The 72,089-nt window shown below is 45.3% G+C and overlaps 4 non-coding genes across 4 annotated transcripts; all 4 read right to left on the bottom strand.

Moving 5' to 3' along the window:
* Window positions 1–84: 84 nt before the first annotated feature.
* On the bottom strand, window positions 85–157 carry TRNAR-ACG (transfer RNA arginine (anticodon ACG)). Its single transcript has one exon. It is a non-coding gene; the product is annotated as a tRNA-Arg (tRNA).
* Window positions 158–34,106: 33,949 nt separating this feature from the next.
* TRNAH-AUG (transfer RNA histidin (anticodon AUG)) lies at window positions 34,107–34,179 on the bottom strand. Its single transcript has one exon. It is a non-coding gene; the product is annotated as a tRNA-His (tRNA).
* Window positions 34,180–53,627: 19,448 nt separating this feature from the next.
* On the bottom strand, window positions 53,628–53,700 carry TRNAC-ACA (transfer RNA cysteine (anticodon ACA)). The gene has a single exon. It is a non-coding gene; the product is annotated as a tRNA-Cys (tRNA).
* A 7,495-nt stretch (window positions 53,701–61,195) lies between these two features.
* On the bottom strand, window positions 61,196–61,268 carry TRNAC-ACA (transfer RNA cysteine (anticodon ACA)). Its single transcript has one exon. It is a non-coding gene; the product is annotated as a tRNA-Cys (tRNA).
* Between the last annotated feature and the right edge of the window lie 10,821 nt (window positions 61,269–72,089).

Genomic DNA, 72,089 nt, shown 5'->3' with positions numbered 1-72,089 from the left:
TCGACTTCAGGAAAATATGTTGAAGAAGCAAAGCGACCACGCGACTTCATTAAATATTGCTAAAAGTGAAATCAAAATCAGTTTTGAGCCAGGTAGGAATCGAACCTACAATCTTCTGATTCGTAGTCAGACGCGTTATCCATTGCGCCACTGGCCCATGTGACTACTAGCTATCACTCCTACTGATATGTTTTAGTGCTGCAATAATGAGTGATCAACGTAAGGGGTCTCCGGTTGTCGCAGACGTGCACGTTCCTGAGCCACGCGCACAAAGGCCTCTGACAAGTACTCGGAATTGCAGCTGAACACAAATGAATGCACCAACTTTTCTGAACCCTGCTGGACTTCACATGACCTCTTTCTGAACCCTGCTGAACTTCACATGACCTCTATCTGAACCCTGCTGGACTTCACACGACCTCTATCTGAACCATGCTGGACTTCACATGACATATATCTGAACCCTGCTGGACCTACTGCGACCTCTTTCTGTACCCTGCTGGACCTCCTATGACCTCTTTCTGAACCCTGCTGAACCTCCTCTGACCTCTTTCTGAACCCTGATTGACCTCCTACGACATCTTTCTGAACCCTGCTGGACTTCACATGACCTCTATCTGAACCCTGCTGGACTTCACATGACCTCTTTCTGAACCCTGCTGGACCTACTGCGACCTCTTTCTGTACCCTGCTGGACCTCCTATGACCTCTTTCTGTACCCTGCTGGACCTCCTATGACCTCTTTCTGAACCCTGCTGAACCTCCTCTGACCTCTTTCTGAACCCTGCTTGACCTCCTACGACATCTTTCTGAACCCTGCTGGACTTCACATGACCGTGCCTTTTCACTGACGGTCTGCCAGTCTTCGTTGGTCGACGTTGCAGATCCCAGTGTACTTCAGGAAGCATGGGCGAGCTTTCGCAGGCAGCCGGAACAAATGACAAATTCCTCCTCCAACCATATTTGAACGTTGGGCCTGGCCAGCAGGTTCGTGAAAGACTTGAGCCCAGCTTGACCCTCGTTCCGATGGCGGTGATACCTTGGGTTTCTCTGTTCCTCAAGGAAGTAGAACTAAAAAAGCAGGTTTGGAACGGGAAGATGACGTAATCTGTTGCCAAATCCTTGACGCGAGGGTCGCGACTGTATTTTAAAGAGGTGACCAAGGTTACTCAATCGTCACCAAGGGGTGGACTACCACTCCAATGAATTCGACTTCAGGAAAATATGTTGAAGAAGCAAAGCGACCACGCGACTTCATTAAATATTGCTAAAAGTGAAATCAAAATCAGGTTTGAGCCAGGTAGGAGTCGAACCTACAATCTTCTGATTCGTAGTCAGACGCGTTATCCATTGCGCCACTGGCCCATGTGACTACTAGCTATCACTCCTACTGATATGTTTTAGTGCTGCAATAATGAGTGATCAACGTAAGGGGTCTCCGGTTGTCGCAGACGTGCACGTTCCTGAGCCACGCGCACAAAGGCCTCTGACAAGTACTCGGAATTGCAGCTGAACACAAATGAATGCACCAACTTTTCTGAACCCTGCTGGACTTCACATGACCTCTTTCTGAACCCTGCTGAACTTCACATGACCTCTATCTGAACCCTGCTGGACTTCACACGACCTCTATCTGAACCATGCTGGACTTCACATGACATATATCTGAACCCTGCTGGACCTACTGCGACCTCTTTCTGTACCCTGCTGGACCTCCTATGACCTCTTTCTGAACCCTGCTGAACCTCCTCTGACCTCTTTCTGAACCCTGATTGACCTCCTACGACATCTTTCTGAACCCTGCTGGACTTCACATGACCTCTATCTGAACCCTGCTGGACTTCACATGACCTCTTTCTGAACCCTGCTGGACCTACTGCGACCTCTTTCTGTACCCTGCTGGACCTCCTATGACCTCTTTCTGTACCCTGCTGGACCTCCTATGACCTCTTTCTGAACCCTGCTGAACCTCCTCTGACCTCTTTCTGAACCCTGCTTGACCTCCTACGACATCTTTCTGAACCCTGCTGGACTTCACATGACCGTGCCTTTTCACTGACGGTCTGCCAGTCTTCGTTGGTCGACGTTGCAGATCCCAGTGTACTTCAGGAAGCATGGGCGAGCTTTCGCAGGCAGCCGGAACAAATGACAAATTCCTCCTCCAACCATATTTGAACGTTGGGCCTGGCCAGCAGGTTCGTGAAAGACTTGAGCCCAGCTTGACCCTCGTTCCGATGGCGGTGATACCTTGGGTTTCTCTGTTCCTCAAGGAAGTAGAACTAAAAAAGCAGGTTTGGAACGGGAAGATGACGTAATCTGTTGCCAAATCCTTGACGCGAGGGTCGCGACTGTATTTTAAAGAGGTGACCAAGGTTACTCAATCGTCACCAAGGGGTGGACTACCACTCCAATGAATTCGACTTCAGGAAAATATGTTGAAGAAGCAAAGCGACCACGCGACTTCATTAAATATTGCTAAAAGTGAAATCAAAATCAGGTTTGAGCCAGGTAGGAGTCGAACCTACAATCTTCTGATTCGTAGTCAGACGCGTTATCCATTGCGCCACTGGCCCATGTGACTACTAGCTATCACTCCTACTGATATGTTTTAGTGCTGCAATAATGAGTGATCAACGTAAGGGGTCTCCGGTTGTCGCAGACGTGCACGTTCCTGAGCCACGCGCACAAAGGCCTCTGACAAGTACTCGGAATTGCAGCTGAACACAAATGAATGCACCAACTTTTCTGAACCTTGCTGGACTTCACATGACCTCTTTCTGAACCCTGCTGAACTTCACATGACCTCTATCTGAACCCTGCTGGACTTCACACGACCTCTATCTGAACCATGCTGGACTTCACATGACATATATCTGAACCCTGCTGGACCTACTGCGACCTCTTTCTGTACCCTGCTGGACCTCCTATGACCTCTTTCTGAACCCTGCTGAACCTCCTCTGACCTCTTTCTGAACCCTGATTGACCTCCTACGACATCTTTCTGAACCCTGCTGGACTCCACATGACCTCTATCTGAACCCTGCTGGACTTCACATGACCTCTTTCTGAACCCTGCTGGACCTACTGCGACCTCTTTCTGTACCCTGCTGGACCTCCTATGACCTCTTTCTGTACCCTGCTGGACCTCCTATGACCTCTTTCTGAACCCTGCTGAACCTCCTCTGACCTCTTTCTGAACCCTGCTTGACCTCCTACGACATCTTTCTGAACCCTGCTGGACTTCACATGACCGTGCCTTTTCACTGACGGTCTGCCAGTCTTCGTTGGTCGACGTTGCAGATCCCAGTGTACTTCAGGAAGCATGGGCGAGCTTTCGCAGGCAGCCGGAACAAATGACAAATTCCTCCTCCAACCATATTTGAACGTTGGGCCTGGCCAGCAGGTTCGTGAAAGACTTGAGCCCAGCTTGACCCTCGTTCCGATGGCGGTGATACCTTGGGTTTCTCTGTTCCTCAAGGAAGTAGAACTAAAAAAGCAGGTTTGGAACGGGAAGATGACGTAATCTTTTGCCAAATCCTTGACGCGAGGGTCGCGGCTGTATTTTAAAGAGGTGACCAAGGTTACTCAATCGTCACCAAGGGGTGGACTACCACTCCAATGAATTCGACTTCAGGAAAATATGTTGAAGAAGCAAAGCGACCACGCGACTTCATTAAATATTGCTAAAAGTGAAGTCAAAATCAGTTTTGAGCCAGGTAGGAGTCGAACCTACAATCTTCTGATTCGTCGTCAGACGCGTTATCCATTGCGCCACTGGCCCATGTGACTACTAGCTATCACCTATCACTCCTACTGATATGTTTTAGTGCTGCAATAATGAGTGATCAACGTAAGGGGTCTCCGGTTGTCGCAGACGTGCACGTTCCTGAGCCACGCGCACAAAGGCCTCTGACAAGTACTCGGAATTGCAGCTGAACACAAATGAATGCACCAACTTTTCTGAACCCTGCTGGACTTCACATGACCTCTTTCTGAACCCTGCTGAACTTCACATGACCTCTATCTGAACCCTGCTGGACTTCACACGACCTCTATCTGAACCATGCTGGACTTCACATGACATATATCTGAACCCTGCTGGACCTACTGCGACCTCTTTCTGTACCCTGCTGGACCTCCTATGACCTCTTTCTGAACCCTGCTGAACCTCCTCTGACCTCTTTCTGAACCCTGCTGGACTTCACATGACATATATCTGAACCCTGCTGGACTTCACATGACTCCTTTCTGAACCCTGCTGGACTTCACATGACCTCTATCTGAACCCTGCTGGACTTCACATGACCTCTTTCTGAACCCTGCTGGACCTACTGCGACCTCTTTCTGAACCCTGCTGGACTTCACATGACCTCTTTCTGAACCCTGCTGGACCTACTGTGACCTCTTTCTGTACCCTGCTGGACCTCCTATGACCTCTTTCTGAACCCTGCTCAACCTCCTCTGACCTCTTTCTGAACCCTGATTGACCTCCTACGACATCTTTCTGAACCCTGCTGGACTTCACATGACCTCTATCTGAACCCTGCTGGACTTCACATGACCTCTTTCTGAACCCTGCTGGACCTACTGCGACCTCTTTCTGTACCCTGCTGGACCTCCTATGACCTCTTTCTGTACCCTGCTGGACCTCCTATGACCTCTTTCTGAACCCTGCTGAACCTCCTCTGACCTCTTTCTGAACCCTGCTTGACCTCCTACGACATCTTTCTGAACCCTGCTGGACTTCACATGACCGTGCCTTTTCACTGACGGTCTGCCAGTCTTCGTTGGTCGACGTTGCAGATCCCAGTGTACTTCAGGAAGCATGGGCGAGCTTTCGCAGGCAGCCGGAACAAATGACAAATTCCTCCTCCAACCATATTTGAACGTTGGGCCTGGCCAGCAGGTTCGTTAAAGACTTGAGCCCAGCTTGACCCTCGTTCCGATGGCGGTGATACCTTGGGTTTCTCTGTTCCTCAAGGAAGTAGAACTAAAAAAGCAGGTTTGGAACGGGAAGATGACGTAATCTGTTGCCAAATCCTTGACGCGAGGGTCGCGACTGTATTTTAAAGAGGTGACCAAGGTTACTCAATCGTCACCAAGGGGTGGACTACCACTCCAATGAATTCGACTTCAGGAAAATATGTTGAAGAAGCAAAGCGACCACGCGACTTCATTAAATATTGCTAAAAGTGAAGTCAAAATCAGTTTTGAGCCAGGTAGGAGTCGAACCTACAATCTTCTGATTCGTAGTCAGACGCGTTATCCATTGCGCCACTGGCCCATGTGACTACTAGCTATCACTCCTACTGATATGTTTTAGTGCTGCAATAATGAGTGATCAACGTAAGGGGTCTCCGGTTGTCGCAGACGTGCACGTTCCTGAGCCACGCGCACAAAGGCCTCTGACAAGTACTCGGAATTGCAGCTGAACACAAATGAATGCACCAACTTTTCTGAACCCTGCTGGACTTCACATGACCTCTTTCTGAACCCTGCTGAACTTCACATGACCTCTATCTGAACCCTGCTGGACTTCACACGACCTCTATCTGAACCATGCTGGACTTCACATGACATATATCTGAACCCTGCTGGACCTACTGCGACCTCTTTCTGTACCCTGCTGGACCTCCTATGACCTCTTTCTGAACCCTGCTGAACCTCCTCTGACCTCTTTCTGAACCTTGCTGGACTTCACATGACCTCTTTCTGAACCCTGCTGAACTTCACATGACCTCTATCTGAACCCTGCTGGACTTCACACGACCTCTATCTGAACCATGCTGGACTTCACATGACATATATCTGAACCCTGCTGGACCTACTGCGACCTCTTTCTGTACCCTGCTGGACCTCCTATGACCTCTTTCTGAACCCTGCTGAACCTCCTCTGACCTCTTTCTGAACCCTGATTGACCTCCTACGACATCTTTCTGAACCCTGCTGGACTCCACATGACCTCTATCTGAACCCTGCTGGACTTCACATGACCTCTTTCTGAACCCTGCTGGACCTACTGCGACCTCTTTCTGTACCCTGCTGGACCTCCTATGACCTCTTTCTGTACCCTGCTGGACCTCCTATGACCTCTTTCTGAACCCTGCTGAACCTCCTCTGACCTCTTTCTGAACCCTGCTTGACCTCCTACGACATCTTTCTGAACCCTGCTGGACTTCACATGACCGTGCCTTTTCACTGACGGTCTGCCAGTCTTCGTTGGTCGACGTTGCAGATCCCAGTGTACTTCAGGAAGCATGGGCGAGCTTTCGCAGGCAGCCGGAACAAATGACAAATTCCTCCTCCAACCATATTTGAACGTTGGGCCTGGCCAGCAGGTTCGTGAAAGACTTGACCCAGCTTGACCCTCGTTCCGATGGCGGTGATACCTTGGGTTTCTCTGTTCCTCAAGGAAGTAGAACTAAAAAAGCAGGTTTGGAACGGGAAGATGACGTAATCTTTTGCCAAATCCTTGACGCGAGGGTCGCGACTGTATTTTAAAGAGGTGACCAAGGTTACTCAATCGTCACCAAGGGGTGGACTACCACTCCAATGAATTCGACTTCAGGAAAATATGTTGAAGAAGCAAAGCGACCACGCGACTTCATTAAATATTGCTAAAAGTGAAGTCAAAATCAGTTTTGAGCCAGGTAGGAGTCGAACCTACAATCTTCTGATTCGTCGTCAGACGCGTTATCCATTGCGCCACTGGCCCATGTGACTACTAGCTATCACCTATCACTCCTACTGATATGTTTTAGTGCTGCAATAATGAGTGATCAACGTAAGGGGTCTCCGGTTGTCGCAGACGTGCACGTTCCTGAGCCACGCGCACAAAGGCCTCTGACAAGTACTCGGAATTGCAGCTGAACACAAATGAATGCACCAACTTTTCTGAACCCTGCTGGACTTCACATGACCTCTTTCTGAACCCTGCTGAACTTCACATGACCTCTATCTGAACCCTGCTGGACTTCACACGACCTCTATCTGAACCATGCTGGACTTCACATGACATATATCTGAACCCTGCTGGACCTACTGCGACCTCTTTCTGTACCCTGCTGGACCTCCTATGACCTCTTTCTGAACCCTGCTGAACCTCCTCTGACCTCTTTCTGAACCCTGCTGGACTTCACATGACATATATCTGAACCCTGCTGGACTTCACATGACTCCTTTCTGAACCCTGCTGGACTTCACATGACCTCTATCTGAACCCTGCTGGACTTCACATGACCTCTTTCTGAACCCTGCTGGACCTACTGCGACCTCTTTCTGTACCCTGCTGGACCTCCTATGACCTCTTTCTGAACCCTGCTGAACCTCCTCTGACCTCTTTCTGAACCCTGCTTGACCTGCTACGACATCTTTCTGAACCCTGCTGGACTTCACATGACCTCTATCTGAACCCTGCTGGACTTCACATGACCTCTTTCTGAACCCTGCTGGACCTACTGCGACCTCTTTCTGTACCCTGCTGGACCTCCTATGACCTCTTTCTGAACCCTGCTGAACCTCCTCTGACCTCTTTCTGAACCCTGCTTGACCTGCTACGACATCTTTCTGAACCCTGCTGGACTTCACATGACCGTGCCTTTTCACTGACGGTCTGCCAGTCTTCGTTGGTCGACGTTGCAGATCCCAGTGTACTTCAGGAAGCATGGGCGAGCTTTCGCAGGCAGCCGGAACAAATGACAAATTCCTCCTCCAACCATATTTGAACGTTGGGCCTGGCCAGCAGGTTCGTGAAAGACTTGAGCCCAGCTTGACCCTCGTTCCGATGGCGGTGATACCTTGGGTTTCTCTGTTCCTCAAGGAAGTGGAACTAAAAAAGCAGGTTTGGAACGGGAAGATGACGTAATCTGTTGCCAAATCCTTGACGCGAGGGTCACGACTGTATTTTAAAGAGGTGACCAAGGTTACTCAATCGTCACCAAGGGGTGGACTACCACTCCAATGAATTCGACTTCAGGAAAATATGTTGAAGAAGCAAAGCGACCACGCGACTTCATTAAATATTGCTAAAAGTGAAGTCAAAATCAGTTTTGAGCCAGATAGGAGTCGAACCTACAATCTTCTGATTCGTAGTCAGACGCGTTATCCATTGCGCCACTGGCCCATGTGACTATTAGCTATCACTCCTACTGATATGTTTTAGTGCTGCAATAATGTGTGATCAACGTAAGGGGTCTCCGGTTGTCGCAGACGTGCACGTTCCTGAGCCACGCGCACAAAGGCCTCTGACAAGTACTCGGAAATGCAGCTGAACACAAATGAATGCACCAACTTTTCTGAACCCTGCTGGACTTCACATGACCTCTTTCTGAACCCTGCTGGACTTCACATGACCTCTATCTGAACCCTGCTGGACTTCACATGACCTCTTTCTGAACCCTGCTGGACCTACTGCGACCTCTTTCTGTACCCTGCTGGACCTCCTATGACCTCTTTGTGAACCCTGCTGGACTTCACATGACCTCTATCTGAACCCTGCTGGACTTCACATGACCTCCTTCTGAACCCTGCTGGACCTACTGCGACCTCTTTCTGTACCCTGCTGGACCTCCTATGACCTCTTTCTGAACCCTGCTGAACCTCCTCTGACCTCTTTCTGAACCCTGCTGGACTTCACATGACATATATCTGAACCCTGCTGGACTTCACATGACTCCTTTCTGAACCCTGCTGGACTTCACATGACCTCTATCTGAACCCTGCTGGACTTCACATGACCTCTTTCTGAACCCTGCTGGACCTACTGCGACCTCTTTCTGAACCCTGCTGGACTTCACATGACCTCTTTCTGAACCCTGCTGGACCTACTGTGACCTCTTTCTGTACCCTGCTGGACCTCCTATGACCTCTTTCTGAACCCTGCTCAACCTCCTCTGACCTCTTTCTGAACCCTGATTGACCTCCTACGACATCTTTCTGAACCCTGCTGGACTTCACATGACCTCTATCTGAACCCTGCTGGACTTCACATGACCTCTTTCTGAACCCTGCTGGACCTACTGCGACCTCTTTCTGTACCCTGCTGGACCTCCTATGACCTCTTTCTGTACCCTGCTGGACCTCCTATGACCTCTTTCTGAACCCTGCTGAACCTCCTCTGACCTCTTTCTGAACCCTGCTTGACCTCCTACGACATCTTTCTGAACCCTGCTGGACTTCACATGACCGTGCCTTTTCACTGACGGTCTGCCAGTCTTCGTTGGTCGACGTTGCAGATCCCAGTGTACTTCAGGAAGCATGGGCGAGCTTTCGCAGGCAGCCGGAACAAATGACAAATTCCTCCTCCAACCATATTTGAACGTTGGGCCTGGCCAGCAGGTTCGTGAAAGACTTGAGCCCAGCTTGACCCTCGTTCCGATGGCGGTGATACCTTGGGTTTCTCTGTTCCTCAAGGAAGTAGAACTAAAAAAGCAGGTTTGGAACGGGAAGATGACGTAATCTGTTGCCAAATCCTTGACGCGAGGGTCGCGACTGTATTTTAAAGAGGTGACCAAGGTTACTCAATCGTCACCAAGGGGTGGACTACCACTCCAATGAATTCGACTTCAGGAAAATATGTTGAAGAAGCAAAGCGACCACGCGACTTCATTAAATATTGCTAAAAGTGAAATCAAAATCAGTTTTGAGCCAGGTAGGAGTCGAACCTACAATCTTCTGATTCGTAGTCAGACGCGTTATCCATTGCGCCACTGGCCCATGTGACTACTAGCTATCACTCCTACTGATATGTTTTAGTGCTGCAATAATGAGTGATCAACGTAAGGGGTCTCCGGTTGTCGCAGACGTGCACGTTCCTGAGCCACGCGCACAAAGGCCTCTGACAAGTACTCGGAATTGCAGCTGAACACAAATGAATGCACCAACTTTTCTGAACCCTGCTGGACTTCACATGACTTCTTTCTGAACCCTGCTGAACTTCACATGACCTCTATCTGAACCCTGCTGGACTTCACACGACCTCTATCTGAACCATGCTGGACTTCACATGACATATATCTGAACCCTGCTGGACCTACTGCGACCTCTTTCTGTACCCTGCTGGACCTCCTATGACCTCTTTCTGAACCCTGCTGAACCTCCTCTGACCTCTTTCTGAACCCTGCTGGACTTCACATGACATATATCTGAACCCTGCTGGACTTCACATGACTCCTTTCTGAACCCTGCTGGACTTCACATGACCTCTATCTGAACCCTGCTGGACTTCACATGACCTCTTTCTGAACCCTGCTGGACCTACTGCGACCTCTTTCTGAACCCTGCTGGACTTCACATGACCTCTTTCTGAACCCTGCTGGACCTACTGTGACCTCTTTCTGTACCCTGCTGGACCTCCTATGACCTCTTTCTGAACCCTGCTCAACCTCCTCTGACCTCTTTCTGAACCCTGATTGACCTCCTACGACATCTTTCTGAACCCTGCTGGACTTCACATGACCTCTATCTGAACCCTGCTGGACTTCACATGACCTCTTTCTGAACCCTGCTGGACCTACTGCGACCTCTTTCTGTACCCTGCTGGACCTCCTATGACCTCTTTCTGTACCCTGCTGGACCTCCTATGACCTCTTTCTGAACCCTGCTGAACCTCCTCTGACCTCTTTCTGAACCCTGCTTGACCTCCTACGACATCTTTCTGAACCCTGCTGGACTTCACATGACCGTGCCTTTTCACTGACGGTCTGCCAGTCTTCGTTGGTCGACGTTGCAGATCCCAGTGTACTTCAGGAAGCATGGGCGAGCTTTCGCAGGCAGCCGGAACAAATGACAAATTCCTCCTCCAACCATATTTGAACGTTGGGCCTGGCCAGCAGGTTCGTGAAAGACTTGAGCCCAGCTTGACCCTCGTTCCGATGGCGGTGATACCTTGGGTTTCTCTGTTCCTCAAGGAAGTAGAACTAAAAAAGCAGGTTTGGAACGGGAAGATGACGTAATCTGTTGCCAAATCCTTGACGCGAGGGTCGCGACTGTATTTTAAAGAGGTGACCAAGGTTACTCAATCGTCACCAAGGGGTGGACTACCACTCCAATGAATTCGACTTCAGGAAAATATGTTGAAGAAGCAAAGCGACCACGCGACTTCATTAAATATTGCTAAAAGTGAAATCAAAATCAGTTTTGAGCCAGGTAGGAGTCGAACCTACAATCTTCTGATTCGTAGTCAGACGCGTTATCCATTGCGCCACTGGCCCATGTGACTACTAGCTATCACTCCTACTGATATGTTTTAGTGCTGCAATAATGAGTGATCAACGTAAGGGGTCTCCGGTTGTCGCAGACGTGCACGTTCCTGAGCCACGCGCACAAAGGCCTCTGACAAGTACTCGGAATTGCAGCTGAACACAAATGAATGCACCAACTTTTCTGAACCCTGCTGGACTTCACATGACCTCTTTCTGAACCCTGCTGAACTTCACATGACCTCTATCTGAACCCTGCTGGACTTCACACGACCTCTATCTGAACCATGCTGGACTTCACATGACATATATCTGAACCCTGCTGGACCTACTGCGACCTCTTTCTGTACCCTGCTGGACCTCCTATGACCTCTTTCTGAACCCTGCTGAACCTCCTCTGACCTCTTTCTGAACCCTGATTGACCTCCTACGACATCTTTCTGAACCCTGCTGGACTTCACATGACCTCTATCTGAACCCTGCTGGACTTCACATGACCTCTTTCTGAACCCTGCTGGACCTACTGCGACCTCTTTCTGTACCCTGCTGGACCTCCTATGACCTCTTTCTGTACCCTGCTGGACCTCCTATGACCTCTTTCTGAACCCTGCTGAACCTCCTCTGACCTCTTTCTGAACCCTGCTTGACCTCCTACGACATCTTTCTGAACCCTGCTGGACTTCACATGACCGTGCCTTTTCACTGACGGTCTGCCAGTCTTCGTTGGTCGACGTTGCAGATCCCAGTGTACTTCAGGAAGCATGGGCGAGCTTTCGCAGGCAGCCGGAACAAATGACAAATTCCTCCTCCAACCATATTTGAACGTTGGGCCTGGCCAGCAGCTTCGTGAAAGACTTGAGCCCAGCTTGACCCTCGTTCCGATGGCGGTGATACCTTGGGTTTCTCTGTTCCTCAAGGAAGTAGAACTAAAAAAGCAGGTTTGGAACGGGAAGATGACGTAATCTTTTGCCAAATCCTTGACGCGAGGGTCGCGACTGTATTTTAAAGAGGTGACCAAGGTTACTCAATCGTCACCAAGGGGTGGACTACCACTCCAATGAATTCGACTTCAGGAAAATATGTTGAAGAAGCAAAGCGACCACGCGACTTCATTAAATATTGCTAAAAGTGAAGTCAAAATCAGTTTTGAGCCAGGTAGGAGTCGAACCTACAATCTTCTGATTCGTAGTCAGACGTGTTATCCATTGCGCCAGTGGCCCATGTGACTACTAGCTATCACTCCTACTGATATGTTTTAGTGCTGCAATAATGAGTGATCAACGTAAGGGGTCTCTGGTTGTCGCAGACGTGCACGTTCCTGAGCCACGCGCACAAAGGCCTCTGACAAGTACTCGGAATTGAAGCTGAACACAAATGAATGCACCAACTTTTCTGAACCCTGCTGGACTTCACATGACCTCTTTCTGAACCCTGCTGAACTTCACATGACCTCTATCTGAACCCTGCTGGACTTCACACGACCTCTATCTGAACCATGCTGGACTTCACATGACATATATCTGAACCCTGCTGGACCTACTGCGACCTCTTTCTGTACCCTGCTGGACCTCCTATGACCTCTTTCTGAACCCTGCTGAACCTCCTCTGACCTCTTTCTGAACCCTGATTGACCTCCTACGACATCTTTCTGAACCCTGCTGGACTTCACATGACCTCTATCTGAACCCTGCTGGACTTCACATGACCTCTTTCTGAACCCTGCTGGACCTACTGCGACCTCTTTCTGTACCCTGCTGGACCTCCTATGACCTCTTTCTGAACCCTGCTGAACCTCCTCTGACCTCTTTCTGAACCCTGCTGAACCTCCTCTGACCTCTTTCTGAACCCTGCTTGACCTCCTACGACATCTTTCTGAACCCTGCTGGACTTCACATGACCGTGCCTTTTCACTGACGGTCTGCCAGTCTTCGTTGGTCGACGTTGCAGATCCCAGTGTACTTCAGGAAGCATGGGCGAGCTTTCGCAGGCAGCCGGAACAAATGACAAATTCCTCCTCCAACCATATTTGAACGTTGGGCCTGGCCAGCAGCTTCGTGAAAGACTTGAGCCCAGCTTGACCCTCGTTCCGATGGCGGTGATACCTTGGGTTTCTCTGTTCCTCAAGGAAGTAGAACTAAAAAAGCAGGTTTGGAACGGGAAGATGACGTAATCTTTTGCCAAATCCTTGACGCGAGGGTCGCGACTGTATTTTAAAGAGGTGACCAAGGTTACTCAATCGTCACCAAGGGGTGGACTACCACTCCAATGAATTCGACTTCAGGAAAATATGTTGAAGAAGCAAAGCGACCACGCGACTTCATTAAATATTGCTAAAAGTGAAGTCAAAATCAGTTTTGAGCCAGGTAGGAGTCGAACCTACAATCTTCTGATTCGTAGTCAGACGTGTTATCCATTGCGCCAGTGGCCCATGTGACTACTAGCTATCACTCCTACTGATATGTTTTAGTGCTGCAATAATGAGTGATCAACGTAAGGGGTCTCTGGTTGTCGCAGACGTGCACGTTCCTGAGCCACGCGCACAAAGGCCTCTGACAAGTACTCGGAATTGAAGCTGAACACAAATGAATGCACCAACTTTTCTGAACCCTGCTGGACTTCACATGACCTCTTTCTGAACCCTGCTGAACTTCACATGACCTCTATCTGAACCCTGCTGGACTTCACACGACCTCTATCTGAACCATGCTGGACTTCACATGACATATATCTGAACCCTGCTGGACCTACTGCGACCTCTTTCTGTACCCTGCTGGACCTCCTATGACCTCTTTCTGAACCCTGCTGAACCTCCTCTGACCTCTTTCTGAACCCTGATTGACCTCCTACGACATCTTTCTGAACCCTGCTGGACTTCACATGACCTCTATCTGAACCCTGCTGGACTTCACATGACCTCTTTCTGAACCCTGCTGGACCTACTGCGACCTCTTTCTGTACCCTGCTGGACCTCCTATGACCTCTTTCTGAACCCTGCTGAACCTCCTCTGACCTCTTTCTGAACCCTGCTTGACCTGCTACGACATCTTTCTGAACCCTGCTGGACTTCACATGACCGTGCCTTTTCACTGACGGTCTGCCAGTCTTCGTTGGTCGACGTTGCAGATCCCAGTGTACTTCAGGAAGCATGGGCGAGCTTTCGCAGGCAGCCGGAACAAATGACAAATTCCTCCTCCAACCATATTTGAACGTTGGGCCTGGCCAGCAGGTTCGTGAAAGACTTGAGCCCAGCTTGACCCTCGTTCCGATGGCGGTGATACCTTGGGTTTCTCTGTTCCTCAAGGAAGTGGAACTAAAAAAGCAGGTTTGGAACGGGAAGATGACGTAATCTGTTGCCAAATCCTTGACGCGAGGGTCACGACTGTATTTTAAAGAGGTGACCAAGGTTACTCAATCGTCACCAAGGGGTGGACTACCACTCCAATGAATTCGACTTCAGGAAAATATGTTGAAGAAGCAAAGCGACCACGCGACTTCATTAAATATTGCTAAAAGTGAAGTCAAAATCAGTTTTGAGCCAGATAGGAGTCGAACCTACAATCTTCTGATTCGTAGTCAGACGCGTTATCCATTGCGCCACTGGCCCATGTGACTATTAGCTATCACTCCTACTGATATGTTTTAGTGCTGCAATAATGTGTGATCAACGTAAGGGGTCTCCGGTTGTCGCAGACGTGCACGTTCCTGAGCCACGCGCACAAAGGCCTCTGACAAGTACTCGGAAATGCAGCTGAACACAAATGAATGCACCAACTTTTCTGAACCCTGCTGGACTTCACATGACCTCTTTCTGAACCCTGCTGGACTTCACATGACCTCTATCTGAACCCTGCTGGACTTCACATGACCTCTTTCTGAACCCTGCTGGACCTACTGCGACCTCTTTCTGTACCCTGCTGGACCTCCTATGACCTCTTTGTGAACCCTGCTGGACTTCACATGACCTCTATCTGAACCCTGCTGGACTTCACATGACCTCCTTCTGAACCCTGCTGGACCTACTGCGACCTCTTTCTGTACCCTGCTGGACCTCCTATGACCTCTTTCTGAACCCTGCTGAACCTCCTCTGACCTCTTTCTGAACCCTGCTTGACCTCCTTCGACATCTTTCTGAACCCTGCTGGACTTCACATGACCTCTATCTGAACCCTGCTGGACTTCACATGACCTCTTTCTGAACCCTGCTGGACCTACTGCGACCTCTTTCTGTACCCTGCTGGACCTCCTATGACCTCTTTCTGTACCCTGCTGGACCTCCTATGACCTCTTTCTGAACCCTGCTGAACCTCCTCTGACCTCTTTCTGAACCCTGCTTGACCTCCTACGACATCTTTCTGAACCCTGCTGGACTTCACATGACCGTGCCTTTTCACTGACGGTCTGCCAGTCTTCGTTGGTCGACGTTGCAGATCCCAGTGTACTTCAGGAAGCATGGGCGAGCTTTCGCAGGCAGCCGGAACAAATGACAAATTCCTCCTCCAACCATATTTGAACGTTGGGCCTGGCCAGCAGGTTCGTGAAAGACTTAAGCCCAGCTTGACCCTCGTTCCGATGGCGGTGATACCTTGGGTTTCTCTGTTCCTCAAGGAAGTAGAACTAAAAAAGCAGGTTTGGAACGGGAAGATGACGTAATCTGTTGCCAAATCCTTGACGCGAGGGTCGTGACTGTATTTTAAAGAGGTGACCAAGGTTACTCAATCGTCACCAAGGGGTGGACTACCACTCCAATGAATTCGACTTCGGGAAAATATGTTGAAGAAGCAAAGCGACCACGCGACTTCATTAAATATTGCTAAAAGTGAAGTCAAAATCGGTTTTGAGCCAGGTAGGAGTCGAACCTACAATCTTCTGATTCGTAGTCAGAGGCGTTATCCATTGCGCCACTGGCCCAAGTGACTACTAGCTATCACTCCTACTGATATGTTTTAGTGCTGCAATAATGAGTGATCAACGTAAGGGGTCACCGGTTGTCGCAGACGTGCACGTTCCTGAGCCACGCGCACAAAGGCCTCTGACAAGTACTCGGAATTGCAGCTGAACACAAATGAATGCACCAACTTTTCTGAACCCTGCTGGACTTCACATGACCTCTTTCTGAACCCTGCTGAACTTCACATGACCTCTATCTGAACCCTGCTGGACTTCACACGACCTCTATCTGAACCATGCTGGACTTCACATGACATATATCTGAACCCTGCTGGACCTACTGCGACCTCTTTCTGTACCCTGCTGGACCTCCTCTGACCTCTTTCTGTACCCTGCTGGACCTCCTATGACCTCTTTCTGAACCCTGCTGAACCTCCTCTGACCTCTTTCTGAACCCTGATTGACCTCCTACGACATCTTTCTGAACCCTGCTGGACTTCACATGACCTCTATCTGAACCCTGCTGGACTTCACATGACCTCTATCTGAACCCTGCTGGACTTCACATGACCTCTTTCTGAACCCTGCTGGACCTACTGCGACCTCTTTCTGTACCCTGCTGGACCTCCTATGACCTCTTTCTGAACCCTGCTGAACCTCCTCTGACCTCTTTCTGAACCCTGCTTGACCTCCTACGACATCTTTCTGAACCCTGCTGGACTTCACATGACCGTGCCTTTTCACTGACGGTCTGCCAGTCTTCGTTGGTCGACGTTGCAGATCCCAGTGTACTTCAGGAAGCATGGGCGAGCTTTCGCAGGCAGCCGGAACAAATGACAAATTCCTCCTCCAACCATATTTGAACGTTGGGCCTGGCCAGCAGGTTCGTGAAAGACTTGAGCCCAGCTTGACCCTCGTTCCGATGGCGGTGATACCTTGGGTTTCTCTGTTCCTCAAGGAAGTAGAACTAAAAAAGCAGGTTTGGAACGGGAAGATGACGTAATCTGTTGCCAAATCCTTGACGCGAGGGTCGCGACTGTATTTTAAAGAGGTGACCAAGGTTACTCAATCGTCACCAAGGGGTGGACTACCACTCCAATGAATTCGACTTCAGGAAAATATGTTGAAGAAGCAAAGCGACCACGCGACTTCATTAAATATTGCTAAAAGTGAAGTCAAAATCAGTTTGGAGCCAGGTAGGAGTCGAACCTACAATCTTCTGATTCGTAGTCAGACGCGTTATCCATTGCGCCACTGGCCCACGTGACTACTAGCTATCACTCCTACTGATATGTTTTAGTGCTGCAATAATGAGTGATCAACGTAAGGGGTCTCCGGTTGTCGCAGACGTGCACGTTCCTGAGCCACGCGCACAAAGGCCTCTGACAAGTACTCGGAATTGCAGCTGAACACAAATGAATGCACCAACTTTTCTGAACCCTGCTGGACTTCACATGACATATATCTGAACCCTGCTGGACTTCACATGACTCCTTTCTGAACCCTGCTGGACTTCACATGACCTCTATCTGAACCCTGCTGGACTTCACATGACCTCTTTCTGAACCCTGCTGGACCTACTGCGACCTCTTTCTGTACCCTGCTGGACCTCCTATGACCTCTTTCTGAACCCTGCTGAACCTCCTCTGACCTCTTTCTGAACCCTGATTGACCTCCTACGACATCTTTCTGAACCCTGCTGGACTTCACATGACCTCTATCTGAACCCTGCTGGACTTCACATGACCTCTATCTGAACCCTGCTGGACTTCACATGACCTCTTTCTGAACCCTGCTGGACCTCCTATGACCTCTTTCTGTACCCTGCTGGACCTCCTATGACCTCTTTCTGAACCCTGCTGAACCTCCTCTGACCTCTTTCTGAACCCTGCTTGACCTCCTACGACATCTTTCTGAACCCTGCTGGACTTCACATGACCGTGCCTTTTGACTGACGGTCTGCCAGTCTTCGTTGGTCGACGTTGCAGATCCCAGTGTACTTCAGGAAGCATGGGCGAGCTTTCGCAGGCAGCCGGAACAAACGACAAATTCCTCCTCCAACCATATTTGAACGTTGGGCCTGGCCAGCAGGTTCGTGAAAGACTTGAGCCCAGCTTGACCCTCGTTCCGATGGCGGTGATACCTTGGGTTTCTCTGTTCCTCAAGGAAGTAGAACTAAAAAAGCAGGTTTGGAACGGGAAGATGACGTAATCTGTTGCCAAATCCTTGACGCGAGGGTCGCGACTGTATTTTAAAGAGGTGACCAAGCTTACTCAATCGTCACCAAGGGGTGGACTACCACTCCAATGAATTCGACTTCAGGAAAATATGTTGAAGAAGCAAAGCGACCACGCGACTTCATTAAATATTGCTAAAAGTGAAGTCAAAATCAGTTTTGAGCCAGGTAGGAAGTCGAACCTACAATCTTCCGATTCGTAGTCAGACGCGTTATCCATTGCGCCACGGGCCCATGTGACTACTAGCTATCACTCCTACTGATATGTTTTAGTGCTGCAATAATGAGTGATCAACGTAAGGGGTCTCCGGTTGTCGCAGACGTGCACGTTCCTGAGCCACGCGCACAAAGGCCTCTGACAAGTACTCGGAATTGCAGCTGAACACAAATGAATGCACCAACTTTTCTGAACCCTGCTGGACTTCACATGACCTCTTTCTGAACCCTGCTGAGCTTCACATGACCTCTATCTGAACCCTGCTGGACTTCACACGACCTCTATCTGAACCATGCTGGACTTCACATGACATATATCTGAACCCTGCTGGACCTACTGCGACCTCTTTCTGTACCCTGCTGGACCTCCTATGACCTCTTTCTGAACCCTGCTGAACCTCCTCTGACCTCTTTCTGAACCCTGCTTGACCTCCTACGACATCTTTCTGAACCCTGCTGGACTTCACATGACCGTGCCTTTTCACTGACGGTCTGCCAGTCTTCGTTGGTCGACGTTGCAGATCCCAGTGTACTTCAGGAAGCATGGGCGAGCTTTCGCAGGCAGCCGGAACAAATGACAAATTCCTCCTCCAACCATATTTGAACGTTGGGCCTGGCCAGCAGGTTCGTGAAAGACTTGAGCCCAGCTTGACCCTCGTTCCGATGGCGGTGATACCTTGGGTTTCTCTGTTCCTCAAGGAAGTAGAACTAAAAAAGCAGGTTTGGAACGGGAAGATGACGTAATCTGTTGCCAAATCCTTGACGCGAGGGTCGCGACTGTATTTTAAAGAGGTGACCAAGGTTACTCAATCGTCACCAAGGGGTGGACTACCACTCCAATGAATTCGACTTCAGGAAAATATGTTTAAGAAGCAAAGCGACCACGCGACTTCATTAAATATTGCTAAAAGTGAAGTCAAAATCAGTTTTGAGCCAGGTAGGAGTCGAACCTACAATCTTCTGATTCGTTGTCAGACGCGTTATCCATTGCGCCACTGGCCCATGTGACGACTAGCTATCACTCCTACTGATATGTTTTAGTGCTGCAATAATGAGTGATCAACGTAAGGGGTCTCCGGTTGTCGCAGACGTGCACGTTCCTGAGCCACGCGCACAAAGGCCTCTGACAAGTACTCGGAATTGCAGCTGAACACAAATGAATGCACCAACTTTTCTGAACCCTGCTGGACTTCACATGACCTCTTTCTGAACCCTGCTGAACTTCACATGACCTCTATCTGAACCCTGCTGGACTTCACACGACCTCTATCTGAACCATGCTGGACTTCACATGACATATATCTGAACCCTGCTGGACCTACTGCGACCTCTTTCTGTACCCTGCTGGACCTCCTATGACCTCTTTCTGTACCCTGCTGGACCTCCTATGACCTCTTTCTCAACCCTGCTGAACCTCCTCTGACCTCTTTCTGAACCCTGATTGACCTCCTACGACATCTTTCTGAACCCTGCTGGACTTCACATGACCTCTATCTGAACCCTGCTGGACTTCACATGACCTCTATCTGAACCCTGCTGGACTTCACATGACCTCTTTCTGAACCCTGCTGGACCTACTGCGACCTCTTTCTGTACCCTGCTGGACCTCCTATGACCTCTTTCTGAACCCTGCTGAACCTCCTCTGACCTCTTTCTGAACCCTGCTTGACCTCCTACGACATCTTTCTGAACCCTGCTGGACTTCACATGACCGTGCCTTTTCACTGACGGTCTGCCAGTCTTCGTTGGTCGACGTTGCAGATCCAGTGTACTTCAGGAAGCATGGGCGAGCTTTCGCAGGCAGCCGGAACAAATGACAAATTCCTCCTCCAACCATATTTGAACGTTGGGCCTGGCCAGCAGGTTCGTGAAAGACTTGAGCCCAGCTTGACCCTCGTTCCGATGGCGGTGATACCTTGGGTTTTTCTGTTCCTCAAGGAAGTAGAACTAAAAAAGCAGGTTTGGAACGGGAAGATGACGTAATCTGTTGCCAAATCCTTGACGCGAGGGTCGCGACTGTATTTTAAAGAGGTGACCAAGGTTACGCAATCGTCACCAAGGGGTGGACTACCACTCCAATGAATTCGACTTCAGGAAAATATGTTGAAGAAGCAAAGCGACCACGCGACTTCTTTAAATATTGCTAAAAGTGAAGTCAAAATCAGTTTGGAGCCAGGTAGGAGTCGAACCTACAATCTTCTGATTCGTAGTCAGACGCGTTATCCATTGCGCCACTGGCCCATGTGACTACTAGATATCACTCCTACTGATTTGTTTTAGTGCTGCAATAATGAGTGATCAACGGAAGGGGTCTCCGGTTGTCGCAGACGTGCACTTTCCTGAGCCACGCGCACAAAGGCCTCTGACAAGTACTCGGAATTGCAGCTGAACACAAATGAATGCACCAACTTTTCTGAACCCTGCTGGACTTCACATGACATATATCTGAACCCTGCTGGACTTCACATGACTCCTTTCTGAACCCTGCTGGACTTCACATGACCTCTATCTGAACCCTGCTGGACTTCACATGACCTCTTTCTGAACCCTGCTGGACCTACTGCGACCTCTTTCTATACCCTGCTGGACCTCCTATGACCTCTTTCTGAACCCTGCTGAACCTCCTCTGACCTCTTTCTGAACCCTGATTGACCTCCTACGACATCTTTCTGAACCCTGCTGGACTTCACATGACCTCTATCTGAACCCTGCTGGACTTCACATGACCTCTATCTGAACCCTGCTGGACTTCACATGACCTCTTTCTGAACCCTGCTGGACCTCCTATGACCTCTTTCTGTACCCTGCTGGACCTCCTATGACCTCTTTCTGAACCCTGCTGAACCTCCTCTGACCTCTTTCTGAACCCTGCTTGACCTCCTACGACATCTTTCTGAACCCTGCTGGACTTCACATGACCGTGCCTTTTCACTGACGGTCTGCCAGTCTTCGTTGGTCGACGTTGCAGATCCCAGTGTACTTCAGGAAGCATGGGCGAGCTTTCGCAGGCAGCCGGAACAAATGACAAATTCCTCCTCCAACCATATTTGAACGTTGGGCCTGGCCAGCAGGTTCGTGAAAGACTTGAGCCCAGCTTGACCCTCGTTCCGATGGCGGTGATACCTTGGGTTTCTCTGTTCCTCAAGGAAGTAGAACTAAAAAAGCAGGTTTGGAAGGGAAGATGACGTAATCTGTTGCCAAATCCTTGACGCGAGGGTCGCGACTGTATTTTAAAGAGGTGACCAAGGTTACTCAATCGTCACCAAGGGGTGGACTACCACTCCAATGAATTCGACTTCAGGAAAATATGTTGAAGAAGCAAAGCGACCACGCGACTTCATTAAATATTGCTAAAAGTGAAGTCAAAATCAGTTTTGAGCCAGGTAGGAGTCGAACCTACAATCTTCTGATTCGTAGTCAGACGCGTTATCCATTGCGCCACTGGCCCATGTAACTACTAGCTATCACTCCTACTGATATGTTTTAGTGCTGCAATAATGAGTGATCAACGTAAGGGGTCTCCGGTTGTCGCAGACGTGCACGTTCCTGAGCCACGCGCACAAAGGCCTCTGACAAGTACTCGGAATTGCAGCTGAACACAAATGAATGCACCAACTTTTCTGAACCCTGCTGGACTTCACATGACCTCTTTCTGAACCCTGCTGAACTTCACATGACCTCTATCTGAACCCTGCTGGACTTCACACGACCTCTATCTGAACCATGCTGGACTTCACATGACATATATCTGAACCCTGCTGGACTTCACATGACTCCTGTCTGAACCCTGCTGGACTTCACATGACCTCTATCTGAACCCTGCTGGACTTCACATGACCTCTTTCTGAACCCTGCTGGACCTACTGCGACCTCTTTCTGTACCCTGCTGGACCTCCTATGACCTCTTTCTGAACCCTGCTGAACCTCCTCTGACCTCTTCCTGAACCCTGATTGACCTCCTACGACATCTTTCGGAACCCTGCTGGACTTCACATGACCTCTATCTGAACCCTGCTGAACCTCCTCTGACCTCTTTCTGAACCCTGCTTGACCTCCTACGACATCTTTCTGAACCCTGCTGGACTTCACATGACCGTGCCTTTTCACTGACGGTCTGCCAGTCTTCGTTGGTCGACGTTGCAGATCCCAGTGTACTTCAGGAAGCATGGGCGAGCTTTCGCAGGCAGCCGGAACAAATGACAAATTCCTCCTCCAACCATATTTGAACGTTGGGCCTGGCCAGCAGGTTCGTGAAAGACTTGAGCCCAGCTTGACCCTCGTCCCGATGGCGGTGATACCTTGGGTTTCTCTGTTCCTCAAGGAAGTAGAACTAAAAAAGCAGGTTTGGAACGGGAAGATGACGTAATCTGTTGCCAAATCCTTGACGCGAGGGTCGCGACTGTATTTTAAAGAGGTGACCAAGGTTACTCAATCGTCACCAAGGGGTGGACTACCACTCCAATGAATTCGACTTCAGGAAAATATGTTGAAGAAGCAAAGCGACCACGCGACTTCATTAAATATTGCTAAAAGTGAAGTCAAAATCAGTTTTGAGCCAGGTAGGAGTCGAACCTACAATCTTCTGATTCGTTGTCAGACGCGTTATCCATTGCGCCACTGGCCCATGTGACTACTAGATATCACTCCTACTGATTTGTTTTAGTGCTGCAATAATGAGTGATCAACGGAAGGGGTCTCCGGTTGTCGCAGACGTGCACTTTCCTGAGCCACGCGCACAAAGGCCTCTGACAAGTACTCGGAATTGCAGCTGAACACAAATGAATGCACCAACTTTTCTGAACCCTGCTGGACTTCACATGACCTCTTTCTGAACCCTGCTGAACTTCACATGACCTCTATCTGAACCCTGCTGGACTTCACACGACCTCTATCTGAACCATGCTGGACTTCACATGACATATATCTGAACCCTGCTGGACCTACTGCGACCTCTTTCTGTACCCTACTGGACCTCCTATGACCTCTTTCTGTACCCTGCTGGACCTCCTATGACCTCTTTCTCAACCCTGCTGAACCTCCTCTGACCTCTTTCTGAACCCTGATTGACCTCCTACGACATCTTTCTGAACCCTGCTGGACTTCACATGACCTCTATCTGAACCCTGCTGGACTTCACATGACCTCTATCTGAACCCTGCTGGACTTCACATGACCTCTTTCTGAACCCTGCTGGACCTACTGCGACCTCTTTCTGTACCCTGCTGGACCTCCTATGACCTCTTTCTGAACCCTGCTGAACCTCCTCTGACCTCTTTCTGAACCCTGCTTGACCTCCTACGACATCTTTCTGAACCCTGCTGGACTTCACATGACCGTGCCTTTTCACTGACGGTCTGCCAGTCTTCGTTGGTCGACGTTGCAGATCCCAGTGTACTTCAGGAAGCATGGGCGAGCTTTCGCAGGCAGCCGGAACAAATGACAAATTCCTCCTCCAACCATATTTGAACGTTGGGCCTGGCCAGCAGGTTCGTGAAAGACTTGAGCCCAGCTTGACCCTCGTTCCGATGGCGGTGATACCTTGGGTTTCTCTGTTCCTCAAGGAAGTAGAACTAAAAAAGCAGGTTTGGAACGGGAAGATGACGTAATCTGTTGCCAAATCCTTGACGCGAGGGTCGCGACTGTATTTTAAAGAGGTGACCAAGGTTACTCAATCGTCACCAAGGGGTGGACTACCACTCCAATGAATTCGACTTCAGGAAAATATGTTGAAGAAGCAAAGCGACCACGCGACTTCATTAAATATTGCTAAAAGTGAAGTCAAAATCAGTTTTGAGCCAGGTAGGAGTCGAACCTACAATCTTCTGATTCGTTGTCAGACGCGTTATCCATTGCGCCACTGGCCCATGTGACTACTAGATATCACTCCTACTGATTTGTTTTAGTGCTGCAATAATGAGTGATCAACGGAAGGGGTCTCCGGTTGTCGCAGACGTGCACTTTCCTGAGCCACGCGCACAAAGGCCTCTGACAAGTACTCGGAATTGCAGCTGAACACAAATGAATGCACCAACTTTTCTGAACCCTGCTGGACTTCACATGACCTCTTTCTGAACCCTGCTGAACTTCACATGACCTCTATCTGAACCCTGCTGGACTTCACACGACCTCTATCTGAACCATGCTGGACTTCACATGACATATATCTGAACCCTGCTGGACCTACTGCGACCTCTTTCTGTACCCTACTGGACCTCCTATGACCTCTTTCTGTACCCTGCTGGACCTCCTATGACCTCTTTCTCAACCCTGCTGAACCTCCTCTGACCTCTTTGTGAACCCTGCTGGAACTCCTACGACATCTTTCTGAACCCTGCTGGACTTCACATGACCTCTATCTGAACCCTGCTGGACTTCACATGACCTCTATCTGAACCCTGCTGGACTTCACATGACCTCTTTCTGAACCCTGCTGGACCTCCTATGACCTCTTTCTGTACCCTGCTGGACCTCCTATGACCTCTTTCTGAACCCTGCTGAACCTCCTCTGACCTCTTTCTGAACCCTGCTTGACCTCCTACGACATCTTTCTGAACCCTGCTGGACTTCACATGACCGTGCCTTTTCACTGACGGTCTGCCAGTCTTCGTTGGTCGACGTTGCAGATCCCAGTGTACTTCAGGAAGCATGGGCGAGCTTTCGCAGGCAGCCGGAACAAATGACAAATTCCTCCTCCAACCATATTTGAACGTTGGGCCTGGCCAGCAGGTTCGTGAAAGACTTGAGCCCAGCTTGACCCTCGTTCCGATGGCGGTGATACCTTGGGTTTCTCTGTTCCTCAAGGAAGTAGAACTAAAAAAGGAGGTTTGGAACGGGAAGATGACGTAATCTGTTGCCAAATCCTTGACGCGAGGGTCGCGACTGTATTTTAAAGAGGTGACCAAGGTTACTCAATCGTCACCAAGGGGTGGACGACCACTCCAATGAATTCGACTTCAGGAAAATATGTTGAAGAAGCAAAGCGACCACGCGACTTCATTAAATATTGCTAAAAGTGAAGTCAAAATCAGTTTTGAGCCAGGTAGGAGTCGAACCTACAATCTTCTGATCCGTAGTCAGACGTGTTATCCATTGCGCCACTGGCCCATGTGACTACTAGCTATCACTCCTACTGATATGTTTTAGTGCTGCAATAATGAGTGATCAACGTAAGGGGTCTCCGGTTGTCGCAGACGTGCTCGTTCCTGAGCCACGCGTGTCGAGATCGAAGACCTCAAGGGAAGGAAGAAGAAGAAGAATCAGAGGAAGAAGAACAACAATGTTTAATAAAATCGATTATATACACACGTGTGGAGCGAGGCTCGAGAATGTACCGCCTACACGCAGCGGACAATTCCTCAAGACACTCGCTGAAAAATAAGTGGAAAGGCATTTCATTTATAGCAAAATATTAGACAAGAATCTGCGCTAAAGACATAGCACTACTGGGCAATAAGGACAACACCTCCCATTGTCCCGTCCTATAGAAGGTCAAATTTAGACAACAAGATGTAAGCATAATGATAGGCTACGCTTTTTTTGGCTATCTATCTAAACATATCAGACCCGAGCGCAGGCCGAAGTAAATATTCTTATACACTAGGCTAAATGGTAGATGAAGATTGGATACGTCCTTGGTTTAGGAGACATACTAAACACTACGAAGATATATAATTAATTATTCCCTTTGTGAAGGAGGCGTTTGGATGACATATTTTCCTGTACGTGGGTCGAGAGCATTTTATCTACTGTTTGGCACATAATTCAAGGACTAATTTACTAGGCTAAGGATCCACCCTGCACGTCGAGCCTCGAAACCACTTTTTGTCCACTCGCCTCTGCCTGCAGCTGAGTTCAAATCAGTTTCCAGAAGCACGATATATAATTTCAGATGTTATACTCAATTGAGTCATGGGGTTTAAACCCTAATGGCTGACAGTTCCTCCCTTTGTCTTTACAAGACAACTCCTTGGAAAGACACCGTATACAAAGTGATTAGCATCCCAATTAGTCACATGCTAGGCACGACATAGCGTCACGCATGCTCAAGAAAGATATCGGCCCTAACTGGCCGTCTAACATTCAACGCATAAATTGTTAGCCATGATTCGCGACGACGGCGCCTGGTTTAAGAGATTGCTGCCGCCCGCCAGATTCCGAATCCACCCTCGCTGCGGCATAGGTGCGACCCAGTTGCCAGCCAGATTAAGGGGCCCTCTTTATGCAGGCGAGGTCCTCGCGAATCAGGGCAAACAATCGACGTCCAATGCCATCAAGCCTTGTACATGTGATTGCTGGGTGGTGTAAGTGGTGGTGAGGGTGGTTCTTCCGGATACATGTTTGCTATCCGCTCCTCACTGCTGGTATAATAGCAATAACTTTTAAAAGAACCTACACTTTCTAAATCACAGGTTAAATCATCCCAACTAAAATCATAATCATTATCAGAATCCCAAGCATCAAATAGGTTCATCGATCACCCCATATACTCCTTCCTTTTCTGCCAACAACATATCCAAAACCACTTGATTCTGCATCACCATCGTTCGCATATGCATTAATTCGTTTTCCAATTGTAGTTCTGCGATTCAGGTTTCGTTTCCAATTCGTTCCATTACTAATGCGAGACTATCTATTTGCCAATCATTCATAATACATAAGAGGCGTTAGCCAGTACACGCAAGGGATTTTCAACACAAGTATTACAATCATCACAAACATCGATGCAGGCATCACCAGTAGCCAGTTCCCACAAGGGATTTTCACAGTCATCACAAAAATCAATACAAAATTCTGAAGCGCTGGTCACATCTGCCTTGTTGAAGGACCCATTCAGATCGACGGCCTCTGTGGTCAAGATCATGGTTTTCCAACGGCGATTTCTTCATCGTCCATCCTGAAAAATACTTTCTTACACACACCATGATCAATTCCTAGCCCCCCGTCCCACTAATTGGCATTTAGTTACCTTATCTCTCAGATGGTTGGCTTATTCATAGCCGCATTTCCTGTGTCGTGTCTGGAAATTCAAATGCCATATTTACTTTCACCAATTTCCGAAAATACCTTCCTTTTAATCATCTTCCCTACATTTAATAATACATGATTTACCAAATTTACCTTGGGAAAAATGGATCCCAGATAACAAGTCCCTCCCCACTGTTCGGGTAGGTATGGATATGCTTTATTTCCGCAAATAAACATTACTCCATGGGGTGGGATAAGGGCCGAGGCCATGCATTTACTGATCTCAACGCGGGTGGCGCTTGGTGTCCCCAAGATATTGTTAGCTTGGTTACGTTATGCTGGGCTTGGTCATCTATGGTTATTACAAGGGGGCCTCCCTTTTCTCTCCATCTGGTGTCGGATGGCAGGGTATGGGTACATTCCGAGGTTCCCATCTGAACGTGTCCCTTTCCTATAAGACACACCCGTCCCTTTTGCTCTGTCACCCAGACTGGATCAGGTGGTTTGTCTAACAAAGCCTGCTTAATGGGTGGGGTATATCGAAACTCCCGGGAACACACTGCTTGCGATTTTGGGCCTATCAGTTCCAAGGTTGTGGTCAGATATGGGGTACGCAAGGGTCCTGAGCACATATCTCGTAGGGACAGGGGTAGCACTACCATTTCTATCCCTGTCGTACTGGTGTGGGGAAAATGCATACACACCCAACACCGTGATCGGTTCTGTACCTCCGCCATTGCACGGGTCACTGTCCAATACGTATTTTCCTTTGGCTTTTTCTTGCTTTCGATCCGTGGGTGCGGAATTAATATGTGTGAAATGCATGGTGGCCTATCATCGTAGGGGGAGGTCATGAATTCACATTGTAGTAATAGAGTAGTTCCGCTGTTCAGTAATACATGCGTGGTTAAATTGTTCGAGTCCTTTCCCCATTTGTAACCCGGCCTGGCCATGTTTACTATTGGTGCGCCGCCTTGTCGTGGCGCTTGCTTCAAACGACTGAGGGCAGCAAAACCTGTCTTCCTTCCATGTGAGTCTGTGTACAACACCCTCCACATTATCCGTGTCCATACATCTTCCTTTACATGGCAGCAGGGTATATTTATCCTCTGACCCCAGATAACTCTCTGCCGGTAGACCTTAACAGTTTGGTCGCCATATACATATGTCTCCGTGTTCGCCCATGCCCTCGTGTCCCCAGTGCTGGCAAAGCTGTAAATTAAACTAAGTGTGATTGCCACCCCTAACAGGCGGTGGTGCAGCATCCTCGATCTGTGGTGGTGCGTTTGAGGTGTCTGTGTTTGTGGGTATGGCCAACTTACAATGTGTGGCATGTACCCAGGACGACTTGCCCTCACCAAAACACCGCTGTTGGTGTGATCAGAAGAACTTGGTATGGCCCCGTCCAACTTGGTTCGAGCGCAGTCTTACGGGTGAAATGCTTCACCAGCACGTAATCTCCTGCCTCGACGGTGTGGGTAGGCTTGCTTGTTGGCTCCGGTAGGGCCTCCCGAACGCGTTCATGTATGCTGCGTGCCACATGGGATAGACCTATGCAAAACTTTAAAAACATGTCATCCATGATAGGTAATTCAAGGGCTGCCATATCCACTGGCGCCGATACCGTTGACATATAGCGCACGAGCGACAGACCATGGTAACCACAGTCGAAAGGCCTGGTGCTGCCCAGGTGGAAGTGACCTGCCTCATCACCTCACCCCCCTATGGCACACATGGCCATTTGGATGCGCCATGAGTGCCAACCATGGCAATAAAGCTCGCGGTGCCACGGGTTTGTCATTAATCGTCCACATTTGTCCTTCTGCGGGGCGTTGAGCTCCCAATTTAATCCAATTTTTGCTGTTCTACGTTTGAGGCCGTGGCTTGTAATTGTATTACATCGAACTCTGTAGGTGCGGATGTCGGAACGTCTGTCTTGAGGTGCCAAATTAATTATGAACCCTTCATTGTTGTCCAACACATGGACCGTTCGGTGTTCAACATTGTATCGACGCCTTACTGGCGTTTTCCGCAGTCGGTCCATCATCCATGTACGACAGTACCCTGCCATTCCCAAAAATCGCAACGAACACACTAACTCTTCACTGTTATCCTTCACTTCACTTCAAAATTTCACTGTTATCCTATCAATACCTGGACAATTTTTTCCTTTCCTTCCTAGATACGCGAATTTCACATCAGTATAAACCCACTGGAAAAATTATCTGAAAAATAACTAGCCTCCCAAAACCATTTCCCTGCAAGAGCGGGGTTAGCCTTGCGGTCCACATGACAATCTTTTTTATTTTGCTCTATCACCTCCCTTTGAGCAATAATTTAATTGGTGTGATTCCCATTTACCCACTCCTGGTGGAGTTCTGTTCACCTGGTCTGCAGAGCCGTGATCCAATCTTCACCAGCCCCCAATCACCTTCTTATCACAAAACAACAGTCCATAACTAACCACTTTTCTTTATTTCCCGTCTTTTCCATCAACTTTTATAATCTTTTCCCCTCCCTTTCTTAGCAAACCTTGCAAAGTCACTTGTCATTGACAAATGATCCATTTAATTCGACTTTCCTTTAACATCTTCGCACTTTCCATGACCTTCTTCACACTTACTTTAAACCTTTTCTTCAGACACAACCCACATGAGTTATGAATACAATTTCCCCTTCCAGGCACGTGTCTAGTCACTCACAAAGTGTCCATAAGACAACGTCATCATATTTCACAGAACTCCACCACTCTATTAAATCCTAAGCATACCCAATGGGCAATCCACGAAAAAATCAAAGCATTTTCAGTCCCCTTTTTCCCATATACTAGTCAATGTAAGTCAGCCAAACATAAACAAAGAGGTTCCAGCGAGTTGTGACCTCCATAACTCTAAACAACTCCGCTGGCACCTTTTAAAACAAACTTTCCCAGTCACTTACTAAAATAAAGTGCAGCTCTTGTCCGTAGATATACGTTAACCAAGGTTACATGAGACTTGACAACAATAGAATTTGGCTACCTACAGAAAAAGTACCTGCACAACACATTTACAAACCAATTCGTCCCCTCGTATTAGGGAACGTCACAAATGTCCCACCACAATTTACAGCAGGTGACCACCCACCTGCCTTCTGTCGAAGTCCAGTTCAATTTCCATTCACAGACAGACAGACAGACGAACCCCCAACGTACTAACAGGATGGTCTCACAGAGGCCATTCCATTCAAATCTGTAGGCTGCCACGATTCTTCCCGCCAGGACACACCATCATAGTCCCCATAGTCACACGACACGTCAGCAGACACAGTGAATGACATTCAACATCATAACAAACGCCGCAGAAACTGCTCCTCCTTGATCCATATCTGCAGACGCAGTCAGACACACCCAGTTGGACAGACAGACTGGCTCCACATTACAACTGCAAACATCCGAAATGACAACAGCTAACACCAAATATTTATTGTCCCCCTTTCAGGGAAGTCAAATCAACCACCATTAAAGCACAAAACAGAAAACGACCATATACTCAGAGTATATACCATATACTCAGAGTGAGACCAGAAAATCAAGCAGACAGACCGACAATCGAACCTGTCTTTCGACACTGCCGAACGACAAGTTCGCAGACACTGAGGGAGTGACATTCGACCCCCAGTAGATACCGCGGACACCGCTTTGGTCCGCACCAGCAACTCCCTCAAAATCAGTGTTCAGAGACATGACTCCATAGACAGCCAGAAAGCCAGACAAATACGGACACACACACACAGAGATTAATATATTTTTACAGATTAATATACAGAGATTAATAGATTAATATAAACAATTAATATATTGTCCACATTCATCTTGGTCAACCCAACCCATTCTGGCTCTCCCCAAGAGCTCTGTGTCCGGACAGACAGACAGATAAACGGACCGGTGAAACCATAACCATCCATTCTTCCGATTGGACTCACGTCAGCATCACATGTCATTTTTGCCTTCATTCAACGCATTCTGCCATCCCAAATCGGCCAAATACAAGCCCCGGCCATGCCGTTGATAAACACCCGGTCGGTTGACAGCCTATTATTTTTGACTTTCACTCCCATTCTCCCTTGCTACATCTGGAGAGCCGTTAATGTGGGGATGTAATTGAACACTTGTTTTAAAGCCCTGTCTACACATGCTCTCCATAACATTCTCATTATTCCCTGCCAATTTTACTCATCCGGATTGCCCAACGCCCGTAGGCAATTTGGGGAATCCCTTGTCAGTCAATGACACACATCAATGACACACACACAATAAACACAAATACACGCTGCAATGACAGATCATTCATTCCCTTATACACAATACAGTATAAATTCATGCACACTCATGCACACTTCAATCCTACTTACCTGTGAACTCTAACACATCCAGTGCGTAGCTTAACTTAAAATACTCATTATTCTACCTTTCTTGGGCTAGTCCCTCCTGGTAGTCCTAAGATCGGGTCGCCCCCCGATTCCTAACCTTAAACGCAGTTCTCACGCCGGAGTAACTTAATACCTATTATCTATCACCCACATATGGGTCTACCTGCTTCCCACGCAGGAAGCTTACCTCCTTATCCCGGGCGCCCTGTATAATCGATTCATTACCCACTGCTGCTCTGGTTTAAACTAAATTTGGTTCGGAATGCAAGCCAAGTTGTACAGCCGACAGAGGTCCACACGTCCAAGCAAGGCGGGAGGCTTCAATTTCGAGGTGCAAAAATGCGTACCCACCAAATTAGATGCCGGCAGGCCTCCTTTCCGACCTGGAACGTGAGGATCCACCTCGTCTGCACACCTGGATGTATCCCACTTCTGACACCAAAATTGTCGAGATCGAAGACCTCAAGGGAAGGAAGAAGAAGAAGAATCAGAGGAAGAAGAACAACAATGTTTAATAAAATCGATTATATACACACGTGTGGAGCGAGGCTCGAGAATGTACCGCCTACACGCAGCGGACAATTCCTCAAGACACTCGCTGAAAAATAAGTGGAAAGGCATTTCATTTATAGCAAAATATTAGACAAGAATCTGCGCTAAAGACATAGCACTACTGGGCAATAAGGACAACACCTCCCATTGTCCCGTCCTATAGAAGGTCAAATTTAGACAACAAGATGTAAGCATAATGATAGGCTACGCTTTTTTTGGCTATCTATCTAAACATATCAGACCCGAGCGCAGGCCGAAGTAAATATTCTTATACACTAGGCTAAATGGTAGATGAAGATTGGATACGTCCTTGGTTTAGGAGACATACTAAACACTACGAAGATATATAATTAATTATTCCCTTTGTGAAGGAGGCGTTTGGATGACATCTTTTCCTGTACGTGGGTCGAGAGCATTTTATCTACTCTTTGGCACATAATTCAAGGACTAATTTACTAGGCTAAGGATCCACCCTGCACGTCGAGCCTCGAAACCACTTTTTGTCCACTCGCCTCTGCCTGCAGCTGAGTTCAAATCAGTTTCCAGAAGCACGATATATAATTTCAGATGTTATACTCAATTGAGTCATGGGGTTTAAACCCTAATGGCTGACACGCGCACAAAGGCCTCTGACAAGTACTCGGAATTGCAGCTGAACACAAATGAATGCACCAACTTTTCTGAACCCTGCTGGACTTCACATGACATATATCTGAACCCTGCTGGACTTCACATGACTCCTTTCTGAACCCTGCTGGACTTCACATGACCTCTATCTGAACCCTGCTGGACTTCACATGACCTCTTTCTGAACCCTGCTGGACCTACTGCGACCTCTTTCTGTACCCTGCTGGACCTCCTATGACCTCTTTCTGAACCCTGCTGAACCTCCTCTGACCTCTTTCTGAACCCTGATTGACCTCCTACGACATCTTTCTGAACCCTGCTGGACTTCACATGACCTCTATCTGAACCCTGCTGGACTTCACATGACCTCTATCTGAACCCTGCTGGACTTCACATGACCTCTTTCTGAACCCTGCTGGACCTCCTATGACATCTTTCTGTACCCTGCTGGACCTCCTATGACCTCTTTCTGAACCCTGCTGAACCTCCTCTGACCTCTTTCTGAACCCTGCTTGACCTCCTACGACATCTTTCTGAACCCTGCTGGACTTCACATGACCGTGCCTTTTCACTGACGGTCTGCCAGTCTTCGTTGGTCGACGTTGCAGATCCCAGTGTACTTCAGGAAGCATGGGCGAGCTTTCGCAGGCAGCCGGAACAAATGACAAATTCCTCCTCCAACCATATTTGAACGTTGGGCCTGGCCAGCAGGTTCGTGAAAGACTTGAGCCCAGCTTGACCCTCGTTCCGATGGCGGTGATACCTTGGGTTTCTCTGTTCCTCAAGGAAGTAGAACTAAAAAAGCAGGTTTGGAACGGGAAGATGACGTAATCTGTTGCCAAATCCTTGATGCGAGGGTCGCGACTGTATTTTAAAGAGGTGACCAAGGTTACTCAATCGTCACCAAGGGGTGGACTACCACTCCAATGAATTCGACTTCAGGAAAATATGTTGAAGAAGCAAAGCGACCACGCGACTTCATTAAATATTGCTAAAAGTGAAGTCAAAATCAGTTTTGAGCCAGGTAGGAGTCGAACCTACAATCTTCTGATTCATAGTCAGACACGTTATCCATTGCGCCACTGGCCCATGTGATTACTAGCTATCACTCCTACTGATATGTTTTAGTGCTGCAATAATGAGTGATCAACGTAAGGGGTCTCCGGTTGTCGCAGACGTGCACGTTCCTGAGCCACGCGCACAAAGGCCTCTGACAAGTACTCGGAATTGCAGCTGAACACAAATGAATGCACCAACTTTTCTGAACCCTGCTGGACTTCACATGACCTCTTTCTGAACCCTGCTGAACTTCACATGACCTCTATCTGAACCCTGCTGGACTTCACACGACCTCTATCTGAACCATGCTGGACTTCACATGACATATATCTGAACCCTGCTGGACTTCACATGGCTCCTTTCTGAACCCTGCTGGACTTCACATGACCCCTATCTGAACCCTGCTGGACTTCACATGACCTCTTTCTGAACCCTGCTGGACCTACTGCGACCTCTTTCTGTACCCTGCTGGACCTCCTATGACCTCTTTCTGAACCCTGCTGAACCTCCTCTGACCTCTTTCTGAACCCTGATTGACCTCCTACGACATCTTTCTGAACCCTGCTGGACTTCACATGACCTCTATCTGAACCCTGCTGGACTTCACATGACCTCTATCTGAACCCTGCTGGACTTCACATGACCTCTTTCTGAACCCTGCTGGACCTACTGAGACCTCTTTCTGTACCCTGCTGGACCTCCTATGACCTCTTTCTGAACCCTGCTGAACCTCCTCTGACCTCTTTCTGAACCCTGCTTGACCTCTGTGGAAGAATTTTGTGTATGACTCACAGGACTCCAATGACCGCACACAGGTTTACAAAATGTCTGGTTTATTAACTGTATTTATTTCATTTCCAATTACCAAAATGATACCGCATAATATAATGGATCAGGTTAACTCTTTTCGCTGGTCCTTCTCGTTCATCCGACACTCCCGTTCGGTCAGCGCTTCACGTAGCAAGTCCTGTCGACTCCACGTTTGCTCTAGTTTATATCCACAAACTGGACTTAATCCTCTGTCCGCTGAAACGTTAATCCTTCTTCCGCTGATGCCCCGAGGTCATGTATTGCACCAAGTCCTGGCATCAACTCGCTCCCCTCCTGCTGTGATTTCCATTTACACAGTAGGAGGGTGCTCTAGCCTGGGGCCTTGACCAGGTGTTTCAAGAGATTATCATGTTCATGCACATTCTGCTTCGTTACCAGATTTAATCAATGAGTTACCAGGGCCAATCAATACGTTACACTGAGTTACACTTCCACAATTCCCTCATCTTTTTGTTTTTGTTTATATTAACCATTAATCTAAACATCAATATAAGTAAACAATCAATCACTACTAGTAAACATCATTACAAGTATAAGTAAATAATCAATCACTTTGGTAATCAAATTCCCTTAGGCATACACCGTCATCCTGCAAGAATCACAAAACATTTCGTTGGTCATTGACTCCTTCCATATTGTTCAATCTATTGCATTTGCATCACAAATATATTTTCAAAACAACACTTCACCATCACCAAGCACAGAGGTTGCAGGTAACGTTGTTCTGCAACTTCTGATGTGGTGAATGTTCGAAGTCTTCGAACAAGAGTAAGTGATCGCCTTTCTTTCATATGTTGCAGTGTGATCCAGGCAAATGGTCACATAAATTTCCTTGGTGAAGGTGAGCATTCATCTCCAAGTTACACGGGAGAATGTCTTCATCATTCTTTGAGAAAGAGGGTGTATGCCACGATTAACTTCATTTTTTTTAGCCACAAATTTTCTTTCTCGAACTTCTTCCCAATTCCGTTAGCAATCCCTCCAAAATGTGATCTCGTCTTATCCTTATGCTCAGTCATATCTGAATCTGCTTTCCGCACACACTGAATCAGATAGGGTACATCTTACCATGAAATCAGCATAATCATGTATATCTTCCGACAGTTTCACATTCAACAATTTGTTGTTTTTCCTTAACACAAAAAGTTATATTCATTTATATGCGTCACACAAATAATATTCAATCAGGTATGTATTTTATTACTAAACTAAGAATAGCATTGTATATGATTACAATCACAAACGGGAATACCTAATTCCCAACAACAATTTTCCCAAACCAACAAATTAAGCATAATGTATTATTACCATAATTCCTCTCCACTTTTTCTTTTCCCTCTTTTTTCCTAACAGTGTGTCACTCGTGGTGATATGAGTTCATTGATATTGTAATTGACACAACTCATAACATTGTCGTTATGCCATTATCTTAATTCTACTGTATTCATTTGCAACATCACTTGATTTAATCTTTTAATCTCAGTATTTATGTCGCCATAAAAGTCTTCCTTTTCTGGTTCCACATTTCTTTCCTCATTTGTCACTTCATGCGTTATCATCGTGTTGTTGGTTACCTTATTCAAACACACCGTCACTAAGGCTTTCAAGCAAGCCACCACTAAAACAATTGCCAATATAACTACTAAACCAACAAACAAGTCTGCTACTCCTTGTATATATTCATATCTATGACATAGTTATATGTCGATGACATTTAACATTATATACCAAACTAACAAGCTTCCTAAAAGGTAAATAAAGAAAATCCCTTAATATGTAACATAATCAGATTATTTGTCTTACCCTGATCCCCCTATCTCCCGGGGTTGAACTCAATCCCCTGATCATGAGTGTAGTTGTGATACATTTTTTTTTTTTTTCACTCATGCTGTATTAATATCAGCAGTAATTGTATGTCATGTAGGCAAATAAATGTCACTATTCCAAGTAGGAATATCACATGTTGAAAATGTAATGTTTATCAATGCAAGGGGTGTTAAAATGTAATTCAAATGACTGTAAATCACGACTATCATTTATCTACCACTGAATGTTCTGCTGGGCTGCTAGGTGCAGCCTCATTTTCTGTGGGATCGTCCACCTTAGCCCCATGTGCTTGTTTGCAATGAGGGGCATGAATCCAACTTTCTATGTTGGGTCCATCTTTTTTTCTATTCTTATCAATCTCCTATGGTTTATCATTTCGTTCCAAGATACCGCAACCAAAGGTTTTAACCAAAGCTCTACCAAACTATTTCCAATTTGAACAAAAAATGCCAGTGAAACAATGATTCGAAGAATTAACTTCAAGGGGTCAATAAATTTATTCTATAGCCAGATCTAATTTTCCCATCCAATAGTTTGCCTTGCCACATGTCATATTATAACACCTTAATAAACCTTCGAAAAAATGTTTCCCATCTCAACAAATTTCCTTTTTTACAAATAGCCATGTGTAACTTACGTATTTAACTACAATTTCCTCTCAATTTGTTTGGCCTAACTGGCCGCAAAAGTGGCTGCCAGCATGCAGTACCGTTTTTTATCTACCAAGGAAGTGTTCCACACAAGACCTCTACCAAAATGTTGTTTGTAAAAAACACATCTGGGATTTCTGATTACATGGATGCACACTCTCAGGACATTTTCAGGCTGCTGTTAACAATCCACTACGATGACTTAATTCCTTTACCCACAATCAAATAATTAGTACAAATTGAGGATATTATCCCTATCACATTCTTTTATAGATTCATTATGTTGGATCTAATTTTTTCCAATAATTTTCCACTGCTGTAAGGCGGAACAATAGCTCTCATAAGTCTTAGTAATATCGTACTTAATTTGCCCAGCAGAGAATAATTTATTTACTATCCTTTCTCATCTGTTAACCAGTGACTTTGTTTAAACTCCAGAACTGAAAACCCACAATAGTTCAAACCAGCAAAATTTTCTTTACTATTTTCCCATATCATCTATGCCTAAAACACATCCATACATACAGCACAATTTATATGCTGATAAAATTCAAGTTTATATATATAAAATCCATGAGCAGAGTATTCTGGGAAGTCAGTGTAAGACCTCTCCCAAATTTGGATGATTTTGTACTTCCTCATTTCCTTTTATGAAGCTCATATCCATAAATAGATGTTATTCTCATATACATTCTATCAAAAAATGGAATCCCAAAATTACTCACAATTTTACTATTAATTAATGGCTGCTCATAACCCAGCACATCAAATTTTTATATTCCATTTCCCTTGACAAAGGAGATAATGTTCATAATCAAATTATATTTCTATTTTATTTTACGGATTCTCTGGATATTCAATCCCATCCACATATCCCAATCCCATCCACATATAACTATCCATTTCCAGACAGGCACACTGTCGGTGTCAACAATCTTGTAAGATTGATACACAAAAACACACACACACATGCATTATGCATATTTGTTTGCGTTGGAACCATTATTTACAGATCAAGATGGGTGTCAATTTTATTTTAATTTCATAAAATTTGTCCTTCAATTTTATAAATGCTAATACACAAATAGACCAAAAAGTTTATTCTTAGAAAAACCCCTATAATGTCACATTGAAATTACCCTTTCAGTTCCCACCATAATTTATCCTAATTTGACTACACATCCATTTGCATGTCAGTCGACCACTGACCTATCAATCATGCGGAACACTAGTCCGAAATTCCCACCTGATCATCATGTGACTCTTGTCACTTAGTTTCAAAAATTTGCAAAGCAATTGTTCCAACTTTGTAAATTTAAAATTGTGTGCCCAACATAAAAGATCCAATTTCGGCATTTGGTCAATTATTACTAATTTGTTTATAAGCAAAAGAAAGAATGAATAATTCTTGCTCCGAAAACTTTTCAGACCCAAGAATCATCGACAGTTATTCATGTTTGTCCAGTAATCGAATCTGTTGAGGCCAATCATCATTTGGGATTTGCAGCAATGAAGGCCTAATCATTGTCTGAGGTATCGGTCAGCACTGGTACCCTTGATCTTGGTTTACCCTATTAACTTGTCTTCCTTTTGGTATACGGACATCCTCTTTTCCAATGTCCCATCCGTCCACACTTGAAACACCGGTTTCTGTCGTTGTCTGATCTGTGCACCTGTGCATTTGTATTGCTGGGCTGCATCTCTACATCCCTGAGTTGCCACTGCAATCTCTCGTTGTCTCCTGAAACACGAAAAAATTCTCTGTACCGTCCTTTTTGGGGAGACAACTGGAAATCAGATGGGACAACTGTGACTTTCATTCCTAATTTCGAGGGCAGTTGTGCATTTGTCTCCTCCACTGTATCCTGTATCCTTTTTATTTTAAGTTCTAGTTCCGTTATCCGTTCTTGCTGTTCCCGTTGTCTGGATTCACCATCCCAAAGATGGAATGCAAGCCAGTCTACCGTTAGATTCTGTCTCTTCCTGGCTTTCAATCTTTGTTCCAATCTTTCCAATCGACTTCGCTCAAATGTACCATCTCTTGGAAACTCCTCATCATGTCCCTTTGTCCACAAATACCAATTCTCGACCTGCCTTATAGCTTCTGCACCATAACGGTCGTACATATGATGTGTACAAGTACCTTTTTGTGGAATCTCTGGTTGTCCTTGTGTATTCTTGCAGGCTCCATTTCCCATTCTGCCTTTTATCAAAGTAGCGTTGGATGTGTTGTAGTTTGTTCCTCTAAAGCTTCACTCGTACCTCCAGGAAGGGTCTCTCCACCTGTTCGCACGGTGATTTCCAGAGAATCTCCCTCAGCCGTGGCTTTTGCACAATCCAATCTCACAGATCAGTATTTGCAGATGAGCCGGAGGGTCAGTATGAAATGGGTGAATCCTCAGGTGTCCGCTCTGTTGACGGGGAAATCACACAATGGTAACCGCACATATATATCTGTATATAAACTCACCACCTTGCTCAATATTCCCAGGTTGTCTCCACATTGTTAATATCACGCAAAGATATCAAAGCTTCTTTCTTGAGACCGCATTTTCATCAATCAAACAATCAATATATTCAATTCAATTTATTCAGTTAAATTTATTCTATTAAATTCAATCAATTAGATTCAATCTCAATTAATTCATCAATATTCATCAATAAATTAAATTAATCATTCTGGATGACTCCTTGCATAAGCCCTTTCCCCAATGATGTCAGGACAGGTCCATCCATTGACCGTCACCTCTGGTTCGTACCTCATGTTAATTGATGAATCACCGTCCTGTCCTAGGGTCATATCTGACATATTTCCCCATTTTGCCTGGTCTCCACAAATTTTCTTTGCAACCACTAAAGGCAACTCATCCTTCATTCGTGAGACAGCCAAAATGGATGGCAGATATTAAAGTTCATTGGGAAAAATATCTCATCATTTTTCTTTTAATACAAATAGTATCCAAAATCTCTTGGCAATATAAATTTCGTAAAACTCCTGAAATAAGAGTGTAAAATTTCTTCAATCATGCTAAATTTTGAAACTCCATCGCTTGTAATACCCAATTTATCCCATAGGGCTTGAAAGTTCTTTCCCAAGTTCATGCAGCATTCTGCATTTGAACCCTATGATATCATTCATAATAATCATCATGATTTTATAGTCATGGTCCTATCATAATCATCTATTTAAAACGAACATTTCCTTTATCACCACAGCTATGTGGTATAATCAACAATAGAATAAAACTGTACATAGCAACAGGCTACCTCATGGCCACTTAGTATACCTATTGACAATAAGTCATAACAATATCGAATAATCATTGAACAATTCAAAAATCGCTTCCACTGCTCCAGCCGCAGCATTCGTCATTTTGTCTGCTCGTCCGCATGACCAAAACGAAATAAAGGGAGCTCAACCATTACACAGCGCTTTTAATGGCGCATGCCATAGAAACTCAACGCAATTTCGACTCGGCCAGAAAACGAGCAAATTTTGCAGGATGTTAACTGGAATTAGTCGTGAAAATATATCCAAAATACTCAAAAATAGACACCCACAAAAATAAACAACAAACCCAAACAAACCCAAGGTCGACCATATTACACAATAAATTACATAATTTCAGCATCGTATTGATTGCTGAAATATTCCAGGGTTTATACACACCTCAAAAGAGGTATGCGTGGTGTTGCCCCCTCCCACGTTTATTCCAGGGTTTATACACACCTTAAAAGAGGTATGCGTGGTGTTGCCCCCTCCCACTTTTAATTCCTCATTAAATTCCTCATTAAATTACTTATTAAATTACTCATTAAATTACTCATTAAATTACTCATTAAATTACTCATTAAATTACTCATTAAATTACTTATTAAATTACTCATTAAATTACTCATTAAATTACTCATTAAATTACTCATTAAATTACTCATTAAATTACTTATTAAATTACTCATTAAATTACTCATTAAATTACTCATTAAATTACTCATTAAATTACTCATTAAATTACTTATTAAATTACTCATTAAATTACTCATTAAATTACTTACATAGTTTCAGCATTGTATTGATTGCTGAAATATTCCAGGGTTTATACACACCTTAAAAGAGGTATGCGTGGTGTTGCCCCCTCCCACGTTTATTCCAGGGTTTATACACGCCTTAAAAGAGGTATGCGTGGTGTTGCCCCCTCCCACTTTTAATTCCTCATTAAATCGTTTCCATTTAAAAAACATCGCTTTTACTGCTCCAGTCGCAGCATTTGTCACTTTGTTTGCTCATCCGCATGACCAAAACGAAATAAAGGGAGCTCAACCATTACACAGCGCTTTTAATGGCGCATGCCATAGAAACTCAACGCAATTTCGACTCGGCCAGAAAACGAGCAAATTGTGCAGGATGTTAACTGGAATTAGTCGTGAAAAATATATCCAAAATACACAAAAATACACAAAAATACACTCCCACACAAATAAACAACATTTATTCCGTTCAACAGAACAAACATTTCCTCTATCATGACACGCATGTCTTCAAAATTATATGACCAAGAGAAAAAGTAAAATTAATTAAAACTGTGGGCAGTGATGATCCGGGGACCATACCGCTCCATCCTGATTGGACGAGTGCATGCTAGAGTCGTTAACAACGACAGTCCAGATCCGATTGTTCAAAATTTCAACTCAATCGATCGAAAAATGAACGCAGGGATGCATTTTAAAGGTGCAGTGGCACTAACTGAGTTGCCACGAATATGGCCATCACAAAATATTTTCCTTAATCAATTGGCTCATAGCATAACCAATCATATCATTCAACTTCTTCCTGAGTGTGAAGAATATCCAATCATATCATTCAACTTCTTCCTGAGTGTGAAGAATATCCAATCATATCATTCAACTTCTTTCATAAGTGTGAAGAATATCCAATCATATCATTCAACTTCTTCCTGAGTGTGAAGAATATCCAATCATATCATTCAACGTCTTCCTGAGTGTGAAGAATATCCAATCATATCATTCAACTTCTTCCTGAGTGTGAAGAATATCCAATCATATCATTCAACTTCTTTCATAAGTGTGAAGAATATCCAATCATATCATTCAACTTCTTCCATAAGTGTGAAGAATATCCAATCATATCATTCAACTTCTTCCTGAGTGTGAAGAATATCCAATCATATCATTCAACTTCTTCCTGAGTGTGAAGAATATCCAATCATATCATTCAACTTCTTCCTGAGTGTGAAGAATATCCAATCATATCATTCAACCTCTTCCTGAGTGTGAAGAATATCCAATCATATCATTCAACTTCTTCCTGAGTGTGAAGAATATTCAATCATATCATTCAACCTCTTCCTGAGTGTGAAGAATATCCAATCATATCATTCAACTTCTTCCTGAGTGTGAAGAATATTCAATCATATCATTCAACTTCTTCCATAAGTGTGAAGAATATCCAATCATATCATTCAACTTCTTCCTGAGTGTGAAGAATATCCAATCATATCATTCAACTTCTTCCTGAGTGTGAAGAATATCCAATCATATCATTCAACTTCTTCCTGAGTGTGAAGAATATCCAATCATATCATTCAACTTCTTTCATAAGTGTGAAGAATATCCAATCATATCATTCAACTTCTTCCATAAGTGTGAAGAATATCCAATCATATCATTCAACTTCTTCCTGAGTGTGAAGAATATCCAATCATATCATTCAACTTCTTTCATAAGTGTGAAGAATATCCAATCATATCATTCAACTTCTTCCTGAGTGTGAAGAATATCCAATCATATAATTCAACTTCTTCCTGAGTGTGAAGAATATCCAATCATATCATTCAACTTCTTCCTGAGTGTGAAGAATATCCAATCATATCATTCAACCTCTTCCTGAGTGTGAAGAATATCCAATCATATCATTCAACTTCTTCCTGAGTGTGAAGAATATCCAATCATATCATTCAACCTCTTCCTGAGTGTGAAGAATATCCAATCATATCATTCAACTTCTTCCTGAGTGTGAAGAATATCCAATCATATCATTCAACTTCTTCCATAAGTGTGAAGAATATCCAATCATATCATTCAACTTCTTCCTGAGTGTGAAGAATATCCAATCATATCATTCAACTTCTTCCTGAGTGTGAAGAATATCCAATCATATCATTCAACTTCTTTCATAAGTGTGAAGAATATCCAATCATATCATTCAACTTCTTCCATAAGTGTGAAGAATATCCAATCATATCATTCAACTTCTTCCTGAGTGTGAAGAATATCCAATCATATCATTCAACTTCTTTCATAAGTGTGAAGAATATCCAATCATATCATTCAACTTCTTCCTGAGTGTGAAGAATATCCAATCATATCATTCAACTTCTTCCTGAGTGTGAAGAATATCCAATCATATCATTCAACTTCTTCCTGAGTGTGAAGAATATCCAATCATATCATTCAACCTCTTCCTGAGTGTGAAGAATATCCAATCATATCATTCAACTTCTTCCTGAGTGTGAAGAATATCCAATCATATCATTCAACTTCTTCCTGAGTGTGAAGAATATCCAATCATATCATTCAACTTCTTTCATAAGTGTGAAGAATATCCAATCATATCATTCAACTTCTTCCTGAGTGTGAAGAATATCCAATCATATCATTCAACTTCTTCCTGAGTGTGAAGAATATCCAATCATATCATTCAACCTCTTCCTGAGTGTGAAGAATATCCAATCATATCATTCAACTTCTTCCTGAGTGTGAAGAATATCCAATCATATCATTCAACTTCTTTCATAAGTGTGAAGAATATCCAATCATATCATTCAACTTCTTCCATAAGTGTGAAGAATATCCAATCATATCATTCAACTTCTTCCTGAGTGTGAAGAATATCCAATCATATCATTCAACTTCTTCCTGAGTGTGAAGAATATCCAATCATATCATTCAACTTCTTCCTGAGTGTGAAGAATATCCAATCATATCATTCAACTTCTTCCTGAGTGTGAAGAATATCCAATCATATCATTCAACTTCTTTCATAAGTGTGAAGAATATCCAATCATATCATTCAACTTCTTCCATAAGTGTGAAGAATATCCAATCATATCATTCAACTTCTTCCTGAGTGTGAAGAATATCCAATCATATCATTCAACTTCTTTCATAAGTGTGAAGAATATCCAATCATATCATTCAACTTCTTCCTGAGTGTGAAGAATATCCAATCATATCATTCAACTTCTTCCTGAGTGTGAAGAATATCCAATCATATCATTCAACTTCTTCCTGAGTGTGAAGAATATCCAATCATATCATTCAACCTCTTCCTGAGTGTGAAGAATATCCAATCATATCATTCAACTTCTTCCTGAGTGTGAAGAATATCCAATCATATCATTCAACCTCTTCCTGAGTGTGAAGAATATCCAATCATATCATTCAACTTCTTCCTGAGTGTGAAGAATATCCAATCATATCATTCAACTTCTTCCATAAGTGTGAAGAATATCCAATCATATCATTCAACTTCTTCCTGAGTGTGAAGAATATCCAATCATATCATTCAACTTCTTCCTGAGTGTGAAGAATATCCAATCATATCATTCAACTTCTTTCATAAGTGTGAAGAATATCCAATCATATCATTCAACTTCTTCCATAAGTGTGAAGAATATCCAATCATATCATTCAACTTCTTCCTGAGTGTGAAGAATATCCAATCATATCATTCAACTTCTTTCATAAGTGTGAAGAATATCCAATCATATCATTCAACTTCTTCCTGAGTGTGAAGAATATCCAATCATATCATTCAACTTCTTCCTGAGTGTGAAGAATATCCAATCATATCATTCAACTTCTTCCTAAGTGTGAAGAATATCCAATCATATCATTCAACCTCTTCCTGAGTGTGAAGAATGTCCAATCATATCATTCAACTTCTTCCTGAGTGTTAAGAATATCCAATCATATCATTCAACTTCTTCCTGAGTGTGAAGAATATCCAATCATATCATTCAACTTCTTTCATAAGTGTGAAGAATATCCAATCATATCATTCAACTTCTTCCTGAGTGTGAAGAATATCCAATCATATCATTCAACTTCTTCCTGAGTGTGAAGAATATCCAATCATATCATTCAACTTCTTCCTGAGTGTGAAGAATATCCAATCATATCATTCAACCTCTTCCTGAGTGTGAAGAATATCCAATCATATCATTCAACTTCTTCCTGAGTGTGAACAATATCCAATCATATCATTCAACTTCTTCCTGAGTGTGAAGAATATCCAATCATATCATTCAACTTCTTCCTGAGTGTGAAGAATATCCAATCATATCATTCAACTTCTTCCTGAGTGTGAAGAATATCCAATCATATCATTCAACCTCTTCCTGAGTGTGAAGAATATCCAATCATATCATTCAACTTCTTCCTGAGTGTGAAGAATATCCAATCATATCATTCAACTTCTTCCTGAGTGTGAAGAATATCCAATCATATCATTCAACTTCTTTCATAAGTGTGAAGAATATCCAATCATATCATTCAACTTCTTCCTGAGTGTGAAGAATATCCAATCATATCATTCAACTTCTTCCTGAGTGTGAAGAATATCCAATCATATCATTCAACTTCTTTCATAAGTGTGAAGAATATCCAATCATATCATTCAACTTCTTCCATAAGTGTGAAGAATATCCAATCATATCATTCAACTTCTTCCATAAGTGTGAAGAATATCCAATCATATCATTCAACTTCTTCCTGAGTGTGAAGAATATCCAATCATATCATTCAACCTCTTCCTGAGTGTGAAGAATATCCAATCATATCATTCAACTTCTTCCTGAGTGTGAAGAATATCCAATCATATCATTCAACTTCTTCCTGAGTGTGAAGAATATCCAATCATATCATTCAACCTCTTCCTGAGTGTGAAGAATATTCAATCATATCATCCAACTTCTTCCTGAGTGTGAAGAATATTCAATCATATCATTCAACTTCTTCCATAAGTGTGAAGAATATCCAATCATATCATTCAACTTCTTCCTGAGTGTGAAGAATATCCAATCATATCATTCAACTTCTTTCATAAGTGTGAAGAATATCCAATCATATCATTCAACTTCTTCCTGAGTGTGAAGAATATCCAATCATATCATTCAACTTCTTCCTGAGTGTGAAGAATATCCAATCATATCATTCAACTTCTTCCTGAGTGTGAAGAATATCCAATCATATCATTCAACCTCTTCCTGAGTGTGAAGAATATCCAATCATATCATTCAACTTCTTCCTGAGTGTGAAGAATATCCAATCATATCATTCAACCTCTTCCTGAGTGTGAAGAATATCCAATCATATCATTCAACTTCTTCCTGAGTGTGAAGAATATCCAATCATATCATTCAACTTCTTCCATAAGTGTGAAGAATATCCAATCATATCATTCAACTTCTTCCTGAGTGTGAAGAATATCCAATCATATCATTCAACTTCTTCCTGAGTGTGAAGAATATCCAATCATATCATTCAACTTCTTTCATAAGTGTGAAGAATATCCAATCATATCATTCAACTTCTTCCATAAGTGTGAAGAATATCCAATCATATCATTCAACTTCTTCCTGAGTGTGAAGAATATCCAATCATATCATTCAACTTCTTTCATAAGTGTGAAGAATATCCAATCATATCATTCAACTTCTTCCTGAGTGTGAAGAATATCCAATCATATCATTCAACTTCTTCCTGAGTGTGAAGAATATCCAATCATATCATTCAACTTCTTCCTGAGTGTGAAGAATATCCAATCATATCATTCAACCTCTTCCTGAGTGTGAAGAATGTCCAATCATATCATTCAACTTCTTCCTGAGTGTGAAGAATATCCAATCATATCATTCAACTTCTTCCTGAGTGTGAAGAATATCCAATCATATCATTCAACTTCTTTCATAAGTGTGAAGAATATCCAATCATATCATTCAACTTCTTTGTTGTCCTTGTGTATTCTTGAAAGTAATTAATTCCGTAACTCAATATTACCTCTATTTATATATACTAGGGCATGCCCGCACGTACGTGCTTGCCCGTACGTGCTTGCAAAAAAACACACGTGCAAGCAACAACAAAAACTTTGAAACCACGTGGCAGTTACGACCACAGAACCCCCCTCCTATTTACATGCAATGGTTTGGTCCATTCGCAAAGCCAAAACGAACGACCACAGAACCCCCCTCCTATTTACATGGAATGGTTTGGTCCATTCGCAAAGCCAAAACGAACGACCACAGAACCCCCCTCCTATTTACATGGAATGGTTTGGTCCATTCGCAAAGCCAAAACGAACGACCACAGAACCCCCCTCCTATTTACATGGAATGGTTTGGTCCATTCGCAAAGCCAAAACGAACGACCACAGAACCCCCCTCCTATTTACATGGAATGGTTTGGTCCATTCGCAAAGCCAAAACGAACGACCACAGAACCCCCCTCCTATTTACATGGAATGGTTTGGTCCATTCGCAAAGCCAAAACGAACGACCACAGAACCCTCGCCATTAATATCTATTGTAAGCGTGCCAAATCAATAAGTATCAAATTTTTTTTTTTTTTTTTTTATGAGCCTCGACCAGAGAGTGGTTGCTACTCACAAAACACTCGTCGCTAGCTGTTCCATTGTCTGCCGATTCCCACTCTGCTGTTTTCTCTCATAATCAGGATAAATTTGGAACAGCCCTTCAAGCAGATCAATTTTTATATTTAGGTTGAGGTTTCACACAAACTGGTTAACTAAATAATACAGAATTATTATTATTATTATATCTCCGCCTTGGTGACCAGTTTATGTTTTGTATCCCACTGATAGGCCGGATCTGGATTCGGACCTGACCCAAAATCCAATCATTTCGTCGTGTAGTGATGGACCTGGACAAAATTTTATGCAATTTTTTTTTTTTTTCCATCGCCATCTTTCATCATAATTCTGGACCGGCATGAGGGGGGGTTGTCTGTCATGAATTTATTTGTTGATCGAACGAGGTTTAATTTGTCTAAATCCGACCAGTCGTTTCCAAAGATATAAGCCTTTTTGTCGCAATACCATTAATTGGAATGAGGTAAAATATATATATATAAATATAATTCCCTTTCCCGGTTCCCTGTCGCTCGCCGAGTGCTTTGAACAAGTGCAAAAAAAAGAAGTACTTTATACGTGTACGGGTGTGTAAACGAGTGTACCGGCCTTACACGTCCTGGACGCAAACGGTCGCAAGGTGCACACTTGCTCCGTTTGCTTCCAGGTCACAGTAAGACCCTTAGTGACCAGCGCAAAAATACGTATTTACAGAAATCATTTAGAAAAAAAACGAATTATCATCGTGTTGTTTATCGAAATCCCATTCGTGATGGCTCACGCCACCTATATCGCGGCATCGGTGCGCAAAGAAGCCCCAGACCACCTGCTCCCCCATGTATGTACACATAACTTCCAAGTTCGTAAATCATATTGGACAAAACAAGACACACTCACCTTTTACTTGCTTGTACAATTGATCCCAGCGGTGCCTCCAGATTGTGGAAGAATTTTGTGTATGACTCACAGGACTCCAATGACCGCACACAGGTTTACAAAATGTCTGGTTTATTAACTGTATTTATTTCATTTCCAATTACCAAAATGATACCGCATAATATAATGGATCAGGTTAACTCTTTTCGCTGGTCCTTCTCGTTCATCCGACACTCCCGTTCGGTCAGCGCTTCACGTAGCAAGTCCTGTCGACTCCACGTTTGCTCTAGTTTATATCCACAAACTGGACTTAATCCTCTGTCCGCTGAAACGTTAATCCTTCTTCCGCTGATGCCCCGAGGTCATGTATTGCACCAAGTCCTGGCATCAACTCGCTCCCCTCCTGCTGTGATTTCCATTTACACAGTAGGAGGGTGCTCTAGCCTGGGGCCTTGACCAGGTGTTTCAAGAGATTATCATGTTCATGCACATTCTGCTTCGTTACCAGATTTAATCAATGAGTTACCAGGGCCAATCAATACGTTACACTGAGTTACACTTCCACACCTCCTACGACATCTTTCTGAACCCTGCTGGACTTCACATGACCGTGCCTTTTCACTGACGGTCTGCCAGTCTTCGTTGGTCGACATTGCAGATCCCAGTGTACTTCAGGAAGCATGGGCGAGCTTTCGCAGGCAGCCGGAACAAATGACAAATTCCTCCTCCAACCATATTTGAACGTTGGGCCTGGCCAGCAGGTTCGTGAAAGACTTGAGCCCAGCTTGACCCTCGTTCCGACGGCGGTGATACCTTGGGTTTCTCTGTTCCTCAAGGAAGTAGAACTAAAAAAGCAGGTTTGGAACGGGAAGATGACGTAATCTGTTGCCAAATCCTTGACGCGAGGGTCGCGACTGTATTTTAAAGAGGTGACCAAGGTTACTCAATCGTCACCAAGGGGTGGACTACCACTCCAATGAATTCGACTTCAGGAAAATATGTTGAAGAAGCAAAGCGACCACGCGACTTCTTTAAATATTGCTAAAAGTGAAGTCGAAATCAGTTTTGAGCCAGGTAGGAGTCGAACCTACAATCTTCTGATTCGTAGTCAGACACGTTATCCATTGCACCACTGGCCCATGTGACTACTAACTATCACTCCTACTGATATGTTTTAGTGCTGCAATAATGAGTGATCAACGTAAGGGGTCTCCGGTTGTCGCAGACGTGCACGTTCCTGAGCCACGCGCACAAAGGCCTCTGACAAGTACTCGGAATTGCAGCTGAACACAAATGAATGCACCAACTTTTCTGAACCCTGCTGGACTTCACATGACCTCTTTCTGAACCCTGCTGAACTTCACATGACCTCTATCTGAACCCTGCTGGACTTCACACGACCTCTATCTGAACCATGCTGGACTTCACATGACATATATATCTGAACCCTGCTGGACCTACTGCGACCTCTTTCTGTACCCTGCTGGACCTCCTATGACCTCTTTCTGTACCCTGCTGGACCTCCTATGACCTCTTTCTGAACCCTGCTGAACCTCCTCTGACCTCTTTCTGAACCCTGATTGACCTCCTACGACATCTTTCTGAACCCTGCTGGACTTCACATGACCTCTATCTGAACCCTGCTGGACTTCACATGACCTCTTTCTGAACCCTGCTGGACCTCCTATGACCTCTTTCTGTACCCTGCTGGACCTCCTATGACCTCTTTCTGAACCCTGCTGAACCTCCTCTGACCTCTTTCTGAACCCTGCTTGACCTCCTACGACATCTTTCTGAACCCTGCTGGACTTCACATGACCGTGCCTTTTCACTGACGGTCTGCCAGTCTTCGTTGGTCGACGTTGCAGATCCCAGTGTACTTCAGGAAGCATGGGCGAGCTTTCGCAGGCAGCCGGAACAAATGACAAATTCCTCCTCCAACCATATTTGAACGTTGGGCCTGGCCAGCAGGTTCGTGAAAGACTTGAGCCCAGCTTGACCCTCGTTCCGATGGCGGTGATACCTTGGGTTTCTCTGTTCCTCAAGGAAGTAGAACTAAAAAAGCAGGTTTGGAACGGGAAGATGACGTAATCTGTTGCCAAATCCTTGATGCGAGGGTCGCGACTGTATTTTAAAGAGGTGACCAAGGTTACTCAATCGTCACCAAGGGGTGGACTACCACTCCAATGAATTCGACTTCAGGAAAATATGTTGAAGAAGCAAAGCGACCACGCGACTTCATTAAATATTGCTAAAAGTGAAGTCAAAATCAGTTTTGAGCCAGGTAGGAGTCGAACCTACAATCTTCTGATTCGTAGTCAGAAGCGTTATCCATTGCGCCACTGGCCCATGTGACTACTAGCTATCACTCCTACTGATATGTTTTAGTGCTGCAATAATGAGTGATCAACGTAAGGGGTCTCCGGTTGTCGCAGACGTGCACGTTCCTGAGCCACGCGCACAAAGGCCTCTGACAAGTACTCGAAATTGCAGCTGAACACAAATGAATGCACCAACTTTTCTGAACCCTGCTGGACTTCACATGACATATATCTGAACCCTGCTGGACTTCACATGACCTCTATCTGAACCCTGCTGGACTTCACATGACCTCTTTCTGAACCCTGCTGGACCTACTGCGACCTCTTTCTGTACCCTGCTGGACCTCCTATGACCTCTTTCTGAACCCTGCTGAACCTCCTCTGACCTCTTTCTGAACCCTGATTGACCTCCTACGACATCTTTCTGAACCCTGCTGGACTTCACATGACCTCTATCTGAACCCTGCTGGACTTCACATGACCTCTATCTGAACCCTGCTGGACTTCACATGACCTCTTTCTGAACCCTGCTGGACCTACTGCGACCTCTTTCTGTACCCTGCTGGACCTCCTCTGACCTCTTTCTGAACCCTGCTTGACCTCCTACGACATCTTTCTGAACCCTGCTGGACTTCACATGACCGTGCCTTTTCACTGACGGTCTGACAGTCTTCGTTGGTCGACGTTGCAGATCCCAGTGTACTTCAGGAAGCATGGGCGAGCTTTCGCAGGCAGCCGGAACAAATGACAAATTCCTCCTCCAACCATATTTGAACGTTGGGCCTGGCCAGCAGGTTCGTGAAAGACTTGAGCCCAGCTTGACCCTCGTTCCGATGGCGGTGATACCTTGGGTTTCTCTGTTCCTCAAGGAAGTAGAACGAAAAAAGCAGGTTTGGAACGGGAAGATGACGTAATCTGTTGCCAAATCCTTGACGTGAGGGTCGCGACTGTATTTTAAAGAGGTGACCAAGGTTACTCAATCGTCACCAAGGGGTGGACTACCACTCCAATGAATTCGACTTCAGGAAAATATGTTGAAGAAGCAAAGCGACCACGCGACTTCATTAAATATTGCTAAAAGTGAAGTCAAAATCAGTTTTGAGCCAGGTAGGAGTCGAACCTACAATCTTCTGATTCGTAGTCAGACGCGTTATCCATTGCGCCACTGGCCCATGTGACTACCAATCACTCCTACTGATATGTTTTAGTGCTGCAATAATGAGTGATCAACGTAAGGGGTCTCCGGTTGTCGCAGACGTGCACGTTCCTGAGCCACGCGCACAAAGGCCTCTGACAAGTACTCGGAATTGCAGCTGAACACAAATGAATGCATCAACTTTTCTGAACCCTGCTGGACTTCACATGACCTCTTTCTGAACCCTGCTGAACTTCACATGACCTCTATCTGAACCCTGCTGGACTTCACACGACCTCTATCTGAACCATGCTGGACTTCACATGACATATATCTGAACCCTGCTGGACCTACTGCGACCTCTTTCTGTACCCTGCTGGACCTCCTATGACCTCTTTCTGAACCCTGCTGAACCTCCTCTGACCTCTTTCTGAACCCTGATTGACCTCCTACGACATCTTTCTGAACCCTGCTGGACTTCACATGACCTCTATCTGAACCCTGCTGGACTTCACATGACCTCTTTCTGAACCCTTCTGGACCTACTGCACCCTCTTTCTGTACCCTGCTGGACCTCCTATGACCTCTTTCTGTACCCTGCTGGACCTCCTATGACCTCTTTCTGAACCCTGCTGAACCTCCTCTGACCTCTTTCTGAACCCTGCTTGACCTCCTACGACATCTTTCTGAACCCTGCTGGACTTCACATGACCATGCCTTTTCACTGACGGTCTGCCAGTCTTCGTTGGTCGACGTTGCAGATCCCAGTGTACTTCAGGAAGCATGGGCGAGCTTTCGCAGGCAGCCGGAACAAATGACAAATTCCTCCTCCAACCATATTTGAACGTTGGGCCTGGCCAGCAGGTTCGTGAAAGACTTGAGCCCAGCTTGACCCTCGTTCCGATGGCGGTGATACCTTGGGTTTCTCTGTTCCTCAAGGAAGTAGAACTAAAAAAGCAGGTTTGGAACGGGAAGATGACGTAATCTGTTGCCAAATCCTTGACGCGAGGGTCGCGACTGTATTTTAAAGAGGTGACCAAGGTTACTCAATCGTCACCAAGGGGTGGACTACCACTCCAATGAATTCGACTTCAGGAAAATATGTTGAAGAAGCAAAGCGACCACGCGACTTCATTAAATATTGCTAAAAGTGAAGTCGAAATCAGTTTTGAGCCAGGTAGGAGTCGAACCTACAATCTTCTGATTTGTAGTCAGACGCGTTATCCATTGTGCCATTGGCCCATGTGACTACTAGCTATCACTCCTACTGATATGTTTTAGTGCTGCAATAATGAGTGATCAACGTAAGGGGTCTCAGGTTGTCGCAGACGTGCACGTTCCTGAGCCACGCGCACAAAGGCCTCTGACAAGTACTCGGAATTGCAGCTGAACACAAATGAATGCACCAACTTTTCTGAACCCTGCTGGACTTCACATGACCTCTTTCTGAACCCTGCTGAACTTCACATGACCTCTATCTGAACCCTGCTGGACTTCACACGACCTCTATCTGAACCATGCTGGACTTCACATGACATATATCTGAACCCTGCTGGACTTCACATGACTCCTTTCTGAACCCTGCTGGACTTCACATGACCTCTATCTGAACCCTGCTGGACTTCACATGACCTCTTTCTGAACCCTGCTGGACCTACTGCGACCTCTTTCTGTACCCTGCTGGACCTCCTATGACCTCTTTCTGAACCCTGCTGAACCTCCTCTGACCTCTTTCTGAACCCTGATTGACCTCCTACGACATCTTTCTGAACCCTGCTGGACTTCACATGACCTCTATCTGAACCCTGCTGGACTTCACATGACCTCTATCTGAACCCTGCTGGACTTCACATGACCTCTTTCTGAACCCTGCTGGATCTACTGCGACCTCTTTCTGTACCCTGCTGGACCTCCTATGACCTCTTTCTGAACCCTGCTGAACCTCCTCTGACCTCTTTCTGAACCCTGCTTGACCTCCTACGACATCTTTCTGAACCCTGCTGGACTTCACATGACCGTGCCTTTTCACTGACGGTCTGCCAGTCTTCGTTGGTCGACGTTGCAGATCCCAGTGTACTTCAGGAAGCATGGGCGAGCTTTCGCAGGCAGCCGGAACAAATGACAAATTCCTCCTCCAACCATATTTGAACGTTGGGCCTGGCCAGCAGGTTCGTGAAAGACTTGAGCCCAGCTTGACCCTCGTTCCGACGGCGGTGATACCTTGGGTTTCTCTGTTCCTCAAGGAAGTAGAACTAAAAAAGCAGGTTTGGAACGGGAAGATGACGTAATCTGTTGCCAAATCCTTGACGCGAGGGTCGCGACTGTATTTTAAAGAGGTGACCAAGGTTACCCAATCGTCACCAAGGGGTGGACTACCACTCCAATGAATTCGACTTCAGGAAAATATGTTGAAGAAGCAAAGCGACCACGCGACTTCATTAAATATTGCTAAAGGTGAAGTCGAAATCAGTTTTGAGCCAGGTAGGAGTCGAACCTACAATCTTCTGATTCGTAGTCAGACGCGTTATCCATTGCACCACTGGCCCATGTGACTACTAGCTATCACTCCTACTGATATGTTTTAGTGCTGCAATAATGAGTGATCAACGTAAGGGGTCTCCGGTTGTCGCAGACGTGCACGTTCCTGAGCCACGCGCACAAAGGCCTCTGACAAGTACTCGGAATTGCAGCTGAACACAAATGAATGCACCAACTTTTCTGAACCCTGCTGGACTTCACATGACCTCTATCTGAACCCTGCTGGACTTCACATGACCTCTTTCTGAACCCTGCTGGACCTACTGCGACCTCTTTCTGTACCCTGCTGGACCTCCTATGACCTCTTTCTGAACCCTGCTGAACCTCCTCTGACCTCTTTCTGAACCCTGATTGACCTCCTACGACATCTTTCTGAACCCTGCTGGACTTCACATGACCTCTATCTGAACCCTGCTGGACTTCACATGACCTCTATCTGAACCCTGCTGGACTTCACATGACCTCTTTCTGAACCCTGCTGGACCTACTGCGACCTCTTTCTGTACCCTGCTGGACCTCCTATGACCTCTTTCTGAACCCTGCTGAACCTCCTCTGACCTCTTTCTGAACCCTGCTGGACTTCACATGACTGTGCCTTTTCACTGACGGTCTGCCAGTCTTCGTTGGTCGACGTTGCAGATCCCAGTGTACTTCAGGAAGCATGGGCGAGCTTTCGCAGGCAGCCGGAACAAATGACAAATTCCTCCTCCAACCATATTTGAACGTTGGGCCTGGCCAGCAGGTTCGTGAAAGACTTGAGCCCAGCTTGACCCTCGTTCCGATGGCGGTGATACCTTGGGTTTCTCTGTTCCTCAAGGAAGTAGAACTAAAAAAGCAGGTTTGGAACGGGAAGATGACGTAATCTGTTGCCAAATCCTTGACGCGAGGGTCGCGACTATATTTTAAAGAGGTGACCAAGGTTACTCAATCGTCACCAAGGGGTGGACTACCACTCCAATGAATTCGACTTCAGGAAAATATGTTGAAGAAGCAAAGCGACCACGCGACTTCATTAAATATTGCTAAAAGTGAAGTCAAAATCAGTTTTGAGCCAGGTAGGAGTCGAACCTACAATCTTCTGATTCGTAGTCAGGCGCGTTATCCATTGCGCCACTGGCCCATGTGACTACTAGCTATCACTCCTACTGATATGTTTTAGTGCTGCAATAATGAGTGATCAACGTAAGGGGTCTCCGGTTGTCGCAGACGTGCACGTTCCTGAGCCACGCGCACAAAGGCCTCTGACAAGTACTCGGAATTGCAGCTGAACACAAATGAATGCACCAACTTTTCTGAACCCTGCTGGACTTCACATGACCTCTTTCTGAACCCTGCTGAACTTCACATGACCTCTATCTGAACCCTGCTGGACTTCACATGACCTCTTTCTGAACCCTGCTGGACCTACTGCGACCTCTTTCTGTACCCTGCTGGACCTCCTATGACCTCTTTCTGAATCCTGCTGAACCTCCTCTGACCACTTTCTGAACCCTGCTTGACCTCCTACGACATCTTTCTGAACCCTGCTGGACTTCACATGACCGTGCCTTTTCACTGACGGTCTGCCAGTCTTCGTTGGTCGACGTTGCAGATCCCAGTGTACTTCAGGAAGCATGGGCGAGCTTTCGCAGGCAGCCGGAACAAATGACAAATTCCTCCTCCAACCATATTTGAACGTTGGGCCTGGCCAGCAGGTTCGTGAAAGACTTGAGCCCAGCTTGACCCTCGTTCCGATGGCGGTGATACCTTGGGTTTCTCTGTTCCTCAAGGAAGTAGAACTAAAAAAGCAGGTTTGGAACGGGAAGATGACGTAATCTGTTGCCAAATCCTTGACGCGAGGGTCGCGACTGCATTTTAAAGAGGTGACCAAGGTTACTCAATCGTCACCAAGGGGTGGACTACCACTCCAATGAATTCGACTTCAGGAAAATATGTTGAAGAAGCAAAGCGACCACGCGACTTCATTAAATATTGCTAAAAGTGAAGTCAAAATCAGTTTTGAGCCAGGTAGGAGTCGAACCTACAATCTTCTGATTCGTAGTCAGACGCGTTATCCATTGCGCCACTGGCCCATGTGACTACTAGCTATCACTCCTACTGATATGTTTTAGTGCTGCAATAATGAGTGATCAACGTAAGGGGTCTCCGGTTGTCGCAGACGTGCACGTCCCTGAGCCACGCGCACAAAGGCCTCTGACAAGTACTCGGAATTGCAGCTGAACACAAATGAATGCACCAACTTTTCTGAACCCTGCTGGACTTCACATGACCTCTTTCTGAACCCTGCTGAAATTCACATGACCTCTATCTGAACCCTGCTGGACTTCACACGACCTCTATCTGAACCATGCTGGACTTCACATGACATATATCTGAACCCTGCTGGACTTCACATGACTCCTTTCTGAACCCTGCTGGACTTCACATGACCTCTATCTGAACCCTGATGGACTTCACATGACCTCTTTCTGAACCCTGCTGGACCTACTGCGACCTCTTTCTGTACCCTGCTGGACCTCCTATGACCTCTTTCTGAACCCTGCTGAACCTCCTCTGACCTCTTTCTGAACCCTGATTGACCTCCTATGACCTCTTTCTGAACCCTGCTGAACCTCCTCTGACCTCTTTCTGAACCCTGCTTGACCTCCTACGACATCTTTCTGAACCCTGCTGGACTTCACATGACCGTGCCTTTTCACTGACGGTCTGCCAGTCTTCGTTGGTCGACGTTGCAGATCCCAGTGTACTTCAGGAAGCATGGGCGTGCTTTCGCAGGCAGCCGGAACAAATGACAAATTCCTCCTCCAACCATATTTGAACGTTGGGCCTGGCCAGCAGGTTCGTGAAAGACTTGAGCCCAGCTTGACCCTCGTTCCGATGGCGGTGATACCTTGGGTTTCTCTGTTCCTCAAGGAAGTAGAACTAAAAAAGCAGGTTTGGAACGGGAAGATGACGTAATCTGTTGCCAAATCCTTGACGCGAGGGTCGCGACTGTATTTTAAAGAGGTGACCAAGGTTACTCAATCGTCACCAAGGGGTGGACTACCACTCCAATGAATTCGACTTCAGGAAAATATGTTGAAGAAGCAAAGCGACCACGCGACTTCATTAAATATTGCTAAAAGTGAAGTCAAAATCAGTTTTGAGCCAGGTAGGAGTCGAATCTACAATCTTCTGATTCGTAGTCAGACGCGTTATCCATTGCGCCACTGGCCCATGTGACTACTAGCTATCACTCCTACTGATATGTTTTAGTGCTGCAATAATGAGTGATCAACGTAAGGGGTCTCCGGTTGTCGCAGACGTGCACGTTCCTGAGCCACGCGCACAAAGGCCTCTGACAAGTACTCGGAATTGCAGCTGAACACAAATGAATGCACCAACTTTTCTGAACCCTGCTGGACTTCACATGACCTCTTTCTGAACCCTGCTGGACCTACTGCGACCTCTTTCTGAACCCTGCTGGACTTCACATGACGTCTTTCTGAACCCTGCTGGACCTACTGCGACCTCTTTCTGTACCCTGCTGGACCTCCTATGACCTCTTTCTGAACCCTGCTGGACTTCACATGACCTCTATCTGAACCCTGCTGGACTTCACATGACCTTTATCTGAACCCTGCTGGACTTCACATGACCTCTATCTGAACCCTGCTGGACTTCACATGACTCCTTTCTGAACCCTGCTGGACTTCACATGACCTCTATCTGAACCCTGCTGGACTTCACATGACCTCTTTCTGAACCCTGCTGGACCTACTGCGACCTCTTTCTGTACCCTGCTGGACCTCCTATGACCTCTTTCTGAACCCTGCTGAACCTCCTCTGACCTCTTTCTGAACCCTGATTGACCTCCTACGACATCTTTCTGAACCCTGCTGGACTTCACATGACCTCTATCTGAACCCTGCTGGACTTCACATGACCTCTATCTGAACCCTGCTGGACTTCACACGACCTCTATCTGAACCATGCTGGACTTCACATGACATATATCTGAACCCTGCTGGACTTCACATGACTCCTTTCTGAACCCTGCTGGACTTCACATGACCTCTATCTGAACCCTGATGGACTTCACATGACCTCTTTCTGAACCCTGCTGGACCTACTGCGACCTCTTTCTGTACCCTGCTGGACCTCCTATGACCTCTTTCTGAACCCTGCTGAACCTCCTCTGACCTCTTTCTGAACCCTGATTGACCTCCTATGACCTCTTTCTGAACCCTGCTGAACCTCCTCTGACCTCTTTCTGAACCCTGCTTGACCTCCTACGACATCTTTCTGAACCCTGCTGGACTTCACATGACCGTGCCTTTTCACTGACGGTCTGCCAGTCTTCGTTGGTCGACGTTGCAGATCCCAGTGTACTTCAGGAAGCATGGGCGTGCTTTCGCAGGCAGCCGGAACAAATGACAAATTCCTCCTCCAACCATATTTGAACGTTGGGCCTGGCCAGCAGGTTCGTGAAAGACTTGAGCCCAGCTTGACCCTCGTTCCGATGGCGGTGATACCTTGGGTTTCTCTGTTCCTCAAGGAAGTAGAACTAAAAAAGCAGGTTTGGAACGGGAAGATGACGTAATCTGTTGCCAAATCCTTGACGCGAGGGTCGCGACTGTATTTTAAAGAGGTGACCAAGGTTACTCAATCGTCACCAAGGGGTGGACTACCACTCCAATGAATTCGACTTCAGGAAAATATGTTGAAGAAGCAAAGCGACCACGCGACTTCATTAAATATTGCTAAAAGTGAAGTCAAAATCAGTTTTGAGCCAGGTAGGAGTCGAACCTACAATCTTCTGATTCGTAGTCAGACGCGTTATCCATTGCGCCACTGGCCCATGTGACTACTAGCTATCACTCCTACTGATATGTTTTAGTGCTGCAATAATGAGTGATCAACGTAAGGGGTCTCCGGTTGTCGCAGACGTGCACGTTCCTGAGCCACGCGCACAAAGGCCTCTGACAAGTACTCGGAATTGCAGCTGAACACAAATGAATGCACCAACTTTTCTGAACCCTGCTGGACTTCACATGACCTCTTTCTGAACCCTGCTGGACCTACTGCGACCTCTTTCTGAACCCTGCTGGACTTCACATGACGTCTTTCTGAACCCTGCTGGACCTACTGCGACCTCTTTCTGTACCCTGCTGGACCTCCTATGACCTCTTTCTGAACCCTGCTGGACTTCACATGACCTCTATCTGAACCCTGCTGGACTTCACATGACCTCTATCTGAACCCTGCTGGACTTCACATGACCTCTATCAGAACCCTGCTGGACTTCACATGACTCCTTTCTGAACCCTGCTGGACTTCACATGACATCTATCTGAACCCTGCTGGACTTCACATGACCTCTTTCTGAACCCTGCTGGACCTACTGCGACCTCTTTCTGTACCCTGCTGGACCTCCTATGACCTCTTTCTGAACCCTGCTGAACCTCCTCTGACCTCTTTCTGAACCCTGATTGACCTCCTACGACATCTTTCTGAACCCTGCTGGACTTCACATGACCTCTATCTGAACCCTGCTGGACTTCACATGACCTCTATCTGAACCCTGCTGGACTTCACATGACCTCTTTCTGAACCCTGCTGGACCTACTGCGACCTCTTTCTGTACCCTGCTGGACCTCCTATGACCTCTTTCTGAACCCTGCTGAACCTCCTCTGACCTCTTTCTGAACCCTGCTTGACCTCCTACGACATCTTTCTGAACCCTGCTGGACTTCACATGACCGTGCCTTTTCACTGACGGTCTGCCAGTCTTCGTTGGTCGACGTTGCAGATCCCAGTGTACTTCAGGAAGCATGGGCGAGCTTTCGCAGGCAGCCGGAACAAATGACAAATTCCTCCTCCAACCATATTTGAACGTTGGGCCTGGCCAGCAGGTTCGTGAAAGACTTGAGCCCAGCTTGACCCTCGTTCCGATGGCGGTGATACCTTGGGTTTCTCTGTTCCTCAAGGAAGTAGAACTAAAAAAGCAGGTTTGGAACGGGAAGATGACGTAATCTGTTGCCAAATCCTTGACGCGAGGGTCGCGACTGTATTTTAAAGAGGTGACCAAGGTTACTCAATCGTCACCAAGGGGTGGACTACCACTCCAATGAATTCGACTTCAGGAAAATATGTTGAAGAAGCAAAGCGACCACGCGACCTCATTAAATATTGCTAAAAGTGAAGTCAAAATCAGTTTTGAGCCAGGTAGGAGTCGAACCTACAATCTTCTGATTTGTAGTCAGACACGTTATCCATTGCGCCACTGGCCCATGTGACTACTAGCTATCACTCCTACTGATATGTTTTAGTGCTGCAATAATGAGTGATCAACGTAAGGGGTCTCCGGTTGTCGCAGACGTGCACGTTCCTGAGCCACGCGCACAAAGGCCTCTGACAAGTACTCGGAATTGCAGCTGAACACAAATGAATGCACCAACTTTTCTGAACCCTGCTGGACTTCACATGACCTCTTTCTGAACCCTGCTGAACTTCACATGACCTCTATCTGAACCCTGCTGGACTTCACATGACCTCTTTCTGAACCCTGCTGGACCTACTGCGACCTCTTTCTGTACCCTGCTGGACCTCCTATGACCTCTTTCTGAACCCTGCTGAACCTCCTCTGACCTCTTTCTGAACCCTGCTTGACCTCCTACGACATCTTTCTGAACCCTGCTGGACTTCACATGACCGTGCCTTTTCACTGACGGTCTGCCAGTCTTCGTTGGTCGACGTTGCAGATCCCAGTGTACTTCAGGAAGCATGGGCGAGCTTTCGCAGGCAGCCGGAACAAATGACAAATTCCTCCTCCAACCATATTTGAACGTTGGGCCTGGCCAGCAGCTTCGTGAAAGACTTGAGCCCAGCTTGACCCTCGTTCCGATGGCGGTGATACCTTGGGTTTCTCTGTTCCTCAAGGAAGTAGAACTAAAAAAGCAGGTTTGGAACGGGAAGATGACGTAATCTGTTGCCAAATCCTTGACGCGAGGGTCGCGACTGTATTTTAAAGAGGTGACCAAGGTTACTCAATCGTCACCAAGGGGTGGACGACCACTCCAATGAATTCGACTTCAGGAAAATATGTTGAAGAAGCAAAGCGACCACGCGACTTCATTAAATATTGCTAAAAGTGAAGTCAAAATCAGTTTTGAGCCAGGTAGGAGTCGAACCTACAATCTTCTGATTCGTAGTCAGACGCGTTATCCATTGCACCACTGGCCCATGTGACTACTAGCTATCTCTCCTACTGATATGTTTTAGTGCTGCAATAATGAGTGATCAACGTAAGGGGTCTCCGGTTGTCGCAGACGTGCACGTTCCTGAGCCACGCGCACAAAGGCCTCTGACAAGTACTCGGAATTGCAGCTGAACACAAATGAATGCACCAACTTTTCTGAACCCTGCTGGACTTCACATGACCTCTTTCTGAACCCTGCTGGACCTACTGCGACCTCTTTCTGAACCCTGCTGGATTTCACATGACCTCTTTCTGAACCCTGCTGGACCTACTGCGACCTCTTTCTGTACCCTGCTGGACCTCCTATGACCTCTTTCTGAACCCTGCTGAACCTCCTCTGACCTCTTTCTGAACCCTGCTTGACCTCCTACGACATCTTTCTGAACCCTGCTGGACTTCACATGACCGTGCCTTTTCACTGACGGTCTGCCAGTCTTCGTTGGTCGACGTTGCAGATCCCAGTGTACTTCAGGAAGCATGGGCGAGCTTTCGCAGGCAGCCGGAACAAATGACAAATTCCTCCTCCAACCATATTTGAACGTTGGGCCTGGCCAGCAGGTTCGTGAAAGACTTGAGCCCAGCTTGACCCTCGTTCCGATGGCGGTGATACCTTGGGTTTCTCTGTTCCTCAAGGAAGTAGAACTAAAAAAGCAGGTTTGAAACGGGAAGATGACGTAATCTGTTGCCAAATCCTTGACGCGAAGGTCGCGACTGTATTTTAAAGAGGTGACCAAGGTTACTCAATCGTCACCAAGGGGTGGACTGCCACTCCAATGAATTCGGCTTCAGGAAAATATGTTGAAGAAGCAAAGCGACCATGCGACTTCATTAAATATTGCTAAAAGTGAAGTCAAAATCAGTTTTGAGCCAGGTAGGAGTCGAACCTACAATCTTCTGATTCGTTGTCAGACGCGTTATCCATTGCGCCACTGGCCCATGTGACTACTAGCTATCACTCCTACTGATATGTTTTAGTGCTGCAATAATGAGTGATCAACGTAAGGGGTCTCCGGTTGTCGCAGACGTGCACGTTCCTGAGCCACGCGCACAAAGGCCTCTGACAAGTCCTCGGAATTGCAGCTGAACACAAATGAATGCACCAACTTTTCTGAACCCTGCTGGACTTCACATGACCTCGATCTGAACCCTGCTGGACTTCACATGACCTCTTTCTGAACCCTGCTGGACCTACTGCGACCTCTTTCTGTACCCTGCTGGACCTCCGATGACCTCTTTCTGAACCCTGCTGAACCTCCTCTGACCTCTTTCTGAACCCTGCTTGACCTCCTACGACATCTTTCTGAACCCTGCTGGACTTCACATGACCTCTATCTGAACCCTGCTGGACTTCACATGACCTCTTTCTGAACCCTGCTGGACCTCCTATGACCTCTTTCTGTACCCTGCTGGACCTCCTATGACCTCTTTCTGAACCCTGCTGAACCTCCTCTGACCTCTTTCTGAACCCTGCTTGACCTCCTACGACATCTTTCTGAACCCTGCTGGACTTCACATGACCGTGCCTTTTCACTGACGGTCTGCCAGTCTTCGTTGGTCGACGTTGCAGATCCCAGTGTACTTCAGGAAGCATGGGCGAGCTTTCGCAGGCAGCCGGAACAAATGACAAATTCCTCCTCCAACCATATTTGAACGTTGGGCCTGGCCAGCAGGTTCGTGAAAGACTTGAGCCCAGCTTGACCCTCGTTCCGATGGCGGTGATACCTTGGGTTTCTCTGTTCCTCAAGGAAGTAGAACTAAAAAAGCGGGTTTGGAACGGGAAGATGACGTAATCTGTTGCCAAATCCTTGACGCGAGGGTCGCGACTGTATTTTAAAGAGGTGACCAAGGTTACTCAATCGTCACCAAGGGGTGGACTACCACTCCAATGAATTCGACTTCAGGAAAATATGTTGAAGAAGCAAAGCGACCACGCGACTTCATTAAATATTGCTAAAAGTGAAGTCAAAATCAGTTTGGAGCCAGGTAGGAGTCGAACCTACAATCTTCTGATTCGTAGTCAGACGCGTTATCCATTGCGCCACTGGCCCATGTGACTACTAGCTATCACTCCTACTGATATGTTTTAGAGCTGCAATAATGAGTGATCAACGTAAGGGGTCTCCGGTTGTCGCAGACGTGCACGTTCCTGAGCCACGCGCACAAAGGCCTCTGACAAGTACTCGGAATTGCAGCTGAACACAAATGAATGCACCAACTTTTCTGAACCCTGCTGGACTTCACATGACCTCTTTCTGAACCCTGCTGAACTTCACATGACCTCTATCTGAACCCTGCTGGACTTCACACGACCTCTATCTGAACCATGCTGGACTTCACATGACATATATCTGAACCCTGCTGGACCTACTGCGACCTCTTTCTGTACCCTGCTGGACCTCCTATGACCTCTTTCTGAACCCTGCTGAACCTCCTCTGACCTCTTTCTGAACGCTGATTGACCTCCTACGACATCTTTCTGAACCCTGCTGGACTTCACATGACCTCTATCTGAACCCTGCTGGACTTCACATGACCTCTTTCTGAACCCTGCTGGACCTACTGCGACCTCTTTCTGTACCCTGCTGGACCTCCTATGACCTCTTTCTGTACCCTGCTGGACCTCCTATGACCTCTTTCTGAACCCTGCTGAACCTCCTCTGACCTCTTTCTGAACCCTGCTTGACCTCCTACGACATCTTTCTGAACCCTGCTGGACTTCACATGAGCGTGCCTTTTCACTGACGGTCTGCCAGTCTTCGTTGGTCGACGTTGCAGATCCCAGTGTACTTCAGGAAGCATGGGCGAGCTTTCGCAGGCAGCCGGAACAAATGACAAATTCCTCCTCCAACCATATTTGAACGTTGGGCCTGGCCAGCAGGTTCGTGAAAGACTTGAGCCCAGCTTGACCCTCGTTCCGATGGCGGTGATACTGTAGAAGAATTAGAAGCTGTGGACTCACAGGACTCCAATGACCGGACACAGGTTTACAAAAGGTCTGGTTTATTATTCACTTCATTCCATTTACCAAATAATACCGCATTATTCAATGGCTGAGATTAACTCTTTTCCATGGTCCTTCTCGTTCGGCTGATGTTCCTCCGACACTCCCGTTCGTCAGAGCTCCTCGCAGCAAGTACTCCCGACTTCCACGTTTGCTCCCATTATATGGACAAACTGGATTTTAATCCCCTCTCCGCTGGTGCCCCGAGGTCATGCATGTACCAAGTCCTGGTATCAGCTCGCTCCCCTCCTGTTGTGAGTTCCGTTTACCAAACGATAGGGGGGTGCTTCAGCCAGGGGCTGTGACCAGGTGGACAAAAGATTATCATGTTCGGGCGCATTCCTGACTCATTTACAAACTCGTCTTTCACAGAGTTTGCATGTAAAATATATCTGCTTTGTTACCAGGTTAATTAATAAGTTACCAGTGCCAATTAATAAGTTACGCTGAGTTACACTTCCACAATTCCCTCATCTTTTTGTTTTTTTGTTTATATTAACCATTAATCTAAACATCAATATAAGTAAACAATCAATCACTACAAGTAAACATCATTACAAGTATAAGTAAATAATCAATCACTACAAGTAATCAAATTCCCTTGGGCATACACCGTCATCCTGCAAGAATCACAAAACATTTCGTTGGTCATTGACTCCTTCCATATCGTTCAATCTATTGCATTTGCATCACAAATATATTTTCAAAACAACACTTCACCATCACCAAGATACAACAATTTCACTTCATTTTCAAGTTTTGTAAAGCATCTGCACCATCTGGCAAAAAACGTTTGCCTCCACACAAATGTTGACTTTGTTTGAAAGGAAGGGCTGATCACTTGTGTTTGAATCCTGGTATGAAACGTTTTCTCCTAATGTCTTCATAGCTCCTGCACTACTTCGTGTAGGATTTCGCTGTTGTGGTAACATTGCGGAGTCATAGACTGACCCTGCTCTCCTTGTAGCATTCTTGCCACTTTTTGCTGTAAACCATAGTAATTCCTGAACACGGCCTTCACCCAGTTGTAGTCGACTTGCCTCCACCCTCATTGTGAGTGGGCAGCAAGTATTGGTGTGACGTTGATTGGCCAGCAAGATGTGGAACAGGGATGCCGGATGCATCCACACTGATGTTGGGACCATGGTGTTCAGGTCATTCATGGTCCTTACCAGGAGCAACCAGCAGAATCGTGCACAGCTGTTGTGACAAGGGCACAGCCGTTTTTTTTTGCAGCTCCATGCTGGTTCCCCGGACGTTGGTGAAGTAATAACATATGTCCCCGCATTTCACAGAGGTTGCAGGTAATATGTCGTTGTCCTGCAACTTCTGATGTGGTGAATGTTCGAAGCCTTCGAACAAGAGTAAGTGATCGCCTTTCTTTCATATGTTGCAGCGAGATCCAGGCAAATGGTCACATAAATTTCCTTGGTGAAGGTAAGCATTCATCTCCAAGTTACACGGGAGAATGTCTTCATCATTCTTTGAGAAAGAGGGTGTATGCCACGATTAACTTCATTTTTTAGCCACAAATTTTCTTTCTCGAACTTCTTCCCAATTCCGTTAGCAATCCCTCCAAAATGTGATCTCGTCTTATCTTTATGCTCAGTCACATCTGAATCTGCTTTCCGCACACACTGAATCAGATAGGGTACATCTTACCATGAAATCAGCATAATCATGTATATCTTCCGACAGTTTCACATTCAACAATTTGTTGTTTTTTCCTTAACACAAAAAGTTATTTTCATTTATATGCGTCACACAAATAATATTCAATCAGGTATGTATTTTATTACTAAACTAAGAATAGCATTGTATATGATTACAATCACAAACGGGAATACCTAATTCCCAACAACAATTTTTTCCCAAACCAACAAATTAAGCATAATGTATTATTACCATAATTCCTCTCCACTTTTTCTTTTCCCTCTTTTTCCTAACAGTGTGTCACTCGTGGTGATATGAGTTCACTGATATTGTAATTGGCACAACTCATAACATTGTCGTTATGCCATTATCTTAATTCTACTGTATTCATTTGCAACATCACTTGATTTAATCTTTTAATCTCAGTATTTATGTCGTCATAAAAGTCTTCCTTTTCTGGTTCCACATTTCTTTCCTCATTTGTCACTTCATGCGTTATCATCGTGTTGTTGGTTACCTTATTCAAACACACCGTCACTAAGGCTTTCAAGCAAGCCACCACTAAAACAATTGCCAATATAACTACTAAACCAACAAACAAGTCTGCTACTCCTTGTATATATTCATACCTATGACATAGTTATATGTCGATGACATTTAACATTATATACCAAACTAACAAGCTTCCTAAAAGGTAAATAAAGAAAATCCCTTAATATGTAACATAATCAGATTATTTGTCTTGCCCTGATCCCCCTATCTCCCGGGGTTGAACTCAATCCCCTGATCATGAGTGTAGTTGTGATACATTTTTCACTCATGTTGTATTAATATCAGCAGGTAATTGTATGTCATGTAGGCAAATAAATGTCACTATCCCAAGTAGGAATATCACATGTTGAAAATGTAATGTTTATCAATGCAAGGGGTGTTAAAATGTAATTCAAATGACTGTAAATCACGACTATCATTTATCTACCACTGAATGTTCTGCTGGGCTGCTAGGTGCAGCCTCATTTTCTGTGGGATCGTCCACCTTAGCCCCATGTGCTTGTTTGCAATGAGGGGCATGAATCCAACTTTCTATTTTGGGTCCATATTTTTTCTATTCTTATCAATCTCCTATGGTTTATCATTTCGTTCCAAGATACCGCAACCAAAGGTTTTAACCAAAGCTCTACCAAACTATTTCCAATTTGAACAAAAAATGCCAGTGAAACAATGATTCGAAGAATTAACTTCAAGGGGTCAATAAATTTATTCTATAGCCAGATCTAATTTTCCCATCCAATAGTTTGCCTTGCCACATGTCATATTATAACACCTTAATAAACCTTCGAAAAATGTTTCCCATCTCAACAAATTTCCTTTTTTTTTTTTTTTTTTTCAAATAGCCATGTGTAACTTACATATTTAACTACAATTTCCTCTCAATTTGTTTGGCCTAACTGGCCGCAAAAGTGGCTGCCAGCATGCAGTACCGTTTTTTATCTACCAAGGAAGTGTTCCACACAAGACCTCTACCAAAATGTTGTTTGTAAAAAACAAATCTGGGATTTCTGATTACATGGATGCACACTCTCAGGACATTTTCAGGCTGCTGTTAACAATCCACTACGATAACTTAATTCCTTTACCCACAATCAAATAATTAGTACAAATTGAGGATATTATCCCTATCACATTCTTTTATAGATTCATTATGTTGGATCTAATTTTTTTTCCCAATAATTTTCCACTGCTGTAAGGCGGAACAATAGCTCTCATAAGTCTTAGTAATATCGTACTTAATTTGCCCAGCAGCGAATAATTTATTTACTATCCTTTCTCATCTGTTAACCAGTGACTTTGTTTAAACTCCAGAACTGAAAACCCACAATAGTTCAAACCAGCAAAATTTTCTTTACTATTTTCCCATATCATCTATGCCTAAAACACATCCATACATACAGCACAATTTATATGCTGATAAAATTCAAGTTTATATATATAAAAATCCGTGAGCAGAGTACTCTGGGAAGTCAGTGTAAGACCTCTCCCAAATTTGGCTAATTTTGTACTCCCACATTTTTTATTTTTTTTTCCCACATTGGAACTATCTATTTTCAGACAAGGCACACTGTCGGTGTCAACAATCTTGTAAGATTGATACACAAAAACACACACACACATGCATTATGCATATTTGTTTGCGTTGGAACCATTATTTACAGATCAGATGGGTGTCAATTTTATTTCAATTTCATAAAATTTGTCAATCAAATTAAAATGCTTATACACAAATAAACTAAAAGTCTATTCTTAGAAAACCCCTCTGATGTCACATTGAAATTACCCTTTCAGTTCCCACCATAATTTATCCAAATTTGACTACACACCCATTTGCATGTCAGTCGACCACTGACGTATCAATCATGCGGAACACTAGTCCGACATTCCCACCTGATCATCATGTGACCCTTGTCCCTTGGTTTCAAAAATTTGCAAAGCAATTGTTCCAACTTTGTAAATTTAAAATTGTGTGCCCAACATAAAAGATCCAATTTCGGCATGTGATCAATTAATTACTAATTTGCTTACAAGCAAAAGAAAAAATGAATAATTCTTGCTCCGAAAACTTTTCAGACCCAAGAATCATCGACAGTTATTCATGTTTGTCCAGTAATCGAATCTGTTGAGGCTAATCATCATTTGGGATTTGCAGCAATGAAGGCCTAATCATTGTCTGAGGTATCGGTCAGCACTGGTACCCTTGATCTTGGTTTACCCTATTAACTTGTCTTCCTTTTGGTATACGGACATCCTCTTTTCCAATGTCCCATCCGTCCACACTTGAAACACCGGTTTCTGTCGTTGTCTGATCTGTGCACCTGTGCATTTGTATTGCTGGGCTGCATCTCTACATCCCTGAGTTGCCACTGCAATCTCTCGTTGTCTCCTGAAACACGAAAAAATTCTCTGTACCGTCCTTTTTGGGGAGACAACTGGAAATCAGATGGGACAACTGTCCCTTTCATTCCTAATTTCGAGGGCAGTTGTGCATTTGTCTCCTCCACTGTATCCTGTATCCTTTTTATTTTAAGTTCTAGATCCGTTATCCGTTCTTGCTGTTCCCGTTGTCTGGATTCACCATCCCAAAGATGGAATGCAAGCCAGTCTGCCGTTAGATTCTGTCTCTTCCTGGCTTTCAATCTTTGTTCCAATCTTTCCAATCGACTTCGCTCAAATGTACCATCTCTTGGAAACTCCTCATCATGTCCCTTTGTCCACAAATACCAATTCTCGACCTGCCTTATAGCTTCTGCACCATAACGGTCGTACATATGATGTGTACAAGTACCTTTTTGTGGAATCTCTGGTTGTCCTTGTGTATTCTTGCAGGCTCCATTTCCCATTCTGCCTTTTATCAAAGTAGCGTTGGATGTGTTGTAGTTTGTTCCTCTAAAGCTTCACTCGTACCTCCAGGAAGGGTCTCTCCACCTGTTCACACGGTGATTTTCAGAGAATCTCCCTCAGCCGTGGCTTTTGCACAATCCAATCTCACAGATCAGTATTTGCAGATGAGCCGGAGGGTCAGTATGAAATGGGTGAATCCTCAGGTGTCCGCTCTGTTGACGGGGAAATCACACAATGGTAACCGCACATATATATCTGTATATAAACTCACCACCTTGCTCAATTTTCCCAGGTTGTCTCCACATTGTTAATATCTCGCAAAGATATCAAAGCTTCTTTCTTGAGACCGCATTTTCATCAATCAAACAATCAATATATTCAATTCAATTTATTCAGTTCAATTTATTCAGTTAAATTTATTCAATTAAATTCAATCAATTAGATTCAATCAATTAATAATTCAATCAATTATTCAATTTCAATTAATTCATCACTATTCATCAATAAATCAAATTAATCATTTTGGATGACTCCTTGCATAAGCCCTTTCCCCAATGATGTCAGGACAGGTCCATCCATTGACTGAGATCGAATTTTATCGGTCGTCACCTCTGGTTCGTACCTCATGTCAATTGATGAATCACCGTCCTGTCCTAGGGTCATATCTGACATATTTCCCCATTTTGCCTGGTCTCCACAAATTTTCTTTGCAACCACTAAAGGCAACTCATCCTTCATTCGTGAGACAGCCAAAATGGATGGCAGATATTAAAGTTCATTGGAAAAAATATCTCATCATTTTTTCCTTTAATAGTACCCAAAATCTCTTGGCAATTTAAATTTCGTAAAACTCCTGAAATAAGACTGTAAAATTCCTTCAATCATGCTAAATTTTGAAACTCCATCGCTTGTAACACCCAATTTATCCCATAGGGCTTGAAAGTTCTTTCCCAAGTTCATGCAATCATTCTGCATTTGAACCCTATGATATCATTCATAATAATCATCATGATTTTATAGTCATGGTCATATCATAGTCATCTATTTAAACGAACATTTCCTTTATCACCACAGCTATGTGGTATAATCAACACTAGAATAAAACTGTACATAGCAACAGGCTACCTCATGGCCACTTAGTATACCTATTGACAATAAGTCATAACAATATCGAATAATCATTGAACAATTCAAAAATCGCTTTCACTGCTCCAGCCGCAGCATTCGTCATTTTGTCTGCTCGTCCGCATGACCAAAACGAAATAAAGGGAGCTCAACCATTACACAGCGCTTTTAATGGCGCATGACATAGAAACTCAACGCAATTTCGACTCGGCCAGAAAACGAGCAAATTTTGCAGGATGTTAACTGGAATTAGTCGTGAAAATATATCCAAAATACTCAAAAAATAGACACCCACAAAAATAAACAACAAACCCAAACAAACCCAAGGTCGACCCTCTTACACAGTAAATTACATCATTTCAGCATCGTATTGATTGCTGAAATATTCCAGGGTTTATACACACCTTAAAAGAGGTATGCGTGGTGTTGCCCCCTCCCACGTTTATTCCAGGGTTTATACACACCTTAAAAGAGGTATGCGTGGTGTTGCCCCCTCCCACTTTTAATTCCTCATTAAATTCCTCATTAAATTACTTATTAAATTACTCATTAAATTACTCATTAAATTACTCATTAAATTACTCATTAAATTACTCATTAAGTTACTCATTAAATTACTCATTAAATTACTCATTAAATTACTCATTAAATTACTCATTAAATTACTCATTAAATTAC

Source organism: Myxine glutinosa, chromosome 9 (genome assembly GCF_964187855.1).
Source record: "Myxine glutinosa chromosome 9, kmMyxGlut1.1, whole genome shotgun sequence".
Taxonomy (NCBI): Eukaryota; Metazoa; Chordata; class Myxini; order Myxiniformes; family Myxinidae; genus Myxine; species Myxine glutinosa.
This window is presented reverse-complemented; position numbering and strand designations above follow the sequence as displayed.